At 45.5% G+C, this 70703-nt stretch overlaps 2 protein-coding genes and 1 pseudogene across 3 annotated transcripts; 1 reads left to right on the plus strand and 2 right to left on the minus strand.

The window, feature by feature from the left end:
• Nucleotides 1-16736: 16736 nt before the first annotated feature.
• On the minus strand, nucleotides 16737-17099 carry LOC101522780 (DNA-directed RNA polymerase II subunit RPB9-like; annotated as a pseudogene).
• A 1516-nt stretch (nucleotides 17100-18615) lies between these two features.
• On the plus strand, nucleotides 18616-45199 carry SMU1 (SMU1 DNA replication regulator and spliceosomal factor). The gene is made up of 12 exons (XM_058672430.1): nucleotides 18616-18738; nucleotides 22133-22343; nucleotides 24106-24258; nucleotides 27665-27775; nucleotides 30306-30434; nucleotides 31571-31690; nucleotides 33417-33533; nucleotides 34493-34620; nucleotides 35410-35536; nucleotides 39849-40016; nucleotides 43966-44118; nucleotides 44729-45199. Exons 1-12 carry the CDS (start codon nucleotides 18713-18715, stop codon nucleotides 44825-44827), a joined length of 1542 nt encoding a protein of 513 aa, XP_058528413.1. The 5' UTR covers nucleotides 18616-18712; the 3' UTR covers nucleotides 44828-45199.
• Nucleotides 45200-50869: 5670 nt separating this feature from the next.
• On the minus strand, nucleotides 50870-60113 carry DNAJA1 (DnaJ heat shock protein family (Hsp40) member A1). 2 transcript variants are annotated; one of them, XM_058672470.1, is made up of 9 exons: nucleotides 59946-60113; nucleotides 58707-58848; nucleotides 58436-58613; nucleotides 56685-56789; nucleotides 56306-56533; nucleotides 54203-54317; nucleotides 52563-52678; nucleotides 52175-52275; nucleotides 50870-51248 (listed from the first exon to the last, which is right to left on the minus strand). In XM_058672470.1, the coding sequence occupies exons 2-9, from the start codon at nucleotides 58836-58838 to the stop codon at nucleotides 51030-51032; spliced, it is 1194 nt and encodes a 397-aa protein (XP_058528453.1). In that variant the 5' UTR covers nucleotides 58839-58848; nucleotides 59946-60113; the 3' UTR covers nucleotides 50870-51029. The 2 variants fall into 2 exon arrangements, with proteins under 2 accessions (XP_058528453.1, XP_058528454.1); XM_058672471.1 differs by lacking the exons at nucleotides 58436-58613; nucleotides 58707-58848; nucleotides 59946-60113 and adding an exon at nucleotides 57210-57287 and having other exon boundaries at nucleotides 51023-51248.
• Between the last annotated feature and the right edge of the window lie 10590 nt (nucleotides 60114-70703).

The following is a 70703-nucleotide window of genomic DNA, read 5'->3' on the forward strand; positions in this document are numbered from 1 at the left end:
CATGGAATGTGGCTTCAGGCCCTAGACCAAGGCGTCTGTAGAGGGGGGTGGGCCTGGGATGTCTGGGCCGGAGCACCAAAAACCCAAGGAATGTGGCACTTCCGAGGCCATTCACATAGTCCCAGAATGTTGTCAAGGGGTAGACAGCAGGTGGGGGTGTCACAAGGTGTTTGCACAGAACAAGTGTCAGTGTACCGGACAGGGAGCCCTGGAGAACAGCCTGGAAGAAGCTGTTGTGGAGTGCGAGCGAGATCATGCCAGACATGTCTAAGGTTTATTAAGGAGTCTTTATTAACCAAGTTTGGTGATAACATGGTCCACTAGAAATAGCAAATCACAAGTCCATATGGCAATGCAATCAATCATAACCCCAAGAGGAACAAATGGTCATTACCCTGAAGTCCATCCGTTAAGCTGAAGACCCATATTCCAGCTTTCCCAGCAATATGGTATCCTAAGAGACATGCAGCGAATAACCTGGACACCTTTTCAAAGCTGCACATTCACCTTTCCCTGGCTTCTTTGTCCACATTGCACTACTGCTAGGCCTCACCTCTCCTGGAACTCCCAATAGTACACAAATTAGAAATACAAAGCATCTTAGCATTGCCGTCTCCACTGTCTTTCCCAAGCAGTGAACAGAGGGTGAGGAATACAGACACAGGGGCCATGCTTAGGGGATACCTGTCCTCAGAGTCTGTGCTGGCCAAGAATCAGACTGCCAGAGCAACAGAAGCACAAGACTAAGAGTGAACCCCTCCCTATCATGGGCCTTTATTGGGGCTTGTTAGGGAAGTGGTCACACAACAATACAATACCACCCCCTCTCAGGTGATAGGTGAGAGTCACAGGTGGGCAAGAGGGAACACCTAGGTGGTGGGGGCAGGGATTGGCTTCCAAGTTCCTGACCCAGAACTAGCTGCCTACCTCCTTACAAAGCCAGACCCACAGTAGCCAGACCTCTGCCATTTTGTGTCCTACTCACTGTATGAAAGACAAGGATGAAGGTTCAGTTCCTGGCTTCAGCCTGGCCCAGCCCTGGGCATGACAGCCCTTTGGGGAAGAACCAGCAGATGAAAGGTCTATCTCTTCCTCTTTCTATGTCACTCTGTCTTTCAAACAATGTTTTTTAAAAAGAATTTCTGACATAATAACAAATGAGCAGTGAAGATGTGATGCTAAGTGAAATAAGGTGGCATGAAGACACATTGTAACACCAAATAGATGTGAGTCACCCCACAATGGTCCAACTCTTAGAGACAGGAAGGAAAATGGGGGTTTAAAAGGGTCAGAGAGGGTAGAAGGGAATGGGATGTTAGTGTCAAATGAGGACCGGGTTAGCTGAAGACAGGGTCCCTGAAGAAGTTACCTTTAAGATGTTAATTGTGTTTCTAAAAACAGGGTTTTTTTTTTCCTATTTCCGTACTTTTCCTAAAGGGAAGAGAAAACAAAGGAACAGAATCAACATATCAATCCCTGTCCCTTAGCAAGGAAACTGACACACTTTGGTCACTGTCAAAGTTTGTCTTCAGGGTGTCAGTTTATCTTCAGGATGGGGGAAGGCAGCTGCTCATCTCACCTTTTGTTTCAGGGCAAGGCGGTAGAAATTACTGCCCATCATGAATAAGATTTTTCTGTCTTTGAGGTGATTAATATGAACCCCCTCCCTGAGATGGTGCATGAAAGACCCTATCTCTGCCATTTCCTCAGTTTTTTTCTACCTTGGAGCCCCCTCCTGTCACTCAGACAGGAGTTCTCTTTCTTTCCTAAATAAATCATACTTTGCAAACTAGAGTTTGCATGAAAATTCTTCTTTCATGTGAGACAAGGAATGAGGTTGCTGCTGTGTTTTCACGCCAGTCACCCAACAACATGCTACCACGCAGCGTAACAAAAAGAGAAGGTTCTTTGTGGGCAGGTCTTCACCTTGGGTCTTCAGGAGTGGCAGGGGTGGTGGGCAGTGCCAGCATCCACCTGGAGAGTGAGTAGGCTGGCTGTGTGGAACCTGCCACCAGAGCCATGGCAAGTCGTGCCGCACAACATGGCTGCCAAGTCCAATAAAGTACCTGCCCTGAAGGCCTCTCTTTTTCTCCAAGGCACGTGTTGTCCTTTCCTAGGGAGCCAGACCATGGCAAAGCTGTGATGTAGGCACAGCTAACCCTTAGCCAGGTGGGCTCGGATGGAGTCAGGGAAGCCAGGACTCAGCCAGGACCTCAGGGATCCACTTGCAGAGCGTAGAGGTTGAGCCTGGGGCATCTGAAAGTGCAGAAGCTGGAGCTCGAGCCAGATTTTAGCTGGCAGTGAGAATGGGGGAGTCCTCCGGACAGGCTTTGTCCAGATGGAGGAGAGCCCACTCCCAAGTCAGAAAACAGAGCCCGAGTCTAGGCAAGTCCCCTAAGTTTGGAGGGCAGGTGGGACACTCTGGAAAAATGAAACTGTGAGTCAGCCATGGTAAGCAGTGGGCTGTAAAGATGTCCCAGAAGTGGATCTGCACTTCGGTCCCACAAGTCTTAGGAATTTAGCCAAAGGAAACAAAAAACCCAGGATGTAGCAGAGATGCCACCTCCAATGAGGGACTGTGAGAAGTAAAATGAGACGATGCAGATGATGAGGTCCCAAGGCACCTCACTGGGAGTGAAGTGAGTTTGTGTGTATGCATTGGCAAGAAGCCTCTGGGCAGAAGCAAAAGGCAGGATGGCATTTCTATACATGGCAAACAAAGGCATGACTAATTGAGTGCAGACACTGCTTGGCAACTAGGAGCAGAAGCTAGAGCAAACATGTAAGGTGGTTTTTTTCTATCTCTGCACAGACAGGGAGCCAGGCCAAGGGGGCCTCAGAAGAGGTGACAGACCACAGTGCTTTGGGGGATGTCTGAGGCCACTGTGATGAGAAAAAGCAGGCCTGTCTCCTAAGGAAGGGAGCTGGGGGCTTTTTCTCAGGACCCAAAGCCTGTTTCATAGAAGGTAGGATGTGGCAAGGCTATGAGAATGCCTGAGGAAGACGAACAGGGGTCAACTTGGGCCAGGAAGCTTCTAGCAATTCTAGAAAGAGGAAGTCACTGCATTTCTTGCTACTCTTTGCCAAGTGCAATTCAACATTCGGGTCTGTTGCATTTGTGAATTCTAGAAAGAGGAAGTTACTGCATTTCTTGCCAGTCTTTGCCAAGTGCAATTCAACATTCGGGTCTCTGCTATGTTTGTGTAATAAAAAAAAGTAAAGACAATGGACTGGGGAAGGAATATTGGGTCCTGTTTCTCTTGTGGGGGGCAGGGCAGGAAGAATGTGGCCTGAAGTGTTCGATTAGGGCCCCAGAGATGGTGAGGGTGAGGGCGGACCCCATTGCCAGTGGAATTTTGATCTCAAAATCCAGGAGCCCTGGATTCAGCCCAAGGAGGTGCTGACATCTGGATTTTGACATAGACCGGACCAGAGTCTGATGCTGTTGGAGACTCATTTCCGGGCCAGATGTGAATGCTGGACACTTGGCCTTCACTGCTGGAGCTGGTCCCTGCCTGCGAGGCTATGCCAAGCCACAACCAATAAGAGTACATGCCTCCAGTCTTGAATCCTATCTGATGGGGCACTGAGGGCTGTGTGCTTGGCCTTACCCCACCTTGCTCAGTTCCATGGAACTTGGCCAGCTCGAGCTTCCTGTGCTTAGAGGTTTGGCCAGAGCAAGACACCAGAGGCCACTCGACCAGGGTCATTGGCCCTTGGCAGGGCTTTCAGCGTGCTGTCTGCCTGTGTCCTGTTCCTGTGGCCACAAATGACTGTGGTTTTTTTATAATGACAGGATCCTTGAGGACAGTCCAGCTCCCTAGTTCCAGGCAGTGCCACAGACAGGCAGGCCAGTAGGGAAGGAGAGCGAGCACAGGGGCACTCAGTGGATGCCATACCATGGTAATAATTTCTCACCTGGGCTCATGCCCTGTGGGCACACGCAACAACTTCCCTTTGCTCCATGTTTATCACAGTAATCCCAAGCCTGGCTCTGGGAGGTGCCAGGACTTAGGCAAAGTCATACAGAATGTGACCCCTCGACCAGCTCCTAATCCATCCTCACGAGACATGTGCCTACAACCTGGCTGGAGCAGCTGGAAATCACAGGTTGAGAAGGTGTCTTAGCCCAGCCTTAGGATAAGTGCAGCCCAAGTCCAGGGCCAGATGGTCCCTATTCCAAGGCTATCTGGTGCTCAAATTCCCCATGTGGGGCAAGGAGGCCTGAGGTATGAGGAAGAAGAACAAAGTCCCCCACGGGCCAGAACCCTGTGTGGATCCAGAGATTTAGGGCCTACCTCTGGAAGAAACACTCCAGATAGCAATAGGTGCCTGATTCCTCCTGGACTGACCTCTGCCCTGGGCCAGAACTGGGAGCCCAGGAGGGCTCAGGCATTTGTTCCAGGGCTACAGGGACCCAGAAGGGGCAGCTGGAGAGATGGGCATCTCCCCTGACGCCTGGGCCCCTGCTCAGCACCCTTCTTGACAATGGAGAGGAATCTGCTGAAGCAAGGGCTGCACAAAGCTGGCTGCTAGCGTTAGCTTCAAATAATGCAATCTGTTTTCTTGTGTGTTTTGCTCCAGAGAGACACTGACCTTGCTGCAAAGAGTCTGTGGAATGGGGACAGGAGAACTGCAGGTGGAGGCAGGAGAAACCTCTCCCATAGACAAGCTAGCTGCTGGGCAAGGTGTCTCTGACTCCAGCCGGTGCCAGGCCTACCAGTTCCAGCTGCTTTGCTCTCCCCCAGCTTGGGCTTGCCTGCTGGCACCTCACTGGCTCCACACCTCTCTGCCTCCACACCCATCCTCCTGACAGGGACCTGCCCTGTCTTGCAGGTTCACTGCCCATGATCTCTGGGAACCTCTCCCAGGGTTTCTGCCAGGTTCTTCCCAGGCTCCGTTTAGCCCTGAGGTGAGGACAGACATTTGCCTGATGCTGGGGATACCTCACTTTACAGGGGTTCTGGCAGGCAGCAGGGGAAGCCCTGACCGGGAAGCCCTGGCCTAGGAGGCCAGGGCTCACTTTCACGTGACGTTGGCTAGTTCGTCTTTCTCCCATTTCCATGTAGATGTTGGGTGGGGAGGCCATAAGGATCCTTCAGAACTGCCAGCATGTGGTTCTAAGAGAACTCATCCAGGGTATTTTTATTTTTTGACCCCTAATGTCTCTGGCTTGCAGGACCCTGGCCTCCCCCTAGGCCTCCAGGTCAGAAATAAAGGTTCATGTTGTCCATTCCTAAAACCAGGGAAAGGAAAATGGAAGGAAAAATCTGGGAAGTTCCAAGGGTCTCCCAAGGGCATGGGCCTGAGTTCAAATGGAATAAGATCATTGCTGTAATTTTCCTGGAAGGTCTTGTTATTTCTATGTGTTCAGCCTGCCTCACCCACTGGACCAGAACTGAAAAGAAAAGAAAAAAAGGGTCAGCTTGCAAAGTGAAGTACTGAGCTTGTTCATGGGTCTCTGGGGGTCACTTCCCGATGCACTCAGCACCAACCAGCCTCTCCAGGTGTGTGTACCTGAGTGGGAGGGTCAACCCCTGGCCCGAGCTCCATGGCCCGGGCACAAGCGGAAGACCTCTTTTCCGAGATGTGGTGTTCAGGTATGAGCTGCACTCCAGGGCCGTCGTCCAAGTCCAGTCTGCTTTCTCGGAAGGCAGTAATCTCGGCAATGGCTATTGTTTTACTATAGACACTCCTAGCATTTTCTGGGTCATAAAGGACTTCCATATCTTGAAGAGTTGTTCCTTACAACAGCTATGGGAGGTAATAGACTGCGTGGGCAAAGTGTGAAAGTGTATGACCTTTAGAGTCAGATATGTTTGCTTTTTTTTTTTTTGCGTTCTGGTGGCATTTTTTTTTAACATTTTTTTAAATTACATTGCGTTATGTGACACAGTTTTATAGGTACTGGGATTCCTCCCACCCCTCCCCAAACCCTCCCCCCATGGTGGATTCCTCCACCTTGCTGCATTACCACAGTTCAAGTTCAGTTGAGATATGTTTGAGTTTTAAGGCCTGCTTTTATCACCAGCCATTATGAGATTAGGAGAAAATTACTTCCAGAGCCACTTATATGATTCCAGGGCCACTTATGGAAACGGCTGCTCCTTTATGCACTATTCTGCAATGTTACCTTTGCCCTGAATCAAATGTCCACATCTATAAGGCTGTATTTCACTCTGCGTTCTGTTTATTGATATACTTCTCTGTGCCATCACCATGCCATGTTAATTAGTGTAACTTCTTAATTAATGCTGGCCTTTTTAGGGGGTGTCTTGGTGCTTGGATTTCTATCGTAAGTTTACAGGATGCTTCTGGGGAGCTACCTTAAGCTCTACCAGCATGATTCCACTTGCTGGCATTGTGATTGGAATGATGTTGAGTGAAATACTCTGGGAAGACTTGAATCTTTGAAACAGGGAGTCTTCCGGCCCAACGCTGTGGCGTAGCGGTTAAAGTCCTTGCCTTGAGCATGTTGGAATCCCATATGGGTGCTGGTTCTAATCCCGGCAGCCCTGCTTCCCATCTGGCTCCCTGCTTGTGGCCTGGGAAAGCAGTGGAGGATGGCCCAAAACCTTGGGACCCTGCACCCACGTGGAAGACCTGGAAGAAGTTCCTGACTGCTGGCTTTGGATTGGCGCAGCATCAACCGTTGCGGTCACTTGGGAAGTGAATCATCGGATGGAAGATCTTCCTCTCTGTCTTTCCTCCTCTCTGTATATCTGACTTTGCAATAAATAAATAAATAAATTTTATATTAAAAAAAAGGAGTATACTACTGTAATAATGCGGGTGAAATCAGTGTGTAGGAGTAGACTTGGGGAGGAGGGAGGCAAATCCCAGAGCCTATGGAACTGTATCATAAACTAAAAAAATAAATTTAAATTCTTTATTTAAAAAATACTCATATATTTATATGAAAAGTAAAGAAGCTAACTATAAAGTATAGGGGTAAATAGAGAAGTGATTATGTCTTGAAAAAAGTTGGGAAGTCTTGTCTTCTAGAGATCATTTTTAAGCTGATTGTTGGAAGAATTAGGGACTTGCCAGATGGAAAAGTCCAAGCAGAATGTAACACAAAGTGAAAAGGCCAAAATCTAGAAATGACAGAGTGTGTTCCTAGTTTGTTTGTTTGTTTGATTGTACTGCCTTTGTTTCAGGAAGAATTTAAGGTAATTTATGTTCCAGTCTTTTCATACTAGAGTGGTTAGAGATGAGACTCAAAGATGGCAGGAAGTATATTATCAAGAGTTTTGTAATTGATGCTTGAATATGAATTTTATATAATGGAAAACAAACCCAAGAGGACTGATAATCAGATTTGTTGTGGATTTTCTGTATATTGAATGAATGAGGATAGAAATTGAAGATTAATATGTACATTTACATGATTTCATTTTGGTAAAAGGCAAAAGTGCATTCATGTGTATTTATATATACTTGTATATACAAAGGAAAATGTTTCAAAGGATATACTTTAACTTGTTCACAATGATAACCTCTGGGGAATGGGATTAGAGGGAAGGGGATTTATGTGGCTGTCTGTATACTGGGTGGGATATTGTGCTTTTGTTTCTGTATTTGAATTTTTAATAAATATGTATTATTTATAATAATAATAATAATAATAATAATAATAATAATAAAGAAAAGTAAAGTGATAGAGAGGGACAGAGAGAAGGGAGAAAAAAAGAGAAGACAGAGAGAGAGATCTTTCACCCACTGTTTCACTCCCCAAATGGTCACAACAGCCAGGCTTAAGCCAAGCCAGGAGCCAGAAACCCCAAACAGGTCTCCAATCTTGGTGGTAGGAACTCAAAGTACAAATAAAGCAAATATTTAAAAATCTGATTAGAAACTAATGAAATGGAATTAAATCAACTGAAATGATGAAAACCAAACCCTGCACAATAGCCCAATGGCTAAATCCTCACCTTCCACACAACAGGATCCCATATGGCCATCAGTTTGTGTCCCAGCTGCTCCACTTCCCACCCAGTTCCCTGCTTATGGCCTAGGAAAGCAATGAAGGATGGATCAGGTCCTTTGGCACCTGCATCTATGTGGGAGACCCAGAAGAAACTCTTAATTTCTGGATTCGGATCTTAAGCAACACAGAGAAAGAGGGAGAGGCAGAGTGAGAAGAGAAAGAGACCTTCCATCTACTGTTCACTTCCCAAAGGGCCACCACAGTGTAGGTCAAACCAAAATCAGGAACCCAGAACTCCATCCAGGTCTCCCACCTGGATGGCAGGAGCCCAAGAATTGGACCAGTATGTACTGCCTTCTAAAGTGCATTGGAAGTGAAGTAGCTGTGACTGCAATCAGCACTCTGACAGAGGATGATGTTGCTGCAAGTGCCAACTTAACCTGCCGGTCTCTGGAGGTCCCTGAAGGCAACACCTTCTAGGATTTTGGCTATGAAGGAAAGCAGGGGAAACAACAAAGACAAAGACGGTGGTGCAGGAAGAATTTTAAGAGGGAGCTATACCAGAAGAGTTTTGTATGCTAATGGGAATGCTATTTCCCACCCTCATGAGAGATGTATTTCTCACAGTGAATTAACATGTTAGCTTCCTGTGTCTGCCTCATAGTTGTGTTTTAATTAGATGAGTCAGAGTTAGTGAGCCCAGCTCTAGCTTGCCTTTTGTATCACATCCACAGTCACTTTCTTTCTTTTCTGCTTTCCCTCCTCCCTCATCCTTGGCGTTAGACCCTTAGCTGAGCTGATGCTCCTGCCTGGCCACCTTGACATCAAGACCACTCATCTCCAGCCGCTTCTATGCAAAGCTGCCAAAGCTTTTGCTATTTATTGGGTCCTTGGAGCTCTAAGGTGGACATCAAAACATGTCACTCTCCCATTCAGTGCCATCTCAGGACCTCTCATTTTCCTGTGGCTAAAGCCTTGGTTTTGAACGTGTGCCTTTAGCCTCACCCCTCTCATTCTGATGCCCTGCTTGAGTTAAGGGAGCTGGTACCGGATGTCAGAGTTTGTCTTCTGCAGCTGGCCCCCTGTACTCATGCCTGGCCAGCATCTGTGTCACTTGGCTGAGAGTCGCTGGGTCAGCATGTGAGCCAGAACTCCAGTTCCAGGGAGACAAAGATGGGCACAGACATCCTGGACTGCTTGTGTGAGGGCTGGGCTGGGCCAAGGCTTTTGTTTCCAACTTGGGAAAGGCTTCAAGTTTCTGTCCTTTTTTTCTAAGAACTGTGGGTATGCCACGTGGGCATTACATTGGCCAGAATCAACAAGAAAAACAATACCAGGAGAAAATTCTTGCTCCCTTAAGTCGCAGGAATGCGGGGTATATGTGTCTGTGTTTCTCCATGTGCCACATGATCACGTGTGTCGCTACACGTGTGTTTCATGCCTGGAAACGTGCATGTCCCTGTGTGTGTCCACCGTGCTGTATGCTGGGAGGCTGTCGAGGGAAGGGCCATACTGGATCCCATGTCTATGATTTTGCATGTCCCTGTGTATGTGTGTGTGTGTGTCTGTGTTCTGCACTCGGGTGTAGCTGTCATACCTGCATAACTTTCTAATTACAGTTTGCCTAAGCAAGGCCCCCCAGAATCCCTGATCTGCTCTGCTCTGTTTCCCCTTTAGTCCACTCCCATCAGCGAGGGCTGAACTCACAAGTCTCTCCCTTTATAAGATTTATTTTTATTGGAAAGGCGGAGATGCAGAGAGGAGAGTCAGAGATTTTCCATCCACTGCTTCACTCCTCAAAAAGCCAAAGCCAGGGCTGAGCTGACCCTAAGCCAGGAGCTAGGAGCTTCCTCCAGGTCTCCCATATGGGTGTAGGGGCCCAAGGCTTTGGGCCATCCCCCACTGTTTACCAGGCCACCAGCAGGGAGCTCAATGGGAAGTATAGCAACTTTGAGACAAACTGGTACTCAGTGGCATGTCAGTGCTGCAGGACAGAGGATTAACCTGTCACACCACTATACCACCCTCCCATTCACAAGTCTCCAAATCCAACAGTTCCTGCCCTGGCACCCCTTTGAGCCCTCCAGTGCTCACGATTAAGCCTGTCTTCCGTCTCACTGAAGCCTTTAGCCTTTTGGGACTCCCCCAGCCCTTTTAGCCTTGCCCTGCAGGTGTATTGCTTCAGCAGGTATTTCCTCAGCACCCTCTCTGTCCTAGCTTCCTCAACCTCCCATAACCCCAGCTAGTGTAGTTGGGACCAGTCTCACCTGGAGCATGCAGGTTCCTAACTCCTTTGGTGCCGTCAAGGCCCAGGAAGTTGTAGGAAAGCAGTCCAGGGAATGAGGGCAGAGACATCATTTGAAAGGACGACAGAGGGAAATCTCGGTGGGGAAAGCACAGGAAGTTGCTGGGGCTTGGAGTGGCCTGACCTGGCAGCTTCAGTTTGCACAGATCCCAGTTCAAAGGTGTGCTAGGAGAAGCCTCTGAAAACCACAAGTACGGACAAGTCATGCTCTGGGAAAATGACTTCCCATCCAAGACCTGGCCTTGTGGGAGGACTCTTTCCTGCATGAATCAAGGAGCTGTTGGTCCCACACTCCCTCGTGGTTTTGTGTCACAGAGGCTGAACAGGCCGGTGGGACACACAGGGATTAGGACAAAGTAAAGGACCACAGCAAGGGCAGTCGGCTGCCACCAGGTGGTACCTGAGCAGCATGCAAACCCAGCCACAACAGCAGCATCACACTAGAGAGGAGACTGTTCCCTCATTCCAAAAATGATCAGTGTAGACATTGTTCTGACTTTACAATGTTTATTTACTTACTGTGTTAAGGAACATAAATAGTGGCTGGCATTGTGACATAGTGTGTAAAGCTGCCCCCTGTGACGCTGGCATCCCATGGTCCCCTGCCACCATGTGGAGATCTGGATAAATCTCTTAGCTCCTGGCTTCCACTTGGCTTACCTGGCCATTGTGACTACTTGGGGGAGCAATTTGAACAGCTCCCTCTGCTTTCTATTTATCTGTAGTCATTTGAAAGAGAAACATAAGGAGACAACAATAGAGAGACAGAACTACAGGGCTAGCATCTTGGCATAGTAGGTTATGGTACCACCTATAATAACAGCATCTCTTGTTGAAATGTAGGTTTGAGTCCTGAATGTCACACTTCTGCGATCCAGCTCACTGCTATTGTGCCTGGGAAGACAGCAAATGATGGCCTTTGTGCTTGGGCCACTGACATCCTCATGGAAGATCTGGATGATGTACTGGACTCTTGAGGCTTTGGTACCGGCTATTGTGGTCATTTGGGGAGTGAATCAGTGGATGGAAGATTGCTCTGTGTCGTTCTGCTCTCTGCCTTTCAGATAAGTAAACAAATAAAAAGGTAATAAAAGAGCTCCTGGGCCCAGCACGGTGGCCCAGCAGCTAAAATCCTCACCTTGAAAGCACCAGGATCCCATATGGTCAAATCTTAACCACTCTCAGTACTGTTACGGTGTGAGAAGTGATTCCAACATTCCATCTTGCACCCTACCCGCTTCCTGCATCTCTTTTCCCACAGCTGGCAGAAATTCGCGCTGCAGAAATTCGTGCTGTTCCGGCTATCCACCAATCAGCTGTAACCTGGCGCCTTATCTCTCATGGCCCCTCCCCTATTCCACACCCACCTACCTGTGGCTCAGATAATCTGTCACCAGTTTCTGTGGCCTACACACGACCCACACAGCCCCTCCCTTCTCCTTCCCTCTCTCTCTCTTCCCTTCCCCTCTCCTATCTCTCCCCATCCATCCTATCCCTTTCCCTTGCCCTGGCAGCCTCCACCCTGCCACCATGGCAGGAGGCGTATCCCTTCCTCTTTCCCCCATCCCCCCCTCCCCCGTTCCTACGCCATTGGAATAAAAGGACCTCCTAATATCATATCTGGTGTTTCGGCTCGCCTTAAACTAATCGTGAAAAGAGCAATTGGCTGCAGGAATTAGCTATGCTCAATAACGTAAGAAGTTTAGGAACTTTAAGTGCATTTAAAACCTAACATATGGGCCCCGGCTTGATAGTATTGCAGAGTGGTTTAAGTCCTCACCTTGCACGCGCAGGGATCCCATATGGTCTCCGCTTCTAATCCCAGCAGTTCCACTTCCCATCCAGCTCCCTGCTTGTTACGTGGGAAAGCAGTCGAGGACGGCCCAAAGCCTTGGGACCCTGCACCCATGTGGGAGACCTGGAAGAAGTTCCTGGCTCCTAGCTTGGGATAGGTTCAGCTCCAGCCATTGCGGTCACTTGGGGAGTGAACCATCGGATGGAAGATCTTCCTCTCTGTTTCTCCTCCTCTCTGTATATCTGCCTTTCAAATAAATAAATAAATAAATCTTAAAAAAAAAAATACGGTCTCCCCAGTGGGATGTGTGTTGCACAAGCTCTTTTGGAAGCAAAAAATAGAAACTTCCACAAGCTACTTCAAAGAAAAGAAGGGTGACTGGAAGATGGAAGTGGGACTAAAAGAAAGGTGGAAGCTGTGGCAGGCAAAGAATGGGCACCACGGGGGCCTGGAAATGGAGGCACACAGGTCTCCCCCACATCCACAGCACCTAGGGCATCTGCTCACACTGTGAGCTCAGTACTCTCTCTTGGCTAAAGCCTTTTCTTGCTTTCACGTGAACTCGCTTCATGGCGCCTGAGCTTTCCCCGGAGGGCCCTTCCCCTGTTGCTCTTTCATCTCCCCACATTTTTTTAAGGGTAATAATTCGGAGGCAGAAAGAAAAATGGGCTGCCTTCCCTTGTCTTGGAGCCAACTTACGTTGCAAGCTGCTGGTCCGTCTTTGGTTCTGTCTGCTCCTGGGCCCCACGTCTACCTGCAGCGCCATCAGTTAGGACTGGCGTGGGGACTGGAGTCACGGTATAAAACACGGTCATCTGGAGGGCGGGTGGGGATTTAGCGACAGGACTCTGACCCTGCTTCTGGGATAGGCCTGGGCAGCTCAGTCCATTCAAGCAGGGTGTCCTCAGATGAGAACTATCCTCTGTGTTCCCAATTGGTTTTGTTCCCTTCCTCTTCTTTCGCCCTCTGCTTCCCCCCAGCTCTGTGTGCCTGGGTGCCTTCCTCCCCCTTGTCCCATGGAGACAACACTTGCAGCCAGTATTCAGAGAAGAGAAGCGACAGCCGTCAGAAGAACTGGACTTTTACACTCCTGGGGTTCATTCACGTGCCACTCCCATGCTCCTCCCGATTTTGTTGTCTGTGTGACGGGACTCCACCTGCTCCATATCCAGGAATGCCATTGTATTTGCAGTCGCAGGGAAGTGGTGCCTCCGAAGTCTCACCTAGGTATTCTGGCCAAGTGTGATGATTCCATTTCTTTTTCTGGCAATGGCTCTGGGCCAACATGTCAGCTGCGGGCAGTGCAAATGAGATCTCCAAGCCAGGTGCAGCCCAGAGCAAGGATCAGATTGCGTGATTGATATATATATATATATATATATATATATATATATATATATATATATCCCTCTAGGCTTTGCCTTCTAATCATGTTAGGTTAAACTGGTCTAGTTTAGCAAGAAGTAAAGCCAACCTTTCACCCTGTTCGTGTACTCAGATATGGGTCCTACCTTCTTTTGCCACCCTCCCCGCCCCTGACTCCAAGATTAAGGCTGTCTCGTTACCCTCCGACTCTGACACCTCTCAGACACCTAGAGGCCATGAATACAGTGCCAGCTTTTCTGTGACTGTGCTGCCCTCTGCTGGATTAAGGAGGTGGACTGCAAACACAGTGACTTTCGGGGAAAGGAACTTTCTGGAAAGGAATGGTGATGTGGCGCCTGGATGGTCTTTGGGTCACTCTAGTCTGCTTGTTCACTGGAAATCAGGTCCAGGAGGTTGTGACACAGCCACTGAGTATGGGGTGGAAAGATTCCTGGTGATTTCAATTGCTTAGTTTAGAAGTTAGAAGCTGTCTGTGTGCCGTATGTGGACCAAGACATTTAGGACCACAACAAAGTTTCTAGACAAAGTCATCGATCTTGAGTGATTGGCAAAGTTGATCAGTTTGCTAACAAGGGATTAGTAAGATGACAAAGGTTTACTTGTTGGGGTGTGGAAAGAGCATGTGCAGTTGGGATGCATATTTATTTAAAGCAACTAATTTAGGGAATAAATAAAGCCATGCCTAACTTGGTACAAGATTGCAGTTTCCTTATTTATGGTAGCAAAACTTCATGTCAGCGTGGGTGTTGTGGCATTTGCTGTGCTGGCATTCCATAGATGCAGTGCTGGTTGGAATCCCAACTGCTCCACTTTCAATTCAGATTCTTTTCACTAAAGTACGCCCGTGAAGCAGAAGCGGATGGCCCAAGCATTAGAATCCCTGCATTCATGTGGAAGATCAGGGTGGAGTTCCAGGCTCCTGGCTTTGATCTGGCCCAGCCCTGGCTCTTGTGACCATTTGGGGAGTGAACAAGCAGATGGAAGATCTATCACTCTGCATTTCAAAATAAATATACAGGGGCAGGCACTATAGTGTAGCAAATTAAGCCTTGACTACAGTGCTGGTATCTCTGTATGGGCACTGGTTTGAGCCCTGATTGATCTTTTTTTTTTTTTTTTTTTTAAGGATTTTATTATTATTGGAAAGCCGGAAATACAGAGAGGAGGAGAGACAGAGAGGAAGATCTTCCATCCGATGTTTCACTCCCCAAGTGAGCCGCAACGGGCTGGTTCGCGCCAATCCGATGCGGGGACCAGGAACCACTTCCGGGTCTTCCACGCGGGTGCAGGGTCCCAAAGCTTTGGGCCGTCCTCGACTGCTTTCCCAGGCCACAAGCAGGGAGCTGGATGGGAAGTGGAGCTGCCGGGATTAGAACCGGCGCCCATATGGGATCCCAGGGCGTTCAAGGCGAGGACTTTAGCCACTAGGCCACGCCGCCGGGCCCAATCTTTCTTTTTTTAAAGATTTATTTATTTTTACTAGGATGACAGTTTTACAGAGAGAAAGGGATACAGAGAGATATATCTTTCATCTCCTGGTTCACTCCCCAAGTGGCTGCAATGGCCAGAGCTGAGCCGATCTGAAGCCAGGAGCTGCCTCTGGATCTTCCATGCAGGTGCAGGGTCCCAAGGCTTTAGGCCATCTTCTATTGCTTTCCCAGGCCACAAGCAGGGAGTTGGATGGGAAGTGGAGTAGCCAGGACCAGAATTGGTGCCCAAATGGGATCTTGATGTGTGCAAGGCAAGTATTTAGCCATTGAGCTATTGTGCCAGGTCCTTGATCCACTTTAGATCCACTTTTCATCCAGCTCCCTGCTTATGGCCTAGGGAAGCAGCAGCAGAAGATGGCTCAAGTCTGTGGAATCCTGCACCCACTTGGAAGACTCAGAAGAAGCTCTAAGCTCCTAGAATCTGAATAGCCTGGCCCTAGCCACGTGGCCATTTCGGGAGTGAACCAGAGGCTGGAAGACTTCTTTTTTTCATTCCCTCTAACTTTTTCAAATAAATAATGTTTTTCTAAAACAAACAAACAAACAAAAAGCAATTTTAATGCAGCTGATGCTAAGCCTCTACCTGCAGTGCCAACATTTCATATGGCACTGGTTCATATGGTGGCTGTTCCACTTCTGATCTACTTCCCTCCTTATGGCTTGGAAACCAGCAAAGGAAGACTCAAGTCTTTGGTCCCCTGTATCCATGTGGGAGACTCAGAGGAAACGCCTGGCTTCTGGCTTTGGACTGGCTCAGCTCTGGTCTTTGTAGGCATTTGGGAAATGAACTGATGAATCGAAGATCAATCTTTCTTTCTCTCAATTCTGCTTTTCAAATAACAATAAAATAAATATTTTAAAAACTATTTTAAAAGGAATTTCAATCATACAGAAAAGTAGAGAACAAAGTGTTAGTCCAAATTCCAATCCTCAGATAACACAAATCTAAATTGTCCTTATGTATACACAGAAATAGATTAGATGGGTATCCTTCCAAAGCCACAAATCGCTTGTAACATCTGCCAGCTGAATTCCACAATAAAACATATTAACATTTCCTCATATGACCCTTCACAGTAAGAAGCAAAAGATTACATAGAGCCTCCCTCAAGTTCAGTGAAGACTGCTGTGTGAAGACAAAACGCCTTTGACTTCTCACAGTTTTCTATTTACTTAAATGTGCAGTGATCAGATTGACAAGTCATCTTCCATCTGTTGGTTCCCCCCTCAAATGCCCGTGATAAAGCCAGGATCCTGGCACTCAGTTCAGGCCACCCATGCTGGTGCAAGGGACCCAAGTATTTTGTATTTATTTTCCCAGTTTTTCAGATTTCAGAATTGCAGGTAGCCATCTGTGGATCTGGAGGCCAGCATTGTGGCTGGTAAAAGTGGTAGATGCAACCTTCTACGCTGGCATCCCATATGGCTGCTGCCTCCTATCCCAGCTGTTCCACTTCCAATCCAGCCCCCTCCACATGGGAGTTGGGGATATCGGTCCTGGTTCCTGCCTGGCCTAGCCCCGGCCGATTCAACCATTAGAGTAGTGAACCAACAGGTAGAAGAACTGTCTCTCCCTCTTGCTTGGTGTCTCTCCTCTCCATAACTCTGCCTTTCAAATAAAGAAATACAACTTTAAAAGAAGTGGATCTGTGTGTTCATACAACAGGATCATATAATATATAACATTTTATAGAGAAAAGTTATTTAATTATATCTGCAATTAATTAAAAAGGGGAAGTAGACCAAAAGAACGGTTTAACTTCCCATTAATATTTATCACGATGTTTTATTACTATCTGTTATAAAGGCTGGCATGCTGGGCGGGGACAGTCACTGCGTCCAGCGGGGGCCACAGTGAGGGGGGGACCTTTTGGCGCCCTCGGCCCAAGCATTGTGGGACTGGAAGAACACTGCCTCCTTGTGGCCTCGCTTAAGGCACGGGTGGTCCTTGGGTTGTGGCAGCATGGGGTCCTGCAACAAGTCTGTGATGATCTGGGTCAGCTTGTCCACCTCTGCGTGATCTTTTTGACAAAAACACACCTGTTGTCGACCTCCTGCTGGTAGCTGTAGTTCCAGCACGCCTTGAGCAGAAAGTGATTCTCCTTCTCTTCTTTGGGGTACAGCATGTTGTTAACATTCCTGGGAGAAGTGGATTCCCACGAAGCATGGCTCTAGGGCTCCAGGGCCATGCATGGTCCCTCTGCCCATCCCTCCGAGCTGCTCTACTGTCCGCGGGAAGGGTCAGGCTTGGACACTCCATCAAAGGAGGAGGCGGAGCCGCGCACACCTGTTGGTGCCCCTGGGGTAGGTCCCTTGGTTCTGGAGCATAGAGTCACTGCTTCATTGTGTACCTAACCTTGGGTAACTGCTTCCGATTTCTCCTGCCAGTCTCTCCTCAACCTCTGTCCTCCCCAGGAGAGGTTATTTTCCTACAGATGTGTCTGAGGACAGTTGGGCCAGGCGTGGTGGCCTAGCGGCTAAAGTCCTCTCCTTGCACGTGCCAGGTTCCCATATGGGCGCCAGTTCTTCCATCCAGCTCCCTGCTTGTGACCTGGGAAAGCAGTTGAAGACGGCCCAAAGCCTTGGGATCCTGCACCCATGTGGGTGACCCTGGGGGAGGTTCCTGGCTCTGGCTTCAGATTGACTCAGCTCTGGCCAGGTTGTGGCTGCCTGGGGAGTGAATCATTGGATGGAAGATCTTCCTCTCTGTCTCTCCTCCTCTCTGTATATCTGACTTTGCAATAAAAATACAATAACTTTTTTAAAAAGAGAGAGAGAGAGAGAACAGTTAGGAGAATATTAAGAAACTGAGGTTACTATGTTGGAACCGTTTTTGATAGGAATGTCTGCAGTATGTTCTCACAGTATTAGTACCACAAGAAACTCCTAAAGCCTTAAATAAACACACACAGAGAGAACAATCCCAATAAGAACCCTGAAATTCACAAGTAATATTATCTACTCGCTCACATCACCGAAAAACCCACTGTCATGTCAGGGAACATAAAAATGAATGAATCAGCAGACAGATCTTCCTCTCTGTCTCTCCTCTTCTCTGTATAGCTGACTTTCCAATAAAAATAAAATAAATCTGGGCCTGGCATGGTGGCCTAGTGGCGCCTGGAACACACCAGGATCCCATATGGGCACCGGTTCTAATCCTGGCAGCTCCACATCCCATCCAGCTCCCTGCTTGTGGCCTGGGAAAGCAGTCGAGGACGGCCCAAAGCCTTGGGACCCTGCACCCGCGTGGGAGACCTGGAGGAGGTTCCTGGCTCCTGGCTTCAGATCGGCGCAGCACCGGCCGTTGTGGTCACTTGGGGAGTGAATCATCGGACGGAAGATCTTCCTCTCTGTCTCTCCTCCTCTCTATATATGTGACTTTGTTATAAAAATAAAATCTTTTAAGAAAAATGAAGTGAGTAGGCAAACCCTAATCAGTTCCAAACAATTCATAGGTAGTGTGCTGCAAGTTATTCTTGCTACAAATGTGACCAATGTTCCTTGGTTTCGGATATGGTGATCTCTAAAGCAAGCACTGTGAATTCAGTCTCAGCTTCCAGGAGTGAACCCAGTCAAGCACCGGTTCCGGCCTAAGCCCTGAAGCCGGTACACCGAGACGGGCCTCAGACCGCCCTCCGCCCCGCCCTCCGCCCCGCCCACCCGCACGGCCCACCCGCACGGCCCACCTCCCGAGCGGCCATCTGCCGGAGAGCGGAAGTGACGCACGGCCGCCGGAGGTGTCGTCGTGTGGTGCGCGACTGAGCCTGAACGTGCCGAGGGTCTTACCCCGGGAAGCTTGAGCCATGTCGATTGAAATCGAGTCCTCGGAGTAAGTGCGGCGAGGGCCGGGAGGGTCAGGGCGAGGCGGGGAAGGCGTCCGAGCGACTGCGGGCGGGGTGGGGGTTCTCGGTGGGGCGCTTTCCTTACCCACAAAGAGGCCGACCCGGGGTTGTCGCCGTCACCGTGCTGGCACAGCCTGTGCAGATGTCTCGGGGCGCCCCAGTGCCCAGCTCTCCCTGGACGCAGTGACTGCCTTCGGGGTCGTCCTTCTAGCCCCAGTGCCCAGCTCTCCCTGGACGCAGTGACTGCCTTCGGGGTGAATGGACGACCAGCAGCCAGATCCGGCGTTGCAGTTTGGTTTTCCTTCGAGCTCTCTGTGTAGCCACCCGGGAGGAACAGAACCCACAGACTTGGCAGGGCCGCACCAGCTCTTGGCAGTTGATCTAGCAGGCCTAACATTGGTGTTTCGAGTATGAGGTAGAGAGAGAAGCTGCCCTGAGGGCCCGCCATCGGAGGAAGAGATGGTTATTGGTTCAACACATGTTGAAGTCTTTATTATGTGCTAGAGGCTGGAAGCACAGTGTTGAACCAGACAGACAAAAAAATCCTGCCCCTGCACAATGTACCATGCAGTGGGCAAAAGCAGTGAGTAAAATGGGAAGTGTGACAGATAAGCATAAGAGACAGACAGTGCCCATCAGCTGGTTCACTCGCCCAGTGCCCACAGTGGTTGGGCCTGGGCCTGGCGGAAGCCAGGAGTCAGGAACTCAGGCTGGTTCATCCACAGTGACTGTGTGGGTCCTGACTCCCTAAGTTGGAATTGAGAGCTGACTTGGGACCCAGACTCAGGCACCTGTATGTGGGATGCAGGTGTTCCCAGAGGAGTCTTTACCTGCTGGCCAGGTGCCTGCCCAGTGTTTACTAAGGGCCGCCTGTGAGAGGCATTGATGTTAGTCTTGTGGTCAGTGCTGCAGGGTAGGTGGTGGGCAAGAGACTACTGAGCACTGTGCTGCTCATGGTCATACAAGTGAACACTCTGATTCTGATGCGGGCAGAGCTCCAGAGCTCTTAAACTGTGTTTCACCTTACTTGCAGAAAGCAGATTGGGTTTTGGCTGTTAGAGGTTTTTGCTGGGCAGGAGTTGTCTCCTGGGAGTGCAACTTGGAAGTCATGGGAAGTGTGCTAAGGAAGATCCTACAGTGCTAGAGTCGGAGGTGGGAAGGGTGCAGGGGGGATAAGCCTGGGGGCGTCCTAAAGGGCCGTGAGACCTAGACAGCTGCAAGCAACAGGAAGCAGGCCACTTTGGTTGGAGCTTGTAAAAGGATGGTGCTTGTTTCCCCATCAGGGATGTATCTCACAGCCACACTGCTAGTGTGTCTGTGTGTTAAGAGCTATTTATTTATGGAGCTGGTGCAATGAATGGCTCATCAGGCAAATCCTCCTGCAAGCGCTGGCTTCACATATGGGCACAGGTTTGTGTCCTGGCTGCTGTACTTCCCATCCAGCTCCCTGCTTATGGTCTGAGAAAGCAGGTGGAGGATGACTCAGGTTCTTGGGACTCTGCATCAGAGTTGGAGACCCAGAAGAAGCTCCCGGCTTCCAGTCAGCTCAGCTGCAGCAATTACAGCCATTTGGGGAGTGAACCAGCAGATGGATGCTCTTTCTTCTCTCTCAAACTGCTTTTCTAGTAAAAAAACAATAATTGGAGAGAGATGGATCTTTCATCTTTCACGCACTGGTTCATTCCCCGGATGGCTGCAACAGCCAGCACTGGGCAGGCCCAAGCCAGTAACCAGAAGTTTCATTTAGGTCTCCATATAGGTGGCCAGGGTTAAATAAATACTTGGACTCTCTGCTGCTTTTGTCGGACCATTAACAGGGAGCTGGATTGGAAGTGGATATGGAATGCCAGTATTGCAGGCGGTGGTGGGCTTCCCTACTGTGCCACACCACAGGGCTTCACACTACCACTTTTAATCGTTAACCTGTTAGATCTGTTATTGGTCAAATCCTTACCAAAAATGGGGGTAACAGGACACCTATCTTGTGTTTTTTTTTTAAATTTATTTATTATTTATTTTTATTGCAAAGGCAGATATACAGAGAGGAGGAGACAGAGAGGAAGGTCTTCCATTGATGATTCACTCCCCAAGTAACCACAACGGCCGGTGCTGCGCCGATCCGAAGCCGGGAAGCAGGAACCTCTTCTGGGTCTCCCACATGGATGCGGGGTCCCAAGGCTTTGGGCCGTCCTCGACTGCTTTCCCAGCTCCCTGTTTCTGGCCTGGGAAAGCAGTCGAGGACGGCCCAAAGCCTTGGGACCCTGCACACCCGCATGGGAGACCTGGAGGAGGTTCCTGGTTCCTAACTTTGATCGACGACGCAGCACCAGCCATTGCAGTCACTTGGGGAGTGAATCATCGATGGAAGATCGTCCTCTCTGTCTGCTCCTCTCTGTATATCTGCCTTTGCAATAAAATAAAATAAATCTTAAAAAAAAAAAAAAAGGTGAGCACATAATGTTGATTATTTCTCTTCTGGGATAAGGCATTGATTTGATCCAATCTGAAGTCCCTTGCAAGCAGGAGAATGACCCTTTATATTTTTACTGTCCAATAGGAATGCAATGTGGCCCACGTATGTACATTAAAGGAAGAGAAAGACAAGTGTATCACATTGTCATCTGGTGAATTTGTGCAGTTATACAAATTCCTCACCAGACTTGTTATTAAGCTGAAGATAAAAAGTAGCCATAAATACATATATTGAATTATAAATAAATTGTAATACATACCTTTTAAGTTTTCTGTCCAGTGTAGGAAGTGGTTGCTTATTTTCCCAGTCTTTGGAATCTGTCTCAATCCATTTTTCTGGGGGAAATTGACTCTGCAATGTTTTGTTTCACTTGTCTTTAAAAAAGTTGATAATAGAGCAAGTGGGTGGTTGTATCTTTGGAAATAAAGAGGCATGGGTTTGTTTCCTGTAGAGACACAGTACTTGTACTTACTTATATTCAGGAAATACCCTTTAAGAAATTCTCAGTTTGTATTTTATGTTTGACACTTTAAAAATAAGTCATTCTGCAATCATCTACATTATTTTGTATCGATGACTAGATCAGGCTTAAAATATGTCACTGTTGTTGAAGTCTGCAACAGTGTAATCATAAAAGTTAATTAGAAATGGCAAGAGTCCCCTTAGACCAACTTCCTTTCTAGCTGGTGGTGAGTTGTCAGGAAATGCTTTTCCCTCTCTCAACCCCAGCTCTCCTGTTTCTGGCCTGCAGAGGTCTTCTAATGTAGATTCTGTAATAATTGGGGAGTTTTACCTATGTGATAAAGAAATGGAAAGTAGGTGGTGGAAGGTGGATGACTGACTAGGAGCAGCAAGCTGGTCGGTGATGACGAGTGCCATTCTGAGCTGAATGACTTGCTCTCTTTCAGTGTGATCCGTCTCATCATGCAGTACCTGAAGGAGAACAGTTTGCACCGGGCCTTAGCCACTCTGCAGGAAGAGACCACTGTGTCTTTGAATACCGTGGACAGCATTGAGAGTTTTGTGGCTGACATTAATAGTGGCCATTGGGATACTGTTTTACAGGCTATACAGTCTCTTAAACTGCCAGACAAAACCCTCATTGACCTGTATGAACAGGTAAGAGTGGTGGTGATGTTGGTCCCCGAGGGTTAGTTTGTTGTGGGAAGTGTCATGCTGGAGGCCTGTAACAGCCCTTAAAACCCATGCTGTATACGTAAAAATCTCCCCACCCCCTTCTGGAAAGATCCAGGTTTTCCCCGGTTGGAATTGCCTCTTAATTGGTCACTAATGAATATTCTGGCACTTAGACTTAATGCCCTGGTGTTTGTGCAAACCCTGTTCTCCACAGCAGTGCCCTAACTGCAGATACTGCCTGCACTTTGGGGTCTGTATCACCCACACTTTGGACTAGGAGTTTTTGTTGCTGTACCTCAGGAATGAGGGTGTGCCACCCACCTGTCATGTCACTATTTTCCCTAACCAGGAAACTCCATTGAGGTTGTTGTTGGGGGTCATTGTGTAAGCATGCCTGATAACTCAGTCTTTAGCCCACTCCCCATTTCTGCACCCTACCAACCTCAAACCTCAGCCACCTTATCAGATGACTTGGTCTTTCTAGTCAGTAATCCCTGCCCTAAACCATCTCCATAGTTAAAACTTGGGTATGATTGAAGGAGTTCATGGGTAACTGATAGACTCCTATCACTGCGAGAATCCCAAGGGGGTTAGAAGTTGTGAACCACAAGCCTAGGACAAAGATTAGACAAGTTATTTCATAAAGCAGAAGAATAGATTTTGTGGAAACAAGATTGTCATGTTCTCTGAACTAGAAATAGGGGAGTTACTTTGTTTCTGTACAGTCCATGATAGTTCAGTAATTCTGATAAGCAAATTTTGGTAGTCGGAGAAAGACAGTCCCTCTTGTCTCCTTCAGTATCTGTGGTCTGAACAAGAGGCAAAAGACAAGGACAGATTGGTAGAGAGAAATAAACGTTAGGATTTGGAATTTTTTTAAAATTTGTGTATTTTTATTGGAAAGGAAGATTTACAGAAAGAAATAAAGAGAAACATCTTCCATCTGCTGGCTCACTCCCCAAGTGGTTACAACAGCTGAAACTGAGTCAGTCCGAAGCCAGGAACCAGGAGCTTCTTCCAGGTCTCCCACGCGGGTGCAGACTCCCAAGGCTTTGGGCCGTCCTTGACTGCTTTCCCAGGCCACAGGCAGGGAGCTGGATGGGAAGCAGGGCTGCCAGGACACAAACCAGTGTCCATATGGGATCCTGGCACATGCCAGGCGAGGACTTTAGCTGCTAGGTTACCACACCAGGCCCAGATCTCAGCATTTTCAAGGCAAGGATCTAGCCACTTGGGCCAGGCTCCTTTTTTTTTTTTTTTTTTAATATTTATTTATTTTTATTTGAAAGGTAGATTTAGAGAAGGGTTGAGAGAGAGAGATATTTTCGTCTGCTAGTTCACTCCCCATATGACTGCAGTGGCCGGAGCTGAGCTGATCAGGAGCCAGGAGACCCTGTAAGTCTCACATGTGAGTGCAGGGGCCCAATGACTTGTTGCCTTCCCATATTCAGGGAGCTGAGTCAGAAGTGGATCAGCTGGGGTATGAACTTATGCCCTTATGTAATGCCAAACGTACAGGCAGATGATTAGCTTGCTAGGCCTCTAAACCTTGCTGGCCCCAGGGTTTGAATTTTTTTTTTTTTTTTAATTATTTGTAGTTACTTTTTGTCCACCTGAGATTGCTAGTGAAAAAGAAAAGAAACATTTCCCAGTATTGGAAATCACTTTGGCAGGCTGTATATTGTCAGAAAACTTAAAGAAACAACACTGTGCCTAACTGACCATTTTTCTGTACCTTCTCCAGGTTGTTCTGGAATTGATTGAGCTCCGTGAGCTGGGTGCTGCCAGATCTCTTCTGAGACAGACTGACCCTATGATCATGTTGAAGCAGACACAGCCCGAGCGCTACATTCATCTGGAGAACCTCTTGGCCAGGTCTTACTTTGATCCTCGAGAGGTATGATGGTGCTTTTGAAAAGAAGATTTTCTTAACTTTGGAAATGCACAGCTATGTGATTTTTTTTTTTTTTTTACTATTTTATTCAACACTTAAAAATTATTTAATTAGTTTCATTTTACTGAGAGAGACAAACAGATAGACAGTGAGAGATGTTTTTCCACCCACTGGTTCACAACCTAAGTGCCTGTAACAGCCAGATCAGGACCAGGCTGAAGCCAGGCATCCTAAACTCAGTCTGGGTCTATTCTTGGGTCTGCTTTAGTTGTAATTGGAAGCAGAGCTTGGACTTGAATCCGACATTCCACTGTGGACACAGGTGTCACTTGTCCCATTGTTGGGCAGATTTTGTTTTGGATATAATTTTTAACAGATATTTACTTATTATTTATTTGAAAAATACAGTGACAGACATACACACAGAGATCTTCCATATGCTGATTCATTCCCCACATATGCACAGTAGCTAAGATGGAGCCAGGGTGAATCCAGGAGCCAGTGACGCAGTGTAGGTCTCCCACATAGTGGGGCAGGGACTCAAGTATTTGGTCCATATTCTGTTACCTCTCAGAATGTGTGCATTAGTAAGAAGCTTGGCCACTAGATTCCACATCTTCCCCTTGATTTGATTATTGAGAATGATCCTTTTCTGTTTATATGCTTTGACTGAAATTTGAATAATGTCATGCAGCTTTAGAAGTGTTCTGCACATACTCCGTTTTAGAGGATTCCGAGTTAATTAATAAAAAAGCAGAAATGTTATTCCGATGTCCTTGCCACTTTTGCCCAGCACTTACCTGGCCCTGCAGTATGGCCTGACTGCTGGGAGTTCAATGAGCGAGCATGTGTGTTTGCCTGTGAGAGGTACACTTTTTTCCAGCCCTGTCAGTCCCTACAAGCCTGGGGCTGACTGTGCCTACAGGCAGAGTGGTGACTGATATTCTATGATTCCAAAGTTTTACTCTGTGTATACTTTATTCCATCTTCCCTTTCTCCCTCCCTCCTTTCTTACCTTCCTTCCTGCCTTCTTTTCTTTCTTTCTCTCTTGTCATTCTTTCTTCCTTTCTAGATTTCTTTCTTTGAAGATCACTTACAGAAGATCTTCCGTCTGCTGATTCATTCCCCAAATGACTGTAGTGGCTAGGACTGGGCCAACCCAAATCCAGAAATGCAGAACTCTATGTATCCCATATGGGTGGCACGGACAAAAACAGTTGGACCATCCTTTGTTGTTTTCCTAGGTTCATTAGCCTGGAATTGAATTGAAATGAAGCAGCCAGGACTTGAACTGGTGCTCATATGGGATAGTGGTGTTGTAGACAGTGGTTTAACCTGTTGTGCAGCAATGTTGGCTCCAATTCTTTCACATCCAGCCTTTCACCTGGAAGCCTAGCAATGTAACAGAAAGGTCTTCCATGTGGATGCAGGGGCCCAAGGAGTTGAACCATTCTCTGCTGCTTTCTCTAGGGCATTAACAGAGAGCTAAATTGGAAGTGGAACAGCTGGAACTTAAACTGGAGTGCATATATGATGGCAGCACTGCAGGTAGCTGTTTAATGTGCTGTACTACAGCACTGGTCCCTTAATTGGCTTCTTGACTGATAGGCCAAACCCCAACCTCAGGAATGAGGTGTTTTTTTTTGTTGTTGTTGTTTTGTTTTGTTTTGTTTTGTTTTGTTTTTAATGATTCTTTTTTTTTTTTTTTTAATTGGAAAGTCAGATATACAGAGAGGAGGAGAGACAGAGAGGAAGATCTTCTGTCTGCAGATTCACTCCCCAAGTGGCTGCAACGGCCAGAGCTGCGCCGATCCAAAGCCAGGAGCCTGGAATCTCTTCCAGGTCTCCCACATGGGTGCAGGGTCCCAAGGCTTTGGGCCATCCTCGACTGTTTTCCCAGGCCACAAGCAGGGAGCTGGATGGGATGTGGGGCTGCTGGGATTAGAACTGGTGCCCATATGGGATCCCGGTGCATGCAAGGTGAGGACTTCAGCTGCTAGGTTACCATGCTGGGCCTGAGGTGTTTTGTTTTTTAAGATTGACTTATTTGTATTTGAAGGTAGAATTACAGAGGAGAGAGAAAGGGAGAGAGAGATCTATGGGTGGCAGGGGCCTAAGGACTTCTGTCTTCCTGTGTTGCCTTCTCTGGTCACTAGCAGGGAGGTTGGATCAGAAGTGGAGCAGCTGGGACTTGAACTGGTGCCTATGTAGGATGTTGGCATTGCAGGTGGAGGTTTAGTATTTAGCATCATGGTACTGACCCACCCAACTTAATTAAAAATCAATTATTTATTAGAAGGACAAGAGTTAGAGAGAGAAACAGAGATCCTCCATCCTCTGGTTTACTTCTCAAATGGCTGAAACCAAGCCAAAGCCAAGGGCCAGGAGCTTTACTAGGTTTCCCACATGAGTGCAGAGGCCCAAGCACTTGGGCTATTTTTTGCCTCTTTCTTTTTTTTTTTTTTTTTTGAAAGATTTATTCATTTTATTACAGCCAGATATACACAGAGGAGGAGAGACAGAGAGGAGAGGAAGATCTTCCGTCCGATGATTCACTCCCCAAGTGAGCCGATCCGATGCCGGGAACCAGGAACCTCTTCCGGGTCTCCCACGCAGGTGCAGTGTCCCAATGCATTGGGCCGTCCTCAACTGCTTTCCCAGGCCACAAGCAGGGAGCTGGATGGGAAGTGGAGCTGCCGGGATTAGAACCGGCGCCCATATGGGATCCCGGGGCTTTCAAGGCGAGGACTTCAGCCGCTAGGCCACGCCGCCGGGCCCTTTTTGCCTCTTTCTAAGGTCACTGGCAGGAAGCTTGATTGGAAGCGAAGCAGCCAGGTCTTGAACCAGTGCACATATGGGATGCTGGCACTGTAAGTGGTGGTTTAACTTGTTGCTCCAGGAATTAGTTTTTGAAAACTAAATTAAGGGGTAGGTTTTGTGGTGCAGCACATTAGACCACTGATTGTCATGCTGGCCTCCCATTTGAGAGTGCTAGTTCAAGTCCCAATTGCTTTGCTGCTGATAACAACTTCCTGGTAATGTCCTTTGGAGGGCAGTGGATAATGGCCCGAGTAGTATATCTCCTGCCACCTACATGGGAGACCAGGATGGCGCTCCTCACTCTTGGCTTTTGACTGGCCCAGCCTGGCTGTTGTGGCCGTTCAGGAAGAGAACAGCATGTGGAAGATGGAGTTCTCTGTGTCACTCGGCTTTTCAAACACATAATAAATATTTAAAAATCAACACACAAAAAAACACAAAAACAACAAAAAACAGAAAAAGTAAGTTGGTTTAAGCCCCAGTCTCAGTAGGTAGTTTCATGTTTGTCTAACTATTTTTGTTTTGAATAAACACACCCAGGTTTTCTAATTGTTTCTTGAAGATGATGTTGTCCCCTCTCCTTTTACAGGCATACCCAGATGGAAGCAGTAAAGAGAAAAGAAGAGCGGCCATTGCTCAGGCTCTCGCTGGGGAAGTCAGCGTCGTGCCCCCATCTCGTCTCATGGCATTGCTGGGACAGGTAATTGAGTGTAGTTATCCTGAGCCCCTGATTCTATGTCTGTGTGTAAACTGTATGTCTGAGTTAAAGAAATCAGACGTCCTAACAACTGGGGTCATGCCAGCGGCTGCACCTAGCCACCTGCTCTTTTTCCTTGGGAAAGTCCATCTAGATTAGTAGTTAAGCATGTGAGCTCTAGAGTCAGGGTTAGAGTGACCAGGGCTGGCCATTGTGCCATAAAGCATTTTAAGTCACTGCTTGGGATCTCTTCAAGATTAGAGAGCCTGTGATGGAGGCCTGCCTCCATCTAGATCAGCTTCCTGGTAGTGCCTTGAGAGGCAGCTGGTGACATGGATTAGGGCTCCTTTCATCCCCTGGAGAGACCTGGCTGATGGACCCCCACCAACTATTGCAGATGTTTGTGGAGTAAACCCGTGGATGGGAGCTCGTTTTCTTCCTCCCACGCTTCCTCCCGCCCGTCCTCCTCTCCCTATAAAAACTAAGTAAAATTTTATGAATAGTATAGATAGTACTAGACTGATTAAAGATATATGGATGTGTTAGAAAGTTTGTGGGAAAGTACAATAAAAATTACATTTTGTGGCTGGTATTTGGCTTACTGGTTAAGATGCTATTTGGATGTCCCAGGCCTGCTGCTAATTCTAGCTTCCTGCTAATGTGTACCCTGAGGAGATACCAAGCAGGGGCTCCTCGTAGTTGGGGCCTTGCTCCCTATATGGAAAGTTTGGATTGAATTCTCTGTTCTTCGCTTCAGCTTGGCTGTTGTGTGTATTTGAAGAGTAAACAGGTAGATGAAAAATAGGTCTTTTTCTACATTTGAAACAAATTTTGAAAAAATTTAAAAAGCTGTTTTATTTTGGTGTAAAAAATTGGAACTCTGCACTAAAAGTCAGAAAATTTCATGGAAAACAATGTTAAAAAAAAAAACTGCATGGGGCCCGGCGTGGTAGTCTAGCAGCTGAAGTCCTTGCCTTGCACGTGCCAGGATCCCATATGGGTGCTGGTTCTAATCCCGGCAGCCTCACTTCCCGTCCAGCTCCCTGCTTGTGGCCTGGGAAAGCAGTTGAGGACAGCCGAAAGCCTTGGGACCCTGCACCCATGTGGGAGACCCAGAGGAGGCTCTGGGCTCTTGGCTTCAGATTGGCTCAGCTCCAACTGTTGTGGACACTTGGGGAGTGAACCAACAGATGGAAGATCTTCCTCTCTGTCTCTTCTCTCTGTATATATAACTTTACAATAAAAATAAAATAAATCATTTAAAAAAACAAACTGGATGAATATCTAATCTCTGCACAAAAATAAACTTACATTTAAAAAATGTCAATTATTTCTCTTTTTACCTGTGGGAGGGAGGGATTGGTGTGTGGGGAGTGGGTAGAGAGAGAGAGAAAGATCTTCCTTCTCTGAAAATCTCTGCAACACCCAGGCTCTGTATGTCACTCCTGTGGGTGGGAGAGTCCTAGATACTTCCATCACCTGCTAGCTCTGAGGGTGCACATTAGCAGGAAGGTGGAATAAGAATCATCTGGCCCCTGAGCCTAGGTCCTTTCATGTGGGCTGTGGACATTTATCCCAACTGGTATCTGAAAGTTGCCATGTAAACGCTCAGCCCAAAAACTGTCTTTTAATTCTGTTTTCCCACAGAGTTTTTGCAGTATCCCATATGAGGGTAAAGAATTGAGGAGGTGGAATATAAAATGTTAACAGTGGCTTTAAAAAAAAATTGATTTGTGGCTGGTGCAATGGCTCTGCTGGCTACTCCTCCACCTCCAAGTGCCAGCATCCCATAAGGGTACCAATTCATGTCCCGGTAGTTCCACTTCCCATCCAGCTCCTTGCTTGTGGTCTGGGAAAGTAGTCAAGGATGGCCCAAAGCTTTGGGACCTTGTGGGAGACCTGGAAGAAGCTCCTGGTTCCTGGCTTCAGGTTGGCTCAGCTCTGGCCATTATATCTCCTTAGGGAGTAAACCAGCAGACAGAAAATCTTTATCTGTCTTCTTCTGTCTGTAAATATGCCTTTCCAATAAAAATAAATGCATCTTTTTAAAAATGTATTTATTTATTTGAAAGGCAAATAAAAATTGGTAAACTAGTTGGCCACAACAGCTCTTGGCTGAAGCCAGGAGCCAGGCACTTCATCCAGGTCCCCCAGGTAGATACCTGGACCAAATCCTTCAGGACATCTTCTGCTACTTTCCCAGGTGCACTAGCAGGGAATGAGCTGGGGTTTGAACTGGAGCCCAAGTGGGATGCTGGCACTGCAGGTTGTGGCTGTAGCCACACCATAATGCTTGCTCCAGCACTGACTGTTGCTTGAGTATTGGAACTATGGAAATTTTGTTTTCCACATTTTATTTGTAATAAAAGACTCATATGTATGGAAAATAGTTGTGGATAGATTTCCTGACTCTCAGTCCCTTTCTATGCCATTTGCTCCGGACATCACCCTTTCTGGCTTGATTTTGTCTAAGCAATCATGACTAGACCTGAAACACACCTGACTGCACTGCTGTATCTTGTTTTTCTCTTAGGCACTGAAGTGGCAGCAGCACCAGGGGTTGCTTCCTCCTGGTATGACTATAGATTTGTTTAGAGGCAAAGCAGCTGTTAAGGATGTGGAAGAAGAAAAGTTTCCCACACAGCTGAGCAGGCACATTAAGGTAGGATCTTTAGACACTTGGCTAGTCAGTGGTTGTATTTCGAATACTCACTGTGCACTCACCCAGCGTATGTGCCTGAAACTTGGGCACTTGGGAAGGAGGACTTACTCTGTAGCTGTGACAGCACTGAGCATTGGTATTGGCATACTACTGTCGCCTAGCAGTGGCCCAGCTCAGACAGTGGAGCCAACAGGAAAACATTTAACATTGATCCATCATCTGCTCTGTTCTTCCTCCCAAGAAGCCTGCATCTCAAACACTGGTTACCTCTGCTTTGAACCAACCCTAGCATCACCCAGAGTGAACATTTGTCCTGTTTAGTATTTGTGTTTTGCCTGTTGTGGTTTACATCAAGCAAATTCATGGATTATAAAGTGGGCACATGTAATGTTTGGGAAGTTTTGTTTGTTTTTTTCATTTTAGGTGCTGATTCTTTGTTTTATTTTCAGTATGAAACTTTTCTAGGAAAAAGTACAATTCAGTAATGCTGCATTTCTCAGAATTACAAGTGTATTGGCTGCTCTAGCCAATTATATTTTTGTACTTATATTATGGTTTTGGTCATGGTTATGGTCTAATTGAATTTATAGATTTGCCAGTGCTTCATATTACTCAGATCTTTGGCTTAGGTTTGGTATTTTGGATTTGTCTATTCTGAATTACGTGTTCTAACTTGCACCATATTTGTTTACCCTAGCTTAAAGCCTCGAGACCAGTAGATATCCATGGTAATGGATTTCTCGGCTCAGCTTTTCTGTGATAAACATTTTGTTTGCCCCAGATCCACTAGAGTAACATATCAGGCTGTATTTATTATAAAAATGATTCTGATGGTGGCTAATTCTAGTAAAACTTCACTGTCTGAACTCATGGGATTGTTCAAGTCTCATGTTAAAATTGGTTTTTCCCTTTTTTTGAAATAACTGTGTCACATTCAGAAGCGTAGTTTCAACTAGATGTCAAACTGGTCCAAGACCATGCACCACCAGCTCCTGTGTGCAGGTACAGGAACATTCCAGCAGTCCCCCACACTCAGGACCAGCTGTGATGTTATGCAAGGGCAAGGTTTGTCAAAGGTTAAATGGAAGTTGTTTTAAGTTTAAAATGCATCTGTTCCATTATTTCACTTGAAACAGTTTGGTCAGAAATCCCACGTGGAGTGTGCTCGATTTTCTCCAGATGGTCAGTATCTGGTCACTGGGTCTGTTGATGGCTTCATTGAAGTATGGAACTTCACTACTGGAAAAATTCGGAAGGTAAAGTATTTTAAATATATTAAGTCTCATAGTGGAAGGATTGATGACTTTTAATTGCTTATCTGTGTCTTACCTTTAAATCAACTTAGTTGAGGAAGAATTTGTAAGAAACATATACTATTTTTGTGATTTAAATGCCATTTAAGCTAAATTCTAAATTTATTTTATTAGGCAAGGGATAATCTATTATCTATTATTTTCATTTATTGTTTTTAATATTTATTTGAAAGTGACACAAAGAGGGAGAGATGTTTTGCAGCCATTGGCTTATTCTTCAAAGGGTGGTAGCAGGCTGGTCTGGGCCAGCCTGAAGCCAGGAGACAGGAACTGCACTATGATGTGGGATGCCAGCATTGTAAGTAGCAGCTTAACGTGCTGTACCACAATGCTGGCCCTGCTGTTCTTTTTACAATTAAAATATTTTGTAATACAAATCCATTAATTGGTGATTGGGTAAATGGCATATGTACGTAATAGAACACTGTTTAGCCACAAAAAAATTATGAAATCCTGTTATTTGCGACGCCATGGGTGAGATTAGAGGTCATTCTGTTAAGTGACATAAACCAAACAGAGAGAGACAAATACTACGTGATGTCATATCATATATGGAGTCTTAAAATCTTGATCTTGCAGCAGTTGACTGTAGAATTGGGGTTAGCAGAGGAGGGGGAGGGCAGGCTGGAAAGAGATGGGGAAAGGTTGATCATCAGATTCTGAATTACAGTTAGTTACAAGAAACAAGTGCTAGTGTTCTGCTGCATAGTAGGCTAACTGTAGAGAACAGTACTGCATGTGTTTTAAAAAGAACTAAGCACTTTAGAGTAGTTTCATCATGAATAGATGATATGTGTTTGCAAGAAAGGTATGTTTACTCTCCTTTGAACAGTATGTGTAATATGTTAGGGCATAACATAGCACCCTGAAAATATGGATAGTTAAAAATAAACAAAGTTTTTTTAAAAATGCATTTTTGAATGGGTAATAAAATTTAAAAATTAGAGAAAGTTATTTAGGAGTATCATTCTCACCTTGAGAGAGCGAGAGAGAGATCTTCCATCCTCTCTTTCATTCCTTGGATGATTACAACAGCCAGGGCTGGGTCCAGCTGAAGCCAGGAGCCAGGAGCTTCATCTGAGTTTTCCATACAGGTGCAGGAGCCCAAACCTTCGGGCCGTCTGCTACTGCTCTTCCAGGCACATTAGCAGAGAGTTGGAACAGGTGCAACAACCAGGACATGAACTGGTGCCTGTATGGAATACTGTTGCACGCTATGCCTTTACCTGCTGCGTTGCATCCCTGGTCCCTCAGTTGGACTTTTTAAAACCAGGAAGCAACAAGTATCAAAAAAATAATGAAGATACTGTGTTTGAATAATTGTTGATAAAAGAATCATTGTAAGTAGTGGTGTTAGGGGAAGTAACATAATTTGGAAAAGATGCTTGGTTTCTAATAATGTCTTAAATAAATAAGATTTATTACAGTTGTAAAAACTGTAAAGGAAGTGATCAGTAAATAAAACATCTAGGGTATTTATTTTTATACTATTAATTCAACATAAAAATTATTTCCAGTAATGCCAGTGGCTTCTTGGGAGCCTATGAGTGTAGCGCTGTTACCTGCTTTTGAAGTCTGCACAGTCCATTTTCCTGCTTTTGTGGTTTGTGGAGACCCGGGACCTCGGCTTTGTGTTGTTTTGATAACTGTTCACCATTGTTTCCTGTAGGATCTGAAGTACCAAGCCCAGGATAACTTTATGATGATGGACGACGCTGTCCTGTGCATGTGTTTCAGCAGAGATACAGAAATGTTAGCGACTGGGGCTCAAGATGGAAAAATCAAGGTATGCATCAGGGACATGTATCCTTTTTTTCTTTTTCCTTAAAGATTTAGTATTATTATTATTATTTTTTTTCAAATGCAAAGTTAGAGAGAAGGAGAGACAGTGAGGGAGGGTTCTTCTGGCCTCTGGTTTATTCCCTAAATGGCTGTGGCAGTCAGGGTTATACCAGGCCAGGGTTCTAGGAGCCTGGAACTCAAATCTCCCACATGAGTGGCAAGGACCCTAGCTCTCGACCTTTGACATCTGCTGTCTGTCCCAAGCACATTAGCAGGAGAAAGCTGGATTGGAACTGAAGCAGCTGGGACTTGAACTGGCACTCATATGTGATGCCAGTGTCACACGTGGCCGCTTAACCTATGCCACAAGGCTGGCCCTGGGACATGTGCTGTTAGAGGTAGACATTTTGAGAATCCCTGTGATGAGATATGCATAACAAGGACTAGTGCTGAACATCAACTTAATGTTGATCGCTACTTCTTGCTAAATCCTAATAATAACTCTGGCTGGGCTGGTTTAGTCATTGGTTTAAGGTGGCACTGCTGGTGAGTGATAGATCTCAGACTTCAGTCCAGATTTGCTCCCGCCTCCATTTTACCGTTGGGCTCACTGTACAATACACTTTGGATTTGTCTTTTTAGGGAATGGTCTGTAGTCTGTTAGCTGTGGCTTGAACTTAACTTCTGGTAGTACACCCTGGGCTAGATGATAGACAGAAATGGTCTCTGCTAAGTGAACCCAGAGTCTGAATATTTGTTTTAATAATTTACAAGGAAAGAGTTCTGAGTTTCAGAGGATTCAATTATCACTGTACTATTTGGACCAGACGTATCATATTCATCTGTTAGCATGCATTTTTAATACTGTTTTGGTACATTAGTGAGCATTGAATATTGCTTGGCTCTGTGGCCTATATTAGGATACTATTATTTATAAGTTGAAACTTCTTTTCCTAAATAAAGGTGTGGAAGATTCAGAGTGGACAGTGTTTAAGGAGATTTGAAAGAGCGCACAGCAAAGGTGTCACCTGTCTGAGCTTTTCTAAGGATAGCAGTCAGATCCTTAGTGCCTCTTTTGACCAGACAATCAGGTAAGAGAAAGTCCCACTTGGATTTAATATGATTAGGACCCAGAGGGAAGTGCCAGTGATGGGAGGCAGAGGCAGAGGCAGGGCTCCCATTCAACTGGCTCATTGCCTCAGATGCTTGCAACAGGCAGGGTGGGCTGGGGCTGAAGCAGGGAATGCAGTTGGGGTCTCTGGTCTCATTGACACAAGCACAGTTACTTGCTGCCTCACGGAGTCTGCATTTGCAGGAAGCTAGGAACTGAACCCAGCTGCTGTGATGTGGTCTATGGGTGTGTTAATAAATCAGAGGCTAAATTCCTGCTTTCACAGGGTGTGACATGACATGACATGACATTGAAAGTGAGGTTATTTGAGACTTCATTTCCCCAAAGTACAGCTTACACAGTGCTGTTCTATGTCCACTTGAGTTTTTATTCAGGAGATAAGGATTTCTTGTTCTCAGAATATAGTCTGTATTTCTCTGTATTTCTTGTTTTCAGAATATAGTCTGTGGATCCACCTGCACCTTAATCACCCTCACAAATTTGGATTTCTGGCACCCAGCTGAGACCTACTATTTGTAAATCTTTTGTTAACTTTTTTTTTTAAGCAGTCCCTTCTGAAAAAGAGCTTATGGTATTATTCATAGGTTCTTTTCTAATCTGTTTCTGTACAAGGCTCTAGTTTCTGTTCATTGTTTAGCATAGTAAAGATCATAGTACATTCACAAGTGCGTCCTCTTTCCTTAATAACATGAACTTTTATGAGTTACATAATATTTAGAAGATTAATTGTTCTCTTCACTCATGACAGAATTCATGGTTTAAAATCTGGGAAAACACTGAAGGAATTCCGTGGCCATTCCTCCTTTGTTAACGAGGCAACATTTACACAAGATGGACATTACATCATTAGTGCATCTTCTGATGGCACTGTAAAGGTTAAGTATTTGCTGCTGGCATATTTCGGGGTGTCTGTTTCACTGTTGCCCTTTGAAGGGCTTTTGATGCCGATAGCAGTGTGCCACTTTAGACAGCAAAATCGAGGTGCTGTGAGACAATGATATTCTATAGATATGTTTTTTAAATTTTTTCAAATTTTTAATTTTATTTTTAATACTGTTTGCATAGTTGAGAGGCATACATGCCTGCATGGACTTCTGATTATGATGGGGAGGGTTGTGGCATGGAGGATGGTAGGTGGGACAAATGTTTCAGTTTTTTTTCCCCCTGTGCCCACAGAGCAGGAAGGGAAGGGGACCGCTCCTTGCTGTCAGATTACATTATCACCCAGGGATGGGGCATCTTCATTTGATGATGCCTTGGAGACCCCAAAACAGGAAAGATTGTTTCAAGGGTGTTACTTGAGTGATTTTGATGGTTGTCAGCTTCATTGTCCCAGGATTGAGAAAAATTTTCCAAGGTCTGTTGGCTGACCAAGTCTACCTTAGTGCATCCGCAGACCCAGACACTTGCTGCAAAGCTTGGCCAGGAGAGTTATCCAATTGTTCTGCTGTATGTTCTCTGATGAGACATCTGCTGGCCTAGATGAGCTGGCTGTCGTGTCTACCATGTGTATCTGGGTGTGCTGTCCACTGCACAGGCATCAGCAACTGAAGTGGGCCTGGGGTTTGAATCCAGTGATCTAGTTGGGGATTTCCCCCAAGAAACCTTGCCTGAGGTGACCTCAGATTTTATTTATTTATCTTTTTAATTGGAAAGTTAGATATACAAAGAGGAGAAAGAAAGGAAGATCTTCCCTCTGATGGTTCACTCCCCAAGTGACCGCAATGGCTGCAGCTGAGCCTATCCAAAGCCAGGAGCCCGGAACCCTTTCCGGGTCTCCCATGTAGGTGTAGGGTCCCAAGGCCTTGGGCTATCTTCGACTACTTTCCCAGGCCACAAGCAGAGAGCTAGATGGGAAGTGGAGCCACTGGGATTAGAACCAGTGTCCATATGGGATCCTGGTGTGTCCAAAGTGAGGACTTTAGCTGCTAGGCTACCACATTGGACCCTCAGATTTGATTCTTAATGTGTGCTAAGCAATGCAGGGTCAGGTTTGGTCCATCAACCACACCAGCTATTGCACTTACCAGTGAATGCAGCTGGCTGGTCAGTTCTGTTCCCAGCCCTATCTGTCTTGCAAACCAACAGGTGCTGCAGCCCAGCCCAACCCAGCCCACCATAGACCTGGTGCTCACACCAGCACATGCCACAGCCTAATTGAGGTAACCCATAGTATGCTCAGCAAGCCCACTCCCAGTGCTGGTTTTTGTACATGCTAGCTTGTGATGTGGCCTAGCTGGGCTAGCATAGCCCAGCCGCCCATCCAGCTTTTTGCACACCTGTGGGTGCTGCAGCCTAGCTCAGACTGACTTGCCCCCAGACCTGGCCTGCACACATGCTGGCAGAATGTGCCAATCTATCCAGCCTGGTCGGCCCCCAGCCCTGGCTCTCATGCTCACCAGTGGGAGCTTCAGCCTTACAGGGAGTGCCTGGGTCATCTCGATTGGTCTGAGGATCCCGAATCTCAGCCCTCTACAGTCCAACAAACTTTATCATGTGTGGGCAAAAGGAATGAGCATGGAGTCCTAAGCTTCAGTCATGCCCTCTTACTTTGCCATAGATAAGGTCCCTTTCCAACAGACAAATTGACAAAGGGCTTGGTATCCAAGTAAATCAACTTCTTTTCTGTTGTGTGTCACTCCACCTATGTTCCCCAGGTTTAGGGCCTCCTCACGGCATTGTAAAGGAGTAGGAGAGTAGAACTGAGCCCTCCCTTATTTACTGCCCTCATCTCCCAGCCACAAATGATGATTCTTCAGAACCTTAAAAGATGTAGTTATTAGAAGGATAGGATTCATTTCCTGGAAAAGATAGAAGAAACCCCAAAAGAAAGTTGTTGAGATTCTTGAGACAGTCCATTAACATTCTAGACCTGCTGCTTCTAAAAGGCCTTATTTAAGTGAGTGCTTTGTGGCAGAAGATGTGGACGTTTGAAATGCTTGTTTTTGAAAGAATTGCACCAGAACTGAAGGCAGAAGAGGTCCTGTCCCTCGGGGTGGATGGGGAGACATGTGGAGCTCTTAGTACTGCTGCACTTACAGGCCACCCAACTTCAAAGTGCCATTGGGAAGTGGTTTTTCTAGACTCTGCTTTGTGGTCTTCCCCCTTAGTTCTGCAGTGAAGAAGGGTAAAGCATCTCTTGGATTTTCTGGACAGAAAACAACTAGGAGTCAAAACTTTTTCTTCGTTTTTAAAATTTGTATTTGAGAGACAGAGACAGAGAAAAGTAGCCCCTACCTACTGGTTCACTCCCACTAGAGCCTGCAGCAGCTGCAGCAGGGCCAGGCCAAAGATGGGGAGCCAGGAACCAAATACAAATCTTTCACCTGAGTAGCAGGTACTTGGGCCATCCACTGCTGCCTCCCAGAGTGTGCGTTAGTGGAAAGCTGGAGTCAGGAGAGGGGATGAGACTCATGCCCAGCTGCTCCAATTCCAGGTGCCAAATGCCAACCCTTGCCTGGGAACTCATGACCCCGGAGATGTTCCTTTTTCTCACAGGCAAATAGGCTTCAGAGAAGAGGTTGGGGCAGGAGATTGTTCACAGAGAGGTTGGAAGGGAACTACTGTTTCCTGCTGATGAGAACTGTGAAGAAGCATTGGTGTTGTGTCTGATTCTGGCAGCACAGAGGAAACTCAGTAGTGTGTGGACCGTGCCATGCTGTGTGGTCCATCCCTTTTGTAAGCTCGTCTCAGATATCTGTGCTGATTTAACCCCTTCAGTTCATAAGCGCCTAGGAGGACAAGGTGATAAGCATTATGGTCGGTAACTATCCCTTACAGAGATGTTGGGCTGAGAAGGAATATGAGTGGCCAGTAGTAGTTGCCATTAAATGGATCCTCGTGTGTGTGCTGAGACTGTGACTTATGTTGTAGACAATATAAACTGTGTGCTAAGATCATGTGAAACTTTTAAAATATGCTCATGTCTGTGCTTCATCGCAGACCTACCAAGTCAGAGCCTCAGGACAGGGTCCTACACTAAAAAGTCCCTTTTTTTAAAAAAAAGTTATTTGAAAGAAACAAGAGAGAAAGAAAGATCCCATTTTCTTACTCCTCCACTCCTCAGAGGATTGCAGCAGCCAATGTTGGGCCAGGCTAAATAAGGCCCAGAGCGAGGAACTCCGTCTGGTCTCCCATGTGGCTGGTAGGAACCCAAGTACTTGGGCCATCTGCTAGCTCTTGGGATGTGCTAGCAAGAAACTGGATTGGAAGCAGAGGCATGACTGTATCTAGAGACTCCAATATGGGGTGTATGTGTTCTAAGCAGTGGCTTTACCCACTGTGCCACAAGGCCTGCCCCTTCCTGCTGCCAACAATTAGTTTTTTCTTTTTCTCTTTTTTTTTTTTAAGATTGATTTTTATCAGAAAGGCAGATCAGATTTGTGGAGAGGAGAGACAGAAAGATCTTCCATAGGTTTTCTTCCCCCAAAAGGCCACAGTGACCAGAAAATGAGCTGATCCAAAGGTAGGAGCTAGGAGGTTCTTCTGGCTCTCATATGAGGGAATTGGAGCAGCTGGGATATGAACTGGCGCCTGTTTGGGATCCTGGCACTTGCAAAGTGGGGATTTAGCCATTGAGTCATTGTGCCGAGTCCCCGTAGTTAGCTTGCATGCTTGCCTTTTTTGGGGGGGTTGTGTTTTATTTGAAAGACAGAGAGAGGAAGAAGTAGAGATCTTCTGTCTGCTGGTTTACTTCCTAGATGACCACATTGGCCACACGGCTGAAGCCAGGAGCTTCATCTTGGTCTCCCTTTGGATGGCAGGAACCCAAGCACTTGGGCCATCTTCTGCTTTCCCTGCCATTAGCAGGGAGTTGGACTGGAAGTGGAACAACCGAACACTTGAGTAACATCCATATGGGATGCTGGCGTTGCAGACGGCAGCTTCACCCTCTGTACCAGTACTGGCCCAACACATAGTTAGAGATAGTAGCTTTGTTAGCTAAGGAAGTACATGAAAGGTCATGGTTTTGAAAGTTTATTTAGTTTGTGACTTTTGTTAATACAAGTTCTACAAATAGATGATGAGTATTCACTCATTGTAAGGCAGGGTGTTTGGACTGAAAAAATCAAGAAGCTTTTATTTCCTCTCAGTTTTAAGTAACATACTTTATGGTTTTTGTACTTTGAAACTCTTGAAACTCTGTGCCTCTCCAAATATTTACATGTTCAATGTCTTGTGTGGCAGATCTGGAATATGAAGACCACAGAATGTTCAAATACCTTTAAATCCCTGGGGAGTACCGCGGGGACAGACATTACTGTCAACAGTGTGATCTTGCTTCCTAAGAACCCGGAGCACTTTGTGGTGTGCAACAGGTCTAACACAGTGGTCATCATGAACATGCAGGGACAGGTGAGTACCTCTATACAGGCCCCAGGGGCCATCTCTAACCCAGCATGGCCAGGTCTCCAGTAACCAAATCTGGGTTTGCTGACACTGGAAGCTGTGGAGGCTCAGATTAGTCCTCCGATCTCGGTGCACCATGCCCCTACAAAGCATCTTTTAGGTGTTTCAGAAGTTACCTCCTGTCCTGGCAGTACTTGCATATTACTGCCTTTTTTTTTTTCTTTTTTAAGCCTTTGCAGAAACACAACTCTGATTGGTCTTTAAGATTCCCTTGGGATCTTACTGAAAACTTGAAGATAACAGTCTTTGTTCGCTTGGGGAAACATGGTGTGGTGTGGATTACCAACTTGGGCTGTCTCCCAGATAGCACATAAGCTAAACTGGAACACTAATAGGAAAGAGACAACAGTGCCCTTGTGAGGTACATTAGTAATCAGGACAACTGCAAGGTTTCCCTGGGAATTTCACTTCTGTGAACTGGGGGCATTAAGAAGTACAAGTCTGAGGTCATGTGCTGGGCGTGCATCATGATGCTACAGAAATGCTGGCCTTGACACTTGGGGGTTCTCCTGAGCATGAAGACGACCCAAGGGCTGTGATGTGTTAATTTCTCCATCCCCTAGGTCCTACCCCTGAGACAGCTAGTATCTTCTGGGCCACTGCATAAGAGCCACAGCTGCCTGGTGTGTCCTCTAAGCACATGTAGTCCATGATTTGACTTTTTAAGATGTTATTTTGCAAAAGCAACTAGATACTTAAAGAAATGATAAAAAATAGTACAGAGGTCCTATGTACCCTTCTAGCTTCTCTGAATAATATCTGCAGTACAGCTGTCCAAACTAGGGAACTGACAATTAATTCAAAACGCTGACAATAAGTGGGTGTCATCATTTTTTACATGCATTCATTTTACATCTCTGTCTCCAAAACTAAGAGGTCTCTGAAGCTTCATTACCATATAGACTCTCGGACCCACCACAATAGGATATAGAATTGTTCCATCAGCCCCAATGCTATCTCTCTCTCTCGCTGTTTTTAGTAGCATTCTCTGCAAACCCTACCCCTGACAACCACTGATCTGTTTTCCACTTCCATAATTCTGTCATAAAAAAATTACCTTTATTTTTGAGAGTAGTTCTAGCTATACAGTAAACTTGAGAAGGCACAAAGAAGTTATTTTTGGAAGTCAGATATACAGAGAAAGAGCTCCTATCCACTGATATACTCCCCACGTGGCGACAATGGCTGGAGCTGAGCCCATCTGAAGCAAGGAGCCCGGAGTTCTTCCAGGTCTCCCATGCAGGTGCAGGGTCCTGGAAGCAGGGTGCAGGCTTTGGGCCGTCCTCAACTGCATTCCCAGGCCACAAGCAGGGAACTGGATGGGAAGCAGGGCTGTGGGGATTAGAACCACTGTCCATATGGGATCCTGGCCCGTAGAAGGTGAGGACTTTAGCTATTAGGTTACCACTCTGGGCCCACCACAAGAGTTTTTTTTTAATTTATTTATTATTTTTAATTCATTAATTACATTGTATTATGTGACACAGTTTCATAGGTACTTGGATTCTCCCCACCCCTCCCCAAACCCTCCCACCATGGTGGATTCCTCCACCTTGTTGCATAACCACAGTTCAAGTTCAGTTGAGATTCCCCCATTGCAAACACAAAGAGTTTTTTAAAAATTATTTATTTGTTTGGAAGGCAGAATAACAGAAAAAGAAGAAAAGCCAGCTTCGTTCATCTGCTGGTTTACTCCCCAAATGGTCATTAATGGCTGAGGCTGGAGCAGGCCCAAGTTAGGATCCTGGAATGCCATCTAGGTCTCCCATGTGGGTGGAAGGGATCCAAATCCTTGGCCGTGCTGCCTTCCCAGGCACATTATCAGGGAGCCGACATGAAGCAGAGCAGCTGGACTTGAACTGGCACTCTCAAGCAGCATCCTAGCTTGCTGCATCAGAGTGCCAGCCCCCAAAGATACCTGCTATCCACTGACCCTCCATGCATGGCTTCCTTCCATCTTATCAACACTCCCCCACTAATGTGGGACATTTGTTCCAGCTGACAACCCTACACTGCACTTCATTATCACTCGGGGACCACTCTCAGTGCTGTGCCTTGTGTAGGTTTGGACATATGTTTGCATGTCTGTGTCTGCCAGAGTGATATCACTGTGGTTTCACTGTCCACAAAAAGTAAATCCTCTGTCTTAGCCTCTTCAAAATGCAGGTTTCCTTTTTTTTTTAATGAGTTGATAAATCATTTGTTTTATTTATGTAAAGATCTGTTACAGTGTCAGAGAGGGAGGTAGGAAGAGAGAGATACCTTCTATTCACTGTATTCACTGGTTCCCTCCCGAAAATTGGTCTGGCTGAAGTTAGGAGACAGAGACTCAGTCCTGGCCTCTTGTGTGGCAGGAACCCAGTTATTGAGCCAGCACCTACTCTGTGCATTAGCAGAAAGCAGAAGCTGTAGCTGGGCATTGCACTCAGGCATACCAGTGGGATGTCAGTGTCCTGATGAGGGACAACTGCTGGGCTAAATGTCTGTCCATGTAGTTTATAATTAGGGGCAGGCTGTGGTGCAATAGGTTGAACTGCCCCCTGTAGTGCTCCACTTATGACCATCTCCTTCCTAATGCGCTTGGTAAAGCAGTGGAGTCTGGCTTAAGTGCTTGTGCTTCTGCACTAATGTGGGAGATCCAGATGAAGCTCCTGGCTCCTGGTTTTGGTATGGCCCAGCCCTATTTGGGGAGTAAACCATTGGATGGGAGATCTCATCTCTACTCTCTGTGTGAACTCTGTCTTTAAAATAAATATCTTTTAACTTAAGATACAACTACTGTAAGTTTTCCACTATTATAATTTTGAGAATATAACATTTTGAGAATGTTATTGTGCAGATGGACTCATGCAGTAGGTGAGCTTTTGGCCTTTTGAAATCAGTTGCTTGGGTAGGTGATGTAGTACAGTGGGTTAAGCTTCCTATATCAGAATGGTAGTTCAACTCCCGGTACTTCTGCTGCTGCTTTGCTCTCTGCTAATGCACTTGGGAGCAGCAGAATACAGTTCTTGGGCCCTTGCCACCCCTGTGGCAAACTAGATTCCTCTAGCTCCTTGCTTCAGACTGGCCCAGCACTGGCTGTTGGCAGGCATTTTCAGAAGTGATTCAGGGAATGGAAGCTTTCTCTTCCCCTTCTTGGCTGCACTGCCTTTCAAGTAGTTGAGAAATAAACATACTCTAAAAAAAGGAATTGGTTTTCCTCAGCTTGGTTTTGCTATGTAAAGCAGCAGGCCAGCTTCTTCCTGCATGGGGAAAACAGCTTGTTCTGTTAGAGGAGCCTTGGACACATGTGTCCAGAAAATGACAAGTTGTAATGGTGATTTGAGAATTGGCTTCAGGGTCGTGTGGCTCAGTAGACTCCAGAGCAGGATAGATGACTTGGGTTGTAGGAATTCTAAACCTGCCCCATTGTAGCTAATCTAGTGAGTATTCCCAAGCAAGGGATGTAGCACATGAATGATCTGGTTAGGACTGAGAATCCACCAAAGCACAAAATAATGTCAGCTCTGCAAGTGTTTCCTTAAAGATTATAGAGACAGAGCCATTCACTGGTTCACTCCCCAACTGGCTACAATGGCTGGGGCTGGTCTGATCAGAGACTAAGAGCCAGGAATTTCTTCTGGTTTTCCTTGTGGGTGCAGGGGCCAGGACTTGAACCCTCTTCGCTGGTTTCCTAGGCCATAAGCAGGAAGCTGGATCAGAAGTGGAGCAACAAGGACATGAACTGGCACCCATGAGGTGCCAGCACCACAGGCAGAGACCTCCATCTACACAATGCCAGCTCCCCAAAAATGTCATTTTTAAATGTAGTTTTACAAACGTTTAAACTTCTGTGAAGGGACGACCCATTGGTAATCCATATCTTGTTTTTGTCTTGGGGTGTGGTGTGATCTAGATTGTCAGAAGCTTCAGCTCCGGTAAGAGAGAAGGTGGTGACTTTGTCTGCTGTGCCCTCTCCCCCCGCGGTGAATGGATCTACTGTGTTGGGGAGGACTTTGTGCTCTACTGTTTCAGCACAGTCACTGGCAAACTGGAGAGAACTTTGACAGTGAGTATCACTAACCAAGGCAGCTGAGAAATTACAGCTAATGCTTGTGATTTTTAACTTCATTGTGCTTCAATATGAAAAATCCCAGAGGCATTTTTATATATGTTGTATGAAATATATTTATATGCACATATATATAGTATAAAATTACTCCTTTATCAGGAAAAGCCATGTCAGGTAGGTAGGCTATGTGTTCTGTACACAAAGCAAAGGAAAAGGAACATACTCACCTAGCCAGCCGGATTAGGCCTTCCTTGTGGGGCCAGGGCCTGACTGAGGTGCTTTTCTCCATGTCCTGTGGAGGCGGGTTACTTGTACATCATACTATCAAATGAAGATGTGTTTAAAACATTCTGCTTCATGTGTGATTAAAGTACCTAGAGTAATACATGCCAGGTGCTATAACAGATAATCTCCTGATCTCAGTGGCTTAACACAGTTCAAGTTTATTATGTTGCTACATAATGGGAGTTGAATAGTCCTCCCTTCTATCCCCTTTGGAATAACTGCCTCCCAAGACCTCTTCTTCCTTCTCTCCTGGTTCAGGAAGGCTCTTCATTTGGATTCATCGTAAACCTGTGCCACCTGACCCTGTGCTTTGTGTCTCTAGGTTCATGAGAAGGATGTGATTGGCATTGCCCATCACCCTCATCAGAACTTGATTGCTACCTACAGTGAAGATGGACTTCTAAAACTCTGGAAACCGTAACACTCTCGGCCAGCTTGGAAGCATGTCCTTCAATGAAGACGTACTTATGTGTCACTCCCCCACCCCCACTAAAGCCAGCTTTTCTAAGCAAATGAACTGTCTGAACTAGCCACAATAATTTCGTGAAAATTCATGTCTAAGTAGCAGTAATGCTGTTTTTAAAAATGTATTTTGAAGGTAATTAGTTTATCTGCTTTAACTGGGGCTGTCACTTAATGTTTTCATTAATCTACATAGAGTGAAATTCTGGCATTTCTAGAAAAATATTATACTCCTTTGATTATCTAAATGTGCCTCCTAGAACTTGTAAATAAGAACTACCCCGATTTCAGTAGGTTTTTTTTTAAGTTAATAAACTTTACACTTTCTGGAGATTTTTTTTGTACACAAAATGCTCATTTAGTTAACATATTCAGTTAGAATCGAGAGAGGATATATTATCATCTCTGAATCTCAAATCCAGGCTGTAGGCCAGGTGATGCCTGGATGCCATTTTGGTTTTGAGCTGTGCCTTCACCCACATTCAAGAAATGCTGTCATGTGGATGGAACTAGTTGCAGGAACATTATGAGTGCTGTTTGGCCACTTTCCTTTTGCATGTAGATGAGCTGGCATTCAAAGAACCTGGACATTTTCAAGTTTCACAATATGCAAAAACACTGGTTGGTTGAAAAAACACTGAAAAGACAGCAAAATCCTTATACTTTGTGTAGTCTCAATTTTCAACCAGACAGTATAAAGCCTGTATGATATATGAAAGTACAATGCTACATATAATTTCTTTTTTTTAAAGATTTATTCATTTTATTACAGCCAGATATACACAGAGGAGGAGAGACAGGAAGATCCTCCTTCCGATGATTCACTCCCCAAGTGAGCCGCAATGGGCTGATGCGCACTGATCCAAAGCCGGGAACCTGGAACCTCTTCCGGGTCTCCCATGCGGGTGCAGTGTCCCAATGCATCGCGCCGTCCTCAACCGGTCTCCCAGGCCACAAGCAGGGAGCTGGATGGGAAGTGGAGCTGCCGGGATTAGAACCGGCACCCATATGGGATCCCGGGGCTTTCGAGGTGAGGACTTTAGCCGCTAGGCCACGCTGCCGGGCCCATCATTTCAAAAATCACATTTTAAGATGTTTCTGCAATAAAAAAATTAAAAAAAAAAAAAAAAAAGGCCAAGGACTCCATCCTGGCCAGAACAGTGACTAGCAGGGCCAGCAGGCAAGATCACATTTTGAGCTGGGAGTCAAAAGTAGTTTCCTGATAGTTTTATTTTTGCTTTTTCCACGGTTGCTGACTCGTATGCGTACAACAAAATGCTGACTGCACAAAATACTATCCTGGAGGCAGCCCAAGTTACTTCAGGAAAGAATCCCCCAGAAAAAAAAAAACATTCATTGCTATGTCAAGTTCCCCCAACTGCTGATTCTGCTAGGAATATGGAAAGCTATTTTCACTGAGGTGGGTAGTATCAGCAAGGATCAGATCAAACCAAGTGGCAGAGGTCACACCTGAAGGAGAAGTGTTCACTTGGCTATTTTAATTAGGCTGCTTTGGACATTCAGTAAAATTGTCATCACCTACACTTGAGTTCAGTTAGCTAGTTAAGACTTAAAAAGTAGAAAGATGTGTGTTTAGCTGCCGAATAGCCTTAATAGCCAAGATTGTGTAACATGGGATGGAGTGGAAGATGACGAGCAGATCTGTGTGCCTGCAGGTGTTTTCATTGGAAAGGCGGATATACAGAGATATGTGTCCAGCTGCCAAATAGCCTCAATAGCCAAGGCTGGGCCAGATTGCACTTAAGAACTCCATCCTGGTCTCCCCTTGATAATCAAATACAAACAAGTATATTTTCAGCACTTTTTTTAAAAAAAATATTTTAGGGGGTATAGCTTGACCCCCTAAAATCATTTTTAAAGATTTTTAATTTTTATTGCAAAGTCAGATATACAGAGAGGATCTTCTGTCCGATGATTCACTCCCCAAGTGACTGCAATGGCCGGTGCTGTGCCGAAGCCAGGAGCCAGAAGCTTCTTCCAAGTCTCCCACGCAGGTGCAGGGTCCCAAGGCTTTGGGCCGTCCTCAACTACCTTCCCAGGCCACAAGCAGGGAGCTGGATGGGAAGTGGAGCTGCCGGGATTAGAACCAGCGCCCATATGGGATCCTTGGCGCATTCAAGGCGAGGACTTTAGCCACTAGGCCACAGAGCCAGGCCCTTAAGAGCTTCATTTTCCACTTTTTCAAAAGGGAACATAATGCTATGCAGTATGCACTGCAATTGGAGCTTGTCTAAAAATTGAGTGAAGGCTGCTACAATTTGACCTTCCACAGCGATTCTCAACAGTGGTGAAAGAATGACTCTACTGCCCCTACAGTGGCTGCATACAATTGTGTGGATGCTGAAGTTATGCTTAGTCCCAACACATCAAGGTCTTTGGAAATTAGGAAGAAAACAAAGTTGTAAATTTTTTCAGGTAACTGCAATTATGCCAAGACTGACAAGTTATCTGGGGGGGCTGCCACTGTGGCATAGCAAATTAAGCCTCCACTGCACAGCAGTTCAAGTCCCGGGTGCTCCATTGCTGGGGTCCGTGTGATGGGTGTGGAAGACGGGAAGGTGTGAATTGTTCCACTGCAGGCAGAGCCCGGCGGATGTCTCTATAACCACCTGAATGCAGCTCCACCTCCCTTTGCATGGATACTGGACAACCCTGCTAAGATTTCTGTAATTTATTTAGGCATTGTCTGCCTCTGTGGAGTTAATGTTTACTACCAATGTGAGCTTGGAAGTTGATGTTGCTGATACCGTTTTAGTCAAAGGGCCTTTTATTGCTGCCCCCACTGACCATATGCTAATCAAGGGTGTTACCCCAGGTGTAATGGAAATCAATTCTTTCCCTCTTTCTTTAGGTCCTTCCTTCCTTCTGTGATGCATTTCCTCCCTTCACTGATTAAAGATTAAGTTGTAGAATGAGGATTGATATGCACCATCTATTGAGAACTTCCTGACCACAGGGTCAGGATGGATAACATCCTGCTTTAAGGTGAAACAAATGGCAGAATTATCCTTAGAAACACCCACTTGACCATGACGTATAAAGTCTGAGCCAGAGTTGGACTGGTTCTGTATAAATGAAGCACACAGCTTTCATGCGTTGTCCACGATGATCATGGAATTGTAGTGGTCCACTTCGTCTCTTTGCGCCTCATCCATGCACCCTTCTCGAGTTCCTGACTCAGCTGGAGCTAGACTCCGGCACTCCATTTCTGTTCCAGCTTCCTCCTCTATACTAATGTGCCTAGGAAAGCAGTGGAAGATGGCCAACACCGCGGGCCCCTCAACTGGGATGGGAGACCCAGAAGCTTTGGGGTTCCTGACTTTGGCCTGGCCCAGACCCAGCCATTGTGGAAAGTGAGTCAGTGAATGAAGATTCTGTCTCTCCTACTTTTCCTTTCAAATGAATAAATCATAATTATGCACAAAAAATTATGAAACTAATTTCATACACTGCAGTCTCTCAAGGGATCCATTATCCTGCAAATATGAATGGGCAGAAACACTTCAGCAAAAACCTGCCAGGACTGCATTTGTGTGGAATTCATACTTCTGAGGACAACTTGCTAGCACTGAATAGCAAGCAAACATACCTTTCTCCAGGATATTAGTCTTCTTTTGGTAAAATATGGAATATAAAATTTCCTTTTTCCACTTAATGGCATTAACTGCTTATAATGCTGTATAACCATGACTATTTAAGAGATTTTTTATTTTTATTACAAAGTCAGATGTACAGAGAGGAGCAAAGACAGAGAGGAAGATCTTCGTCTGATTCACTCCCCAAGTGACCGCAATGGTCGGTGCTGTGCCGATCTGAAGCCAGGAGCCAGGAACCTCTTCCGGGTCTCCCACACGGGTGCAGAGTCCCAAGGCTTTGGGCCATTCTCGACTGCCTTCCCAGGCCACAAGCAGGGAGCTGGATGGGAAGTGGAGCTGCCGGGATTAGAACTGGCGCCCATATGGTGTGTTCAAGGCGAGGACTTTAGCTGCTAGGCCACAGAGCCGGGCCCATGACTATTTCTAAAATTTATCCCAACTCTGAACTCTGTGGGCCTAGTGGCTCTAAAAAAAAAAAAAAAAGGAAAAAGCACCAGGGATCCTAATCGGGCACCACCTCCCCTCCAGCTCCCTGCTTGTGGCCTGGGAAAGCAGTCGAGGATGGTCCAAAGCCTTGGGACCCTGCACCCGCTTGGGAGATGTGGGTGAAGCTCCTGGTTCCTAATGGGCTCAGCTTAGTTGTGGCCACTTTAGGAGCAAATTAGCAGATGGAGGATCTTTCTCTCTCCTCTGTCAATCTTTCTAGTAAAAATACATCTAAAACAACTTCCTTTTTATGGCTGAATAGCCTGTGTAGATATCCTGTTGTAGGTAGGTCTGATTACTATTAAGGTGGCAAACATCAACTCTTTTACTGTTTTGGGGGGTATAGACTCAATGCACCCTAACTGCTAGGTTATGCAGTAACCAATGGGCTTTCTGAGCAGTCTCCTACAATCCAAACAGGGTTCCGTTTTCTCCACATTCTAATACTTCAGTAATTTGGATTATAGCTGTGCATCTCAAGTTGTACAAAAACATTTCTGAAAACAAAAATGTCTTAAAACATGCTTGAAATACATGTTCCACTACTGATATTTCCACAACTTTTAAGTAAAAACAGTAAAAGCTAACATCTCTTTTATAAGCAAGGCTTGATTATTGCTTTCCTGAACATGGTTCAAATGCAAACATGCTGGGGTAACTGACTTAAGGCAGCCCACAGCTGTCTACAATGTCCACTCTTTGCCAACCCACTTTTTCACACCAAGTTTTAGTTTCTCCTTTTAAATCTGATGTATCCTCTGAATGAAGCTACGATATAGGCCATTTCAAAGGTGGAAATCCTTAGGGCTTCCTGGGTGTATTAGGTACAGAATCAAAGACTGCCTGGCCATAAAGTCACCTTGCATTCTCACACTGGTGACTGTAGTTTCTTGGTCTCCCTACCAAGTCCCACCGCTTTTGTGACTCCCCATATTTGCTGAACATTAGGTGACTTGACAGCATTTTTTTGTATTAGTAATTTTAACTAGCCAAGATGAAGTTATGTACTGTAAGTCAGAAGACAATGCTTTGATGGATCAGGGAAAAAAAAGCCTGTAGTGACACACATTAGAATGCTTTGTATCAGTATATTAATCAGTATATTAAGGAGACATTCATACATTTCAAGAATTGCTTAAATTCTGATATCCAGATTTTAAGCATGTGAACATGACTTCAACATACAATTTAAAACTACTCATAATTTGCTATACTACCAACATTAAATGACAATTACTTTGGAGCATAAATGGTTTAAAGTAAGCCTGTAACATACCTAAGAAATACCTTCCTATATTACACATGCAGATTATTTTCACATAAAGGTTTCCTTAATTTCTAAATTATCCAACTCTAGAAGTCAATACTAAGGGGCTTGTCATGGTCCAAAGAGGGGCCTGGTCAGCACAATGTTTTATATGTATATAAATTATAGATATATTTGTATGTTATTTCAAGAGATGGCAAAGAAGGGAATGCAATTCTAGAAGTACAAGTCCTCAAGATGCAGCATATTATAAACCCCTTCTTAGAGTGGCTTCTATCAGTTTTCACAGGCTAGATTGTATAATATGCCATCTTCAAGTAACAGTTGAGGCAATAAATCTGAGGCATCACAATGAATCCCACTTAACACAAACTAGACAGACCAACACTTGTTTACAAATTACTTTTTTCTGATTGCTAGTTAAATAGTTTTAATTCCATAAGCTTCACAGGGAAGGGTCAGACATGGAAGCCAACACATACACCTACATTTCAGTCTAAGCTTGTCCATATAGACAGATGAAATCAATTACAATGTATGGCTAACAAACGCTATGGGAACTTTTTAAATTAGGCTTTTACAGGTATTAAACTTCACCTTGCACACTGACGTCATACATATAGAGCAAAGTCAGAACTTTTATATTTCTGTTTATTCTTAACTTTTAAAACACTACTATAGTTGGATATTAAAACAAAAACAATAGCAAGTAGTGAGCATTTTATGGTTATAGTCCTCCACTCATTCACTACTGCATGTGTGATGCCAGCAGGGACTGAGCCACTGGCCCATTAAGAGGTTTGACACTGGACACCCCCTCTGGGGTGATGCTCATCATCCTCATACGCTTCCCCATTATAATGGCGCCGTCTCTCCTGGTTTGGATCAAAGTCCACAAGTTCTACCTGATCCATCTCATCCGTCTCTTCTACCTCCTTCCTCTCAGGGAGCAGTTTTTCCAGCAAAGAGAGTTTATCAGGAGAGAGAAAGCCATTCTCAGGAAAGTTCACCTACAAAAAGAAATTTCTATTTTAGGTTCTTTCAGTTCATCACAAGCCCTTACACCAAGTATCAGGCACCATCTTGCAGAGAAAACATGCGAGCAAGGTCCATCTACTAAGCTCAGGTTAGCATACAAGTTCTAAAAACCAGTACCCAACACCTAAACAAGAATTATGATAAAAAGTTTTCAAAAAAAGATCCTACAAAAACAAGACTTTGTAACATTAAGAATCCATTTTGGCCTGGCATGGTAGCCTAGTGGCTAGGGTCCTCGTCTTGAACGCGCTGGGATTGCATATGGGCGCTGGTTCTAATCCCGGACGCCCTACCTCCCATCCAGCTCCCTGCTTGTGGCCTGGGAAAGCAGTCGAAGATGGGCCAAAGTCTTGGGACCCTGCACCCGTGTGGGAGTCCTGGAAGAGCTTCTGGCTCTGGACTGGCACAGTACCATCCGTTGCGGTCACTTGGGGAGTGAACCATCGGACGGAAGCTATTTCAGTCTCTCCTCCTCTCTCTATATATCTGACTTTTCAGTAAAAATACATAAATCTAAAAAAAAAATTTTGACACAGCCCTCTTTAAGAAGTTAATTTGCACAAAAGACATTATCAAGAAAACCACATTCACCCAAAAATATTTTAATTCATGCATCTGTGGCTAAAAGACCTACTACAAAGACTACAGGTAATAGCTGGGCTGCTTTGTGAATCACCCTATTAAACCAAGCAGCAGTTTTTCACCAAGAAATTAACAACAGGTATTACAAAGTGTTTCTGCTTAACTTTAAGATGCAATTCAATATCCAGGTTCCTTCCAGTACCCTCCCTTCTCTCAACTGATCTAAAGCATCCTATTAGCAATACAAAGAAATCTAACACAAAAGCAGTATTATTTCAATACACTCATTCCTAGCAAGGATCTCGAACATACTTACCTTAAATTCAATGATTAGGCGACCTTTTTCATAAGGTCTACGGTAAATTGGCATGCCTTCATTTAGCACACACTTGATATCTCCATGCTTGACAATCTGACCTAAAAACAAAGTCAAGATATTTTTAAACTATGGTCATATTCTAATGGCACGGGGGGCAAAACGGAAGGTCCTAGGCTCACTACCAGGAGTAAACTTATATGGTCAAACAATCCTGTTACCTTTTATTTAAGGGTTTTCCAAGGCTCCTATAAAAGAGCCAAGCCTTTATGATTTCATCTCAGTCCCTGGAAGGATAGTAACCAAAGAAGAAAAACAGCAGCTTCCTCTGAGCGCCTAACGTCTGGAACACTACAGTAGAAAAGACACACTTGTCTTGTTGCCATACCTGGGTGAGAGGTGATGACTATGGTTCGGTTGTCGAGAGTGGAAATTGGCTTTTGGAAACCACATAATGCTTCAACCAGTTGTATGTCCATACACATAAAAAGGTCTTCTCCTCGTCTGTATTAATGCAAACATGGCACATATTTACAATGTCCAAATCACCAACTACAGGCACCAGAGCAAGCCACTTTATTTCAGTGACATTTTTTAGAAAAGCCTGAAACTAACAACCCTGTTTCCTGGTCAAGGCTTTGGAATTCTTCCAAACAGCTTCTGTCACTAGCTATCCCTGAATTGTGTCAGTATTCAATTAGGACAGTTTCTTACGGGTGGCAAACTCTCCACAGACAGGCATAAAGAAAACAAGCACACATTAGGGACAGAGGATACTATACTGTAAGACAAAGCAAACGCAGGGATGTTATCGATCATTTAGGCCATTTGACATCCATCAAGAGATATGTCCAATTTCAAGAGACAGTATTTTCTCTACTGTTATACATGAAATAATGTACCTGGAGCACTGTGAACACATCTTCTGTTTTAAATATGGTTCACTTTTTGTATATTACTCAACCTTAGAAACCTCATACTTCACTTTTTTCCAATCTACCTTTCACCAGGGAGAGTATGCCCCCAGGGAAACACTCTTTAGGAACTCTCTTCAGGGCCCTGCGGCGTGGCCTAGCAGCTAAAGTCCTCGCCTCGAAAGCCCCGGGATCCCATATGGGCGCCGGTTCTAATCCCGGCAGCTCCACTTCCCATCCAGCTCCCTGCTTGTGGCCTGGGAAGGTAGTCGAGGACGGCGCAATGCATCGGGACACTGCACCCGCGTGGGAGACCCGGAAGAGGTTCCTGGTTCCTGGCATCGGATTGGCGCGCACCGGCCCGTTGCGGCTCACTTGGGGAGTGAATCATCGGACAGAAGATCTTCCTCTCTGTATATCTGACTTTGTAATAAAATAAATAAAATCTTTAAAAAAAAAACTCCCTTCAAACGACTGCACCTCTGAATTGAGTTATTTCTCAGTATGAGTTACCTGTGAAATATTCCATTCACAACTAATTCTATACTAGTTCCTTTAAGACACTGTCAGTAACACTACTTCTGGCATTATGTTTGAAATTAGCGATGACACAATGAACATAAAACATTCACTGTTGGCCATAACCATCTTGGGCTTATGTTTCATCGCAAACTCAGCATTAACTACTTTGTATCAGTATACCAGAATTTCTCTGCAAGCATGTGTGCACAAACACAGACACACAAACTAACATCTCTCCTATACCAAGTCAAGTAAATGAAATACACTTTCCTCAAAGCCTTTGTATGTTCTAATTAAGAGTAAGGGAAATCGCATGAAAACAAAATGAAAGAGTGCTGTGGTAAAGCCAGTTAAGCCTCCGCCTGTGAGGTCAGCAGCTCATATGGATGTAGGTTCAGAGATCTAGCTACTTCCAACACAGCTCCCTGCTAACGTGCCAAGGAAAGCACAGGATGGAGCCCCGTGTAAGAAACTCAGAAGTAGTTCCTGGGCTTTGGCCTGGCCTGGCTGTGGTGGTTGTGGCCTTTTGGGGAGTGAGGGAGTTGACTGGCTTCTATCCAAGATGTCTATCTAAATGATGAAAAATCTTTACCGAGTGAAAACAGCATGGTCCTTCTGATCTAACACAATGATAATATCTCCTGGCTCCAATCCTGGTTCTTGGTCTCCTTCACCATGGAATGTTATCTTTTGGCCATCCTTCATGCCTAAAAACAAAAGATTAACTTTGTACTTACTGAATACCAAACAGTAAAGCTTAAAAAAAAAAAAAAACCACAAAAAAAGCTTTGCGTGCGAGTTAATGAGACAGTAGTAGAGTGGAAGGAGGAGAGAGTCTATGAGTACTAAATACCACAGAAATGACTCTCCCCACTGAAAACACAAACAAAACCCTCAATTACCTCAAATCTGCTACTGACGAAAACTATCACAGCGAATATCAAATCCAAACTCTTAAAGCCCTCAACTCAGTAATTTTCTAGTTGGATTATCCTGGAGAAGCTGCATAACCTTACTTATTTCAACTTTCCCAGAGACTTACCTCATTAGAGCTGCAACTGGTATCAAAATCAAAGGCTGGCAAATACCACAACCAATAACTATTTCAACCTTATCACTCACAAGAGCCTGAATCAAATAATTTTTAGTCAATCTACTAGCAGGGTAAATTGAGAGACTTCTTCCTATTACAGAAGTTGATGCACAGAAAATTTATGTGTAAAAGTAAAAAAATTTAGAAATGGATCAAGATCACTGTTCAGGGGCAGGTGTTTCGCACAGCACTTAGGTTGGTGCCTGGGGCATCCACTCCTATATCTGAACATTTGGGTCCCGTTTCAGCTCCAGTCAGCCCCAGCTTCCTGTTATGCACACCCTGAGGCAGCAGACAATTAGCTCAAGGAGCTCAAGCACCTGGGTTCCTGCCACTTAAGTGGGAGATCTGGACTCAGTTCCTATCATAAGTCTGACCCAGAGATGGCTGCTGTGGGAATTTGAGGAGTCTACCAATGGACAGAAACCCCAGTTTACCTTTCAAATAAAAGGAAATAAAAAAATAAAAAAAAAATAACAAAACACCCAAACAAAACAGAAACAAAATCAGCTGGACATAGGGTTGGTGGCACAAAGAGCGAATTTCCATTGCACATGCTTAAAAAGCAGAATGATGCTGAACTTAAGGGCCAGGACATCAATTCTTAGTTAACACATCCAGGTGAACAGGGCTCCAGAATGTACTGTCACACCTATGAACTATCCCATTCATGAGCTCCCTGTGCCACACCAAGGCTGTCCTTACTAAAAAGGAACAGTTCTTAAACTGTTATCAACTGATAACAGAGGGACCCTGGCACACCAAGAATAAATGAGGTGAATTTCCTGCCAATGACATCTGAGGTCACTGACAGACTCCTGAAGAGAAAGTAACACAAGTTGGAGCACCTGCCGGGAAAGAGAAGCAAGAGGCCATTTAGGAGAAAGAATGTTGAAATGAAATATCAGACTAAGGTTGGTGTTTTTTTTAACTCACTGGTGGAGTGTAGGGAAATAATTCCCAAAGCCCTGTGGATTTCCCTTCAAAGGGAAATAAAGATATCCCAGAAGAAACTAAACAAAAAAAATGTATGCTCTAGGAGTAAATTCAGCATTAAATGTAAAGAAAAAAACTGCTTAATAAATAAAATGCTTTTATGTAAGAACGTGTAGATCAATTATAAAAACGGACAAATAACATTTAAAAACAAGATGAGAAAGGTCAATTATAGTGAGATCACATTCTTTGCCTAAACTCTTTCCAAATCCCTAGGATTCATATTCTTTAACCCAATAAACTCCTAAGAAAACTCAGAGAATTTAATTGTAATATTTCAAGAGGTAGAACTAAGGTTACACTGAAGTTTGGACCATCTCAATCATTTACAGTGCTAATGATGTCAAAGTTAACCCTGTTACATAAGCCTAGAAAGTATCAAATTTTCAATTTCGTGTATATCCCAGCATAGGATTTAGCTCGAAGTTAGTTAAGTGATATATTTACTACCCAATTTCAGTCTTCATAGGTGTTACATGCAGGATCATGGAACAAGAGATATTCTTGAGTTTAGACCATAAACAATCTAATTAGCGATAGGTTAACAGTATTCATGAAACTGCTATGGTACTACAGATTTCAGAATGTTACTGGCTCAGAACTCACCTTTGTCAATATGAACTTCTAGAATTTTCTTCTCTCGAACTATTTTCCTTCCATTGCAGCTTTTACATCTATCTTTAGGACTGATGCGTTCCCCGTGGCCCTGGCACTCCATGCATACAGACTGAATTTGTTGAACCATTCCAGGTCCTATCTGATGAATTCGTATTTGCATTCCAGTCCCTCGGCAGTTGGGACAGCATTCCACTGCTCCTTTCTTACCTCCTCGGCCTAAACATTTAAAAAGAAAAATTACGTATGAATTTAGTGGTAGATGAAGAAATTTATAAAACAGTTCTTAAGAGTTGTCCCAAGAATGTGTAACTTATCTGATAAGAAAGCACTTCAGAATTTAAATGTTAAACATGTCAGAAGACCCTACCTTCACATTTGTCGCAAATCACATTCTTCTGCAGAGCCAGTTTTCTCGTTGCACCATTATATAAGTCTTCTAAGGTTACTGAGAGTTGATGTACAACATTTTTACCTAGGACAAAGTATTGCATATCAAAAATGTAAGACCCTGCATCTTATTTCTGTTGAAGGCAATCTCCCACAAAAGGTAAACAAAATGTCTTACACGACATAACATATGCTGAGTACCTGCACACACAATACTCACATTGCCATATACAGTATTCAAACTGAAGGAAACTGGGCCAGAAACTAGAAATGTAGCTGAAAAACCATTTGAGACAACCTGATATGTGTTTCTGTCATGATCATCTTTCAAGCTTTCATTTAGTGTGTAGTTTTGATCAACATGGTCTATTGGCTCCAAAAATTTTTTTAGTGAATTCTCACAAATCAAGACCTGCTACAGAAACTGATCTGAATTACCACAAGTGAGTATCCCCACTGCTCTGTGATGTGGAACGAACAAGTGCATTTACTACTGTTCTGATACCTCCTTACACTCTTTATGGTAGGGTCATCCAATCAGCTACAGGGTCTAAAGCAGCCAACCAGTCATGTGTTGATACAGAGCTTATAATGTGGTTGCTGTGGCAACGGAACTGTATTACTTTTGCTTTACACTGAACTACAATTAGAATCATATTAGTCCAATGGCTAAACAGGAGTGTCACATTCAGGATCACATAAAGACATCTAGCCTACAAAACAGAAGCCATTGATCAACGGCTAGTTAATAAGTTCCTACACTGATCTTCTACCAGAACTTTATCCCATCTACAGCAGAAGGGTACTGCCTGAAAAAAGCAAGCTGCTTTCTGTGCAGCATATCCTAGTGAAATGCAAGTACCATCAACTATATCCTTCTGCCAGACCAAAAACTTGAAAACTACTAGGAGCAAAAAAAAAAAAAAAAACCACAACTACTAGGAGCAGTTATTTGTACAGCTTGTAGATAACTACTGTTAGACACTAAATTGCATTTTGACATAATAACGCTTAAGCAAGATTAAAGAGATAGTGGAGACAATAAAACTGTTTTCAGTGCTAGCTCTAATCTTTGTCTTAGCTGAAGGAAGTTTCAGGTTTCTGAGTTTTTTAAAAAATTTGTTTTCAATTTGAAAGTCAGATATACAGAGAGGAAGATCTTCCATCCGCTGATTCACTCCCCAAGTGATCCCAAGGGCCAGATCCGAAGTCAGGAGCCTATTCCACCAGGTCTCCCATGTGGATGCAAGGTCCCAAGGCTTTGAGCAGTCCCTGACTGCTTTCCCAGGCCACGAGCAGGGCTGCGGGGATTAGCGCACCCAACGTGAGGACTTTAATGGTTAGGCTACGGCGCAAGGACTGGTTTCTGAGTTTTAAAGCATCAGACTTAACCCAGCTAACAGTGGATTCTTAGGGTAATGACACTAGAAGGGGGATCAAATGAGATCTGTGAGAAGGATCTTGAAACCAATCTTGCTGTGCTTTGTCCCCTTAACTCAGGCTTGCAAAATCTATGAATCTGACCTTATCCAAGGTGTTTAAAAGCACTCATTTGCTACCACTTGACTGGCTCAGCTACTTTTAGTTACACCAAATCTCGTTCTAAAAAACCAGACCACAAATCAAACAGAGGCACTTTATGGCCTGCTTTTAACTTTACATCACTAGGCAAACAAGCAAAAAACTTGCTATGACCCACAGCTACTGTAATCTGCAGCAGTCTATTCTTACCTCTCCGTTCTCTCTGCATCCTTCCTCCTCCTCCAAAAAACATGTCGAAGATGTCCATGGGGGAGCCGAATCCACCTCCTGCTCCACCCTCCTTAATTGCCTGCTCTCCTCCTTTGTCATACAATTCCCTTTTCTTCGCATCAGAAAGAACTTCGTAAGCTTGAGAAATCTGTTTGAACTGTGTGAGAGGGGTCAACGCCGTTTTTAGCACAAGTGTTACAAAGCATAGCCCCCCAGTTTCACCCTGGCCTGTTTAGAGCATGCGACTTACCTTTTCTCCTTCATTTGGATTCTTATCAGGGTGGTACTTCAAGGCCAGTTTCCTGTAAGCCTTTTTCAATTCTTCCTGGGTGGCATTGGGTTTGACCCCCAAAACATCATAGTAAGTGGTTTCTTTCACCATTTTCTACAGCCTGAAAAAAGAAACTACCAGTTTTAACCGGATGTCAACCAGGAGTCCTAATTAGTAGAATCAGAGCAGGCTGCTCTTTCTATCTGACGAGAAGCACACAGCTTTCACGGAACTGCACACAAGCACAGACACAGAGCAATTCCAGCGATAACCTAGCAGCTGTTTAACAGAACAGACTGTATTGAAGTGAACCACTGCTAGGGACTGCAAAAGCCTCCTCCTAGCAGCTGCTGGCCGCTCTCCCACCCCACAGCGTGTGCGCTACCACCACGAATGCCGACTCTACCCCGATCCTCCCCACAGGTGGCGACAAGCGGCAGTCATCAAAGGGGCCACGGGCCTCGTCCACCGGCTCCCCCGGGGTTCTGTGAAGTCCGATCAGCGCCAGACGCGCCCCCGCAAAGAGCCGTTTGGACAGTCGGGGTGGTGGTAGTGGGGAGAACAAGGTGAGTGAGTAGTTTTTCCAACTGGCCGTGACCGCCTGCACCCTGTCCGCAGGAGCGTTTTTCCGGTCACACGGTTTTTTTTTTACAGCTTCCCGGGACTAAACCCGGTCGCCCCCTCCCCCACTAAAGGCCGGCGTGGGGGGCTCCGGGCTGCGGCTTGGGGCCGCCCTGTTTCGCTTTCCTGCCTCTCCGCCCCTCCCCGGATCGCACCGAGTGGAAGGGGAAGCCCAGCCCTCAACAAAGAGAGCGAGCCGAGACGCGAGCGAGCAGCAGCGCCGCCCGGCTCCTCCCGCAGCCCCTCGCTCCTGCCTCCCGGCGCGCCTGCGCAGCGGGGCCCACCGCCCCAACCCCCGAGCGCGGGCGAGAGGCCGCGAGGCCGCGCACCGAGGGCCAGCCCCGGGCGGCCGCTGCTGCGGGACCTCCGGCTGAGGGGGCGAGGCGGGGAGATCCAGGAAAGCAGGCCTGGGACTCGCTCTCTGCGCGCCGGGGCGCCGAAGCCGCCTTCCGTAAACGAATCGCGCATCCAGGAACCGACAACCCTCCCGCCCACGCGGAGCCAACCGCCTCCCCGACGGCGGCTCCATCCGGCTGCCCCGCGGCGTCAGTGGCGCCAGTCAGGGGAACGGGGGTTAGCGGGAGGGTCGACACTCACCGGTGAGCGGGCTGAGGCCGGTCTTCGGGGCAGCGGGGAAGGAGCGCGGACCGTGCGCAGCGCTGGCAGCCGCCACTCCGCCGCTGCCCACCGAGCGTTCTGGAAAGTTCCGCCCGGCGCGCCGCAGCCGTCGTCTTTTGTAGCCGAGCCTGGGCGCGTCATCCGCCGGAAGTCCCGCCCCTCCGGGCTCCGCCACCGCCCCGTGGTTACCTGGGCAACGGCGCGGGGGCGCTTGGACCGGGAAGAAGTGTGTCGAAGGGCCTTTGAGGGGGAGGGGGTGTTCGCCCGGGTTCCCGGTGCTCGTGGAATCTTCTGGAGATCTCTCAGTGAGGCGGCCTCCGTCCGGTACGGGCAGAGTACGGGAGCGGTGCCATTCCGAGGCGACTTGGTTTGCTCCAGTCAGTGGGGCCTCCATCGCCCCTCGGGTATAGGGCCCCGGGGTTGCTGCTGTGTGCGGAAGGGGCAGCTCTCAGATCAAAGTCCTGCACCCTCCCATCCCGCGGCTCCCCGATCGGCTCCTCTGCCCGTGTTCCTTCGGAGCTGAAGGGCTGGGAACCTGCCGGGCAAAATGCTGAGCCAGACAGGCCTGACCCGCTCCCTTCCCCCGGGCAGTCAGGCCGCGGAGCTGACTCTCCCTTCACTCGCGGTCCACGTGCCTTTTCACCAAACCGCTTAGGTATTACAGCTGTTAGCTCAAGGGCAGCCTCCTAGACGCGCTCTCAGACTTGATCTTGTGGGCTCCGGCAGGTAGTCGGGACTGAGCTGAACTGGAAAATGTTTGCAAGTGGGTGGAGGTGAGCTGGGCCAGTCGGCTCTTTGTCCAGTCTTTCACATCGTTTATATGCAACATTAAAAAATTACTTAGGCTCCTTTGCCAGTGGCATCCCACGTGGCTGGCTGGAGTCTTAACTGTCCCACTTGTAATCTGTCGCTCTGCTAATGCACCTGCCAAAGCAGTGGAGCTCCAGTCCCTGCACCACATGGCAGAAGCTCGTGGCTCCCGGCTTCATACCCGCCCAATTCTGGCAGTTGCAGCGTGAACTAGCAGATCAAGACAGCCCTTCCTGCTGTCGTTTTCTCTGTAACTTCTGCCTTTCAAGTAAATTTTGTTTTGTCTGATACCCAGTTTTTGCAGTTGTAGCTGTTGGCCTCTCAAGGACCACCTCTGGTATGAAGAGTCTTTAAACAAAATTTCGTAGTAAAAATGTTCATATTGCCAGGCAGTGTACTGAGCTTGGGAATGTAAAAAGCACGCGAGGGCAGTTGTTCCCTACTCTCAAGGAACTCACCGAAAAACTGAGGGATAAATAAAGGGTTAGAGAAGTAGATAAAGACAAACCAAGCTTCTGACAAGGGAAACCTGCTGACGTGAGTGTCTAGGCAGAGCCCAGCAAGTGTGAGAACGTGAGTAGAGAACAGGAAACAGCAATGCTAAATACTGCTCATGGGGTTGTAGTTTTAGTTACTTTTTATTGTAAAAACTACATTTGTGGATCTGACATTGGCTAAACACATATGAAGGTATTTCAAAAGTTTGTGGAGAAGTGGAATAAAAGATATTTAGGTACAAAACTTATTGAAATCCGTGCTAGCTTTTTATTAGTACATATTCCATGAACTTTTTGAAGACGTGTGTATCAAGCACTTTAACCAAGAATTTCTGCAATAACTGTTACCATGTCTAGTGTTTATTGAATATGGTACCATATTGTGTTTCTACTTGGAACACAACTAAATTCCGACAGCTTTTAGACAGGTATGTGATACGTACACGAAAACCCCTCTTTACGACTGCCAGCGTTAGATTGAAAAATCTATTTCTGAAAACTTTAAAATTTTCGAACTCATGTATTGAATTTTCAAAATGATTAATTTATTTAAAATGCAATGTTACAGAGCAAGATCTTTCCTGAAGTAGCCAGGGCTAGGCGAAGTTGAAGCCAGGAGCTTCATCCTGTTCTGCGTGGGTGCAGAGACCCACACTTGGCACATCTGCTTTCCCAGGCGTATTAGCGGGGAAAGCATCAGAAGTGGAGCAGCTAAGACACAAATTGGTGGCTGTGTGGGAGGAAGACATTGCAGGTGGCAGTCTAATGCATAATTCTCACAACACTAGCTCCAAAAATTGCTTTAAAAAAAAGGAAAAATATGTTTTCTTGTACTGCATGTGCATAGAATGTTTCTGGGGGATACTCAGAAGTGTATAATGAGAGGTTGCTTTTAGGAAAAGCTTGGTGCTGGGTAAAGGTAGATGAGAGGAAGACATTACATAACAAACTCTTTTGTAACATGGATATTTGAAAGGCAGAGGATAGAGATCTTCTAGGTTCACTCCACCGAACTGTGGCAATCACTGGGGCAAGTCCAGGCAGGCGGGTCCAAGTACCTGAACCACCTTCCACTATTTTCCCAGGTGCATTAACAGTGAGCTGGATTAGAAGCAGAATAGCCAGGGTTTGAACCAGTGATTCAATATGGGTTGCAGACATTGCAGGCCTTAAACTGTCCTCAATCCTGACACTATTTTTTGATTTTTTTAAATTTATTTTTATTGGAAAGGAAGATCAACAAAGAAAGAGACAGAAAGAGAGAGAGATTTTCCAGCCACTGGTTCACTTCCCAAGTAACCTCAATGAGCCAGTCTGAAGCCAAGACCCAGGAGTTTCTTCCAGGTCTCCCATAAGCCAGGGGCCAAGAGTTTCTTCCAGGTCTCCCATGTGGGTGCAGGGTCCCAAAGCTTTGGGCTGTCCTCAACTGCTTTCTCAGGCCACAGGCAGGGAGCTGGATGGGAAGTGAAACAGCTTGAATACAAACCTAAATCCATATGGGCTCTGCAGGTGCAAGGCAAGGATTTAACTATTAGGCTACCAGGCCAGGCCTGCTATTTTTGAGTTTTTTTTTTTAATTTAACTTCTTTTTATCATTATCATTTTATGATATAGTTCCATAGGCCCTGGGATTTCCCTTATCCCTTCCCCAATTCCCTTTCCCCTCACTGAGTTCCCCTATATCATTACTATAGTATAGTTCATCATACACAGTCATATGTCCATCATTGTGGGCATGGTCAATGGCAGAGAGTCCAGCATCCTAGTGTCAGGATATAGTAAACAGTTTCATTAGGAGTCCATCTTTGTCTGGAAGTAGAGATGCATACTGCATTGTATCCTCACATCTGGATATGATAGTCTCTATTACACAGTTACTATATATCCCCTTAAATGAAAAGCCACAATACAAAATCAGCAACAGGAAGAAAAATAGCAATTTACAATGCCATGAAGTTAAATAACATTGTACTGAATGACCAATGTGTCGCTGATAAAAATGAAAAAGAAAATCAAGAACCTTCTTGAAGAAAATGATGCTGCTGTATGATCTATGAGTCACTGAAGAATTTAATGAGAAGAAAGTGTTTTGAAGAGAAGAAGCTAACAAAAAAATCAAATCCATGAGATACGGTTTCCACTGATCTTTGTTGGTAAGATATGTCTCCTGTAGGCAACAAACAGATGGTTTTGTTTTTTAATCCAGTCTACTAATCTGTGATGTTTGATGAATTTAAGCCATTTACATTCAGGGTTAATAAAAATAGGTAGTAATTTGGTCCTGTCATTTTAGCAATGGGTTGTTCATTGATTTAGTCTTCTGTTATTTTACTGGGATGTTCTTCACATTTACCTTTGGTTTTGGTGGGCGCTATTACTTTTCTTTGTCAAGAGAACATTTTTTTAAAAGATTTATTTTTATTGCAAAGTCAGATATACAGAGAGGAGGAGAGACAGAGAGGAAGATCTTCTGTCCGATGATTCACTCCCCAAGTGACTGCAATGGCTGGTGCTACGCTGATCCGAAGCCAGGAGCCAGAAACTTCTTCCAGGTCTCCCACGCAGGTGCAGGGTCCCAAGGCTTTGGGTCATCCTTGACTACCTTCCCAGGTCACAAGCAGGGAGCTGGATGGGAAGTGGAGCTGCTGGTATTAGAAGCGGCGCCCATATGGGATCCTTGGCACATTCAAGGCGAGGACTTTAGCCACTAGGCCCCTGTGCCGGGCCCTTAGAATATCTTTAATCACTTGTAGGGCAGGTTTGGAAGAGGCATATTCTTTCAACTTTTCTTTACTGTGGAAGAATTTTATTTCATTTTCAAAGACAAAGGAAAGTTTTGCTGGGTACGTTTTCCTGGGCTGACAATTTTTTGCTTTCAGAAACTGGAATATGTTGCTCCATTCTCTTCTGGCTTGTAGTTTGCTGTGAGAGATCTCCTGTGAGTTTAATTGGCATTCCTTTATATGTCAGTTGATTTTTTTCACGTGACTTTTTTTTCTAAAGATTTATGTATTTTTATTGGAAAGGCGGATAGACAGAGAGGAGGAGAGACAGAGAGGAAGATCTTCCCTCGGATGGTTCACTCCCCAAGTGACCACAACAGCTGGAGCTGAGCCAATCTGAAGCCAGAAGCCAGGAGCTCTTACAGGTTTCCAATGCGGGTGTAGAGTCCCAAGGCTTTGTGCCGTCCTCGAGACTGCCTTCCCAGGCCACAACCAGGGAGCTGGATGGGAAGCAAGGCTGCTGAGATTAGATCTAGCGACCATATGGGATCCTGGGCATGCAATGTGAAGACTTTAACCACGCTATCTTGTCGGACCCTCTCTGCCTTTTAAATAAGGTTAAAAACTTTCCTTAAACAAGTCTTGTGTTGGACCTACTGTGATAGCCTAGTGGCTAAATCCTTGCCTTGTTTCCACTGAGATTCCATATAGGTGCCAGTTCCTATCCCGGCAGCTCCACTTCCATTCCAGCTCTCTGCTTGTGACCTGGGTAGGCAGTTAAGGACGGCCCAAAGCCTTGGGATCCTTCACCCATATGGGAGACCCAAAAGAAGCTCCTGGCTTTGGATTCAGATTGGCTCAGCTTCAGCTATTGCAACCAGTTGGGGAGTGAACCAGTGGATGGAAGATTTTTCTGTCACTCCTCCTCTCTGTGGATCTGCCTTTCCAATAAAAATTAAAATAGATAAATCTTTAAAAAAAAGTCTTGTGTCTATCACCAAGGAACTGAAGTAGATGCTGCCTCTGGCTCCTGACTCACTGCAGCTTTTTGCTCATGCAGACTTGAGGCAACTGTGCTGCCTCAGCAGGCAGGTTCCTGCTAACCGTGAGGAAGACCTTGGTAGAGCTGATTTCCCAACTTCCAGCTTTGCCGGGTTCACTTCCGGCTGTTTCAAGTGTCTGGAAAGTGAACCAGCATATGGGAGCCTCTCTCTCTTTGCCTCTCAAACTGAAAAAAACTTTTAGTAAAATACATTTTGATATATGGAGGACCTCATTTTCTCATTGTTCCTCTTAAAAAATGTCTCTTTTGGAGCTGGTGTTGTGCCTGGGACATCAGCATTGCATGAGGGCATCATCTCATATCCTGGATGCTCCCTTCTTTCTTTTTATCTGCACCTCTCTGTAATTCTGCCTTTCAAATAATTAAATAAAATTTTAAAGAGAAAGATACTAATTTTTTAAAAGAAGGCTTTTGAAAGGCAGAGTTGTGAAAGGCAGAGACAGAGAGGGAGAGAGAGAGAGAGAAAGATATTCAGTCTGCTGATTCATTCCCCAAATGCCTGCAACAGCCAGAGCGGGGCCAGGCTGAAAACAAGAGTCTGGACTCAGTTCTAGGTCTCTCACATGGAGAGCAGGGCCCCACGTGTTGAGTCTTCATCTGCTGTCTCCTGGGTGCACATTGGCAGGAGCTTGGTCAGAAGTAGAGGAGCTGGGATTCCAGCCTGGTAGTTTGGCATGGGATGTAGGTGTCTCAATCAGTCGAAGATGGCCCAGGTCCTTGGATCTCTGCATTCACATGGGAGACCTGGAGGAAGCTCCTGGCTCCTGGCTTTGGATCAGCTCAGCACTGACCATTACAGCTACAGTGGATGGAAGTTCACTCCAGTCAATGGTGACCAGTCGATGGGATTATGTTATAGGTGTTGAAATATATTCAGTAGCTGGATTCATAGTTGTTTGTTCAGAAGTGCAGAAGGCCCTAAACCTGAATTAGGGGCAGTTTTGAAGGACTAAACTATTTGGACTGTCTGTGCTTACTTTTTTCTTTTTCTTTTTTCTCTCAGTTTTATTTGTCAGAAAGGCAAAGCAACAGAGAGGGAGGGAGAACAAAAGAAACAGAGGTACCTTCAGTCTGCCATTTTACCACCCAAATAGCCACAATAACCAGGGATAGGCCAGGTTGAGATCAGGAGTTAGGAACCCCATCAGCATCTTACACATGGGTGGCAGGGGCAAAGCACCTGAGCCATCCTCTGCTGCCTTCCTGAGTGCATTAGCAGGGAGCTGCATCGCACACCGAGCGGCTGGGACTTGAGCCAGCACTCTCAGTATAAGCTGCAGGCACTGAAAGAGGTGCCTTCATCCATTGCCCACCCCAGTTTTTTTTTTCTTTTTCAGTGAAGGTTTTTCATCTGTTTTATAATGTATCTCAAAAACCTAGGAGCCTGCCCACACAGAGCAGCTGGGACTTGAGCCAGCACTCTCAGTATAAGGTGCAGGCACTGAAAGAGGTGCCTTCATCCATTGCCCACCCCAGTTTTTTTTTTTTTCTTTTTCAGTGAAGGTTTCCCACCTGTTTTATAATGTATCTCAAAAACCTAGGAGTCTGCCTAGTACAGAGTGGGTCCTCAGTGAATATTTATGATATGACCAGCTGAATGGATATACTTATGCTCCATTGTGCGCCAGGCACTGACTTTATGGGTGTGGGGGTACAAAGCTGTTTCCTCTTGGAACCCATGTAGCCCCACAATCTGTTTTTTTTGTTTTTCTATCTGTGTGGGCTTGCTTTTGGTCTGGGCTACCCTTATCTAGGACGAATCAGAGTGCTGAACTGTTTAGTAGAGTGGCCTCTGTTAGAACTGAACACTTCCCAAATAATCTTGCTTTTAAGCTTTAAAAACCATCTTAGGAAAATGGCAACAGAACAGAGGATAATGCATTCTACTTGTTTGTTCTTAGTTAAGAGCCCACAATTCTCCTCAATGCAGGTGCGGAATAGTGTTCTCTTGCAAGCTTCAGGCCTGCTAGATAGCTGCAAGAAGTCAGCAGGTACATTCCACTTGCTTTTAATTTCCTTTTCTTTTTCTTTCTTTCTTTCTTTCTTTTCTAATACAGAAGATAGATAGTTGAAATGTTTCAGGCTAAACAGTGAAAGGATATACAAAAAACTTTTTTGGGGGGCATTTTGTGGAGTGGTTCGTTTATGAGATCTTATTTATTTTAACTTTTTTAAATGTTTGCATTTTTATTTATTTTTTAAATTATATTTTTGACAATCTTTACATAGTTAACTAGGGTAAAAAGGTTCACAGGCCACAGGAAAGTGGGTAAGACTATTATTTCCACATTGTTTCTTTTTTTTTATTTTTAATTCATTAATTACATTGTATTATGTGACACAGTTTCATAGGTACTTGGGTTCTCCCCACCCCTCCCCAAACCCTCCCACCATGGTGGATTCCTCCACCTTGTTGCTTTTTAACCTTTTTTTTTAAGATTTATTTTTATTGGAAAGTCAGAAATACAGAGAGGCGAGACAGAGAAAAAGATCTTCCATCTGATGATTCACTCCCCAAGTGAGCGCAACGTCCGGTGCTGCGCTGATCTGAAGTCAAGAGCCAGGAACTTCTTTCCGGGTCTCCCACACGGGTGCAGGGTCCCAAGGCTTTGGGCCATCTTCAACTGCTTTCCCAGGCCACAAGCAGGAAGCTGGATGGGAAATGGGGCTGCTGGGATTAGATCTGGTGCCCATATGGGATCCTGGTTCGTTCAAAGTGAGGACTTTAGCTGGTAGGCTATTGTGCCAGGCTCGAAGTATCTTTTTTTTTTTTTTTTTAACATTTGTTTATTTATTTTTTATTGGAAACACAGATTTACAGAGGGGAGAGACAGAGAGAAAGATCTTCTGTTTGTCTCCCCAAATGGCTGTAATGTCCAGACCTGAGCTGATTGATCTGAAGCCAGGAGCCAGCAGCCAGCAGCTAGGAGTCTTCTGGGTCTCCCACATGGGTACAGGGTCCCAAGGCTTTGAGCCATCCTCTACTGCTTCCCAGGCCACAAGTAGGGAGTGGGATGGGAAGTGGAATAGCTGGGACACAAACTGGTGCCAATATGGAATCTGGCATTTTCAAGGCGAGGAATTAGATACTAGGCCATCATGCCAGGCCCTGTGAATGTTCTGTGTGTATATACTTGCTGCTAGTAATACTTATGGTGTTGGATCAAGAAAGTACCATACTTGGATGGAAGTTGTGGTGTAGCAGATTCAGGTGCTTCTTGGAATTTGTATATCATATTGGAGTGACAGATTATTGGCTACTCAACTCTGATCCAGCTTTCTTCTAATGTGCCCAGGAAGCAGCAGGTGATGGCCCAAGTGCTTGGGTTCCTGCCATCCATGTGGAAGAAGTAGAAGGAGTTACTGGTTGCTTGGTCCTGCTTGCCCTAACTCTGGCTATTGCAGACTTTTAGAGTGAACCAGCAGATGGAAAATTCTCTTTTCCTCCCTTTCAAATAAAAATGAGTATCCTTTAAGAGATATTGTAGCTGTTTAACAGAGAGGTCAGGGACCTGGTGCGATGGCCTAGTGGCTAGAGTCCTCAGTTTGAATGCACCAGGATCCTATATGGGTGCTGATTCTAATCCCGGCAGCTCCACTTCCCATCCAGCTCCCTGCTTATGGCCTGGGAAAGCAGTCGAGGACGGCTTTGGGACCCTGCACCTGCGTGGGAGACCTGGAGAAAGTTCCCGGCTCCTGGCTTTGAATCGGTGCAGCACCGACCATTGCAGTCACTTGGGGAGTGAGTCATCAGATGGAAGATCTTCCTCTCTGTATATCTGACTTTGCAATAAAAATAAAACACATCTTAAAAAAAAAGAAAGAGAGAAGTCAGCCCACAGGTGATTTTGTCAGGGCTGTTGCCTGAAATCTAAACTGTCATATCCAGGCTGTTCCCCAGAGCGGAGGCGAGGCTGGTAATGGTGCCAAGGTCACTTGTAACATCAGTATGTGCTGAGACACAGATTCACAGTAGCACCACCATCAAGAGGGACTCAGTGATGAGCTAGTGGTGACCCACTCCAGCTTTTCATAGTCCCGTTGGGAGACTGGAGTTGGGCTGAGCCTACATGTCCAGTCATTTTAGTTGCCACAGTTAGAGACTTGGAAGTAGCACCAGGGCCAGTGCCATAGCTTGATAGGCTAACCCTCTATCCTCAAGCACCAGTATCCTGTAGTTTGTGTCCTGGCTGATACACTTCCCGTCCAGCTCCCTGCTTGTGATCTGGGAAAGCGGTAGAGAATGGTCCAAAGCCTTGGGACCCTGCACCCACATGGGAGACTTGGACGAGGCTCCTGGCTCTTGGCTTTGGATTGGCTCAGCTCTGGCTGTTGTGGTCATTTGGGGAGTTAACCAGCAGATGGAGGATCTTCTCTCTGTAAATCTTTCCAATAAAAATAAATGTTTATGTAAAAAGCAGAAGTAGGAACTCGGCCCAAGAGCATTTCTTCCTGGTAGTTGTCACCATCTCTCATTGCAGACTTTCATCTTCTTACTGTCATTGATATGGAAAGGGGGTTTTGGAGCGGGAGCTTGGTCTCTGTGAGTAGTGTCCTTTTGCCTGCCTTGTCAGGACGATGTCTTGAAGTCATGATGAAGATATTCACCTTCTGCCTAAGCTAGTCTTTTACTCACAACACCAATGGTACTACCAGACCTAAGAGACTTGAAAAGGCAATGTTGTAGTTAAAAATATGAATTGTGGAACTAACTCCCTGGCTTTGAATTCTGGTTTAGTCACAAATAAGTTACTTATCCTTCCTCAGCCTCAATTTTCTTATGCGAAGAGGGAGTAACAATAGTAGCTATTCACTGGGTTATTTTGAGGACCGAGTAGATTAATATGGGGAACATGCTTGAAACAGTGTTTAAGCATATCTGTGTGTAGTAAGCATATCTGTGTTTAGTAGTAGCAGTAATGTTCATAAGACTTATTGTCCTATTCAAGCAGAAAAATTAATATAGCTGGTAAGTCAATATGTTGATTTACTAAAATACTGGTTGAGTAACTACAGTGTTGCAGGATCTTTACTTTTCTAAACATTTATTCTTGTTCAGAACAAGAGGAGGAGGCAGAGAATCTTCCTTCTGTTGGTTCACTTTCCAAATGACTGTGATGGCCAGAGCCAGAGGTTTCATCTGGGTCTCCCACATGAGTGCAAGGGCCCAAGTACTTGAGCCATCTTCCTCTACTTTCTCAGGAAGCTGTTTTGGAGGTGAAGCAGCTGGGACTTGAATCTATACGGGATGGTGGCATCACAAACGGAGGCTTATTCTGCTTCACCACATGCTGGCCCTGCCAGGATCTTTACCAGGATAGTAAAATGATGTTTACCATGACAGATGTGATTCCCTCCTTCATGGAACTTACCCATGAGCTGCAGAACAGACATTAAACCAAAATTTAGGAAAATTAAACCTTGATTCAAATTTCAGACATTTTAATCTAAGGAAATCTAGCACTCAGTAGGAACAGCATTTTGCTGAGATGGCCTTACTAGTTCTGGATGATCCACTTCCAGGTGGGATCACTGGTCCGCTGGCTGTTGCCTGCAAGCTCAGCAGGGCCTTGCTTCTCCTTTACATGGTGAGGTTGGATTTCTCACAACATGCCAGCTGGGTTCTTAACAGGAATAACCTCAA

This window comes from Ochotona princeps, chromosome 14 (genome assembly GCF_030435755.1).
Source record: "Ochotona princeps isolate mOchPri1 chromosome 14, mOchPri1.hap1, whole genome shotgun sequence".
Taxonomy (NCBI): Eukaryota; Metazoa; Chordata; class Mammalia; order Lagomorpha; family Ochotonidae; genus Ochotona; species Ochotona princeps.

Excerpts from the sequence above, each read along its gene's own strand:
- DNAJA1 (XM_058672470.1), bottom strand. The coding sequence starts at position 58,838 with ATGGTGAAAGAAACCACTTACTATGATGTTTTGGGGGTCAAACCCAAT. Across the intron at positions 52,679-54,202 it reads GACCATGCTGTTTTCACTCG|ACGAGGAGAAGACCTTTTTA; the intron begins GTAAAGATTTTT and ends GCATTAATACAG. Across the intron at positions 52,276-52,562 it reads AGTCATCACCTCTCACCCAG|GTCAGATTGTCAAGCATGGA; the intron begins GTATGGCAACAA and ends CTTTGTTTTTAG.
- SMU1 (XM_058672430.1), top strand. The coding sequence starts at position 18,713 with ATGTCGATTGAAATCGAGTCCTCGGA. Across the intron at positions 40,017-43,965 it reads TCATGAACATGCAGGGACAG|ATTGTCAGAAGCTTCAGCTC; the intron begins GTGAGTACCTCT and ends GGTGTGATCTAG. Across the intron at positions 44,119-44,728 it reads AACTGGAGAGAACTTTGACA|GTTCATGAGAAGGATGTGAT; the intron begins GTGAGTATCACT and ends TTGTGTCTCTAG.